Genomic DNA, 72,089 nt, shown 5'->3' on the forward strand with positions numbered 1-72,089 from the left:
TGAACAATGATAGTTTGCTTATATCTTGATATTTATGAGTTCCTTTCTTGGTTCTACCTTAAACCCATGAAGTATATTTTTATTTGGTGTTGTTGGAGGTTTCGGTCATGGGTAGAAAAAAAAAAAAAGAAAACTATAGATTTTGAGATTTATGATAGAAATTAATGAGTGAGAGTTTGATAGATATTATGATGTTAAAATTCATGGGATTATAAGCTTGTAAGTTTGATGGTGAAATTTATGCTTTGTAAGGGTAAATGGTTTAAAAGATGCATTCGGCCATGATGTAAAATTATGATGAAGTGATGTTAAATGTTTTGAATATTGAGTATATATTGTTATAAGTTGAATTTAAGGTTTGTTAAATTGTCTTTGTCATTGCCGAATGTGTGTATAGTTAAAGAAAATTTGTTAAAGTGCTTAGTTAATTGATATTAGGTTAATGATATGTGTATTCGGTCATAAAGGTGTACATGAGGAAATGTTAAATTGATTGTATTAAATTGCTTAATGTGGTTAAAAATGCGTATGACCATTTTGTATTTGAGCTAAAAGTAGCTATATGACCTATTAAATTTCTTGTCATATTCGGCCATAAGCTAGCATAATGAGACTTTAATAAGTTAAATTTGTCTAAATTAGCTCAAGAGCTTAGAGGATCTGTAACACCCCGTACCCGAGACCGTTGCCGGAGTCGAACACGAGGTGCTAACCGACTTAATTCATTTACTCTCACAGTCCATTTAAAAATTTTCCAGACGACTGGCTAACTGCATCACTGTCACCTTAAAAATCATAACTTGAGTTCCACAAATCGAAAATCAGTTTCGTAATTTTTCCCCGAAACTAGACTCATATATCCATCTACAGATTTTTTTCTAGAATTTTTGGTTGGGCCAATTAGTACAGTTTATTAGTTAAATCCTCCCCTGTTACAGGGTACGACTACACTGACCTTCATGCATTACGATTTGGATATCTCCCTGTACAGGGCTTCAATACTAATTCCGTTTGTTTCTATAGAAACTAGACTCAAAAAGGAATCTATACATATATGGCATGACTTCTAAATGTCTCTGGTTAATTTATAATGAATTTCCAAAGTCAGATCAGGGGATCCAGAAACTGTTCTAGCCCTGTCTCACGAAAACTTTAACATCTCATAATATACTGTTCATATGAATGTTTCGTTACTTTCCTATGAAAATAGATTCATCAAGGTTCGATTACATAATTTATTTGCTATTTAATTCCATTCCTACTATTTTTAGAGATTTTTCACAACCACATCACTGCTGCTGCCAGCATCTATTTTTAAGGTAAACTTTACCTATTTCATGATCCTCCATGGATCAACTAGAGTTTGTCATACATATACCAAAAGTGATTATGAATAACCATTCCCATGACTAACCGTTACCAACATTTCCATACCTCTCGACGGACGACATACAAAACGATTATAATGCTATGATCAAAGTGTACTTAAGCCATTTTCGCATGGCTATCCAAATTTACACAAAACCGAAAGGTACATGACCTACAACAAAAGGGTAGTCCTATACATTAACCAAAATATCCTCTCACTACTAGTCTATTCTATACATGCCATAAGATATTCCAAAACGTAGCAGTACCAAACAGTGGATGGTGATAATGTGACTAGTTGTCGACGATCCCCGAGCCTGTAGCTTCCAAATGAGATCTATAAAACGAGGAAACAAAGTACGGAATAAGCATTACAATGCTTAGTAAGTTTTAAGCCGTGTCAACGGATAACAATCAAATTATAACATAGTTGTTCGTATTTTTATTTCACTCTTCCTTCGGGCATACCATCCCTTTTCCGAATATGCACGTCTCATCATATGTAATAGGCGATAAATTCTCACTTGATGGTGACCTCTTATGATCATAGGTACATTACATTTTTTTCCCGACTTTCCACGTTGACCAAATGCACAATAATCATAGAACAGTCTCATTGCTTTACTCACATGTGCATCACATAACGACCTTGTGATTTAGTCTAAATCAAACTTAAATATAATCTCAAAATACATACCTGACCAACTTAACGCATTGAGCGTATTTATTACTAATTGTCACCGTGAAGTCGCATAATCTTACGCTTTACTTGAATCTTCAAAAAACCTTTAGTTCGAGCTTACCGGACAAAATCTCCACACGTAGTCATCGGGTCATTAGAGCTCGGATATAGTACGAGCACGAAGCCTCGGTCATTAATCGGTGATAATATTCTCGCATAAAGCTGCGGGTTTTAACCCGGATATAGTACTAACACAAATGCCCTTCGGGACTTATCACATTTATACACTTCCACATCCATCACGTTGGCCACTCGGCCCTATCACATATATACACTTTCACATTCATCACATTGGTCATTCGGCCTTATCACATATATACACCTTCACATTCATCACATCGGCCATTAGGCCTTATCACATATATATACACTTTCACATTCATCACATCGGCCATTAGGCCTTATCACATATATACACACTTTCACATTCATCACATCGGCCATTAGGCCTTACCACATATATACACACTTTCACATTCATCACATCGGCCATTAGGCCTTATCACATATATATATCTCATACTTATTTGATATTTTCTTGTACATCAATTTCAGCAATAGCTTATAAGCAACTCAAATAGTTTCATCAAAGTTTACAACAAAATCACATATTCACTACAAGCAGTTTTCCTGAGCAACAGTCACTAAATTGTTTATAACTGGAGCTACAAAACTCAAAATCAATTGCTGTTAATTTTCCCCGAATGTAGACTCATGTATCTTTCATCCATAAAATTTTCAGAATTTTAGGTGTGGCCAATCAATACCAGATTTTTCTTAAAGTTTTCCCCTGTTTCACTGTTCGACTAATCTGACCACTCCTCACTACGAATCAGATTTCTCATTGTACAGAATTCAAAATGTGTTGTATTCAATTTCATTTGAAACTAGACTCATTAAGGAGTCTAAGCATATAAATTTTACCTTATAACCATTTTTGTGCAAATTATAACGATTTTCTAAAAATAGAACAGGGGATTTCGGAGTCATTCTGACACCGTCTCACACAACTTTAAATATCTCTTTATAGGAAATTTCTTTGCTCACACGGCCTCTTTTATAAGGAACTAGACTAATTAAGCTTTGATTACATATTTTATTCAGCCTATAATTCCACACCAACAATTTATGGTGATTTTCTAAAATCACGTTACTGCTGTTGTCCTAAGCAAATTATTACAATTTGCTCTTAAATTTCCAAGTCCAAACACTTATGAACTTACCATTTGAGTTTAAAACATATCATGGCCACATCATATCTTATTAAATCAACTCATTATGTTCTATTATGATTGAATTTACTCAACGTTTAATCACTTAAAACTTACCTCGGAAGTGGTCGACGATTAGATGTCCACGGCTATTCGTTTACTTTCTCTTTTCCCCTATCCGACTTTGATCCTCTTTGCTCTTAAGCTTAAGTAAAACAATAGATTTGCTTAAGTACTTAACTAATATTATTCCTTAACAATCACATTTGGCAATCACATATCATTTAATCTTTGATTAACCAATTTAACACATACCAAAATCCAATCATACATCTAACCTTTATCTCAATACCAAACCGAGTTATAAGATCATACATTATACTAAGCATATCATTAAACATACCTATTCAATTTAGCTAATTTCATAACCGATTAATCACCTTACCCCACATTACTCAATGCCGAATATTAACCCAACATCACAGGCATAATCACCATGAAACTTACCTTAATACACATTTTATCTCATTTCCAATACATATATCATCAAACAAATATTTATTCACATAACAACAATTCATTCACATCAAAGCATAGTCGAATGTATCATTCTTCTTAAATTCAAAAATAAATACATGGGCTAACTTCAAAATCTATTTAACAACTTAACTTTATAAACACATATTCGGCTAGGAAGAAAGATTGATAATTTAAACCACACAACTCAAATTCTTACAATTTAAGCTTAGAAATTTCTATTCATGTAAATTTTAGCAACATGGAGTCCATTAAACACTCCAAAGTTTCATTTGAACAACAATTGTTCAACCTTCTAGCATAATTTCAATCTGGACAGCAAGCATTATTTAACATTCAGCTGTTTTATTAAACCATCCGAATAGCTTAATTAACACCAATTTATAGCCCTTGAACAATGAATTAAACCCATTCGATTAGCAACAAAAACTAATATTTAACAACCATTGTTCTCTTTTATTTCAAGCATCACGAGACCAATTTCTCCTCATATTACAGCACATTCAAATCAGCATTTACATGCTGGAACAATTTGTTTTCAAGCTGCAAATTTCCAGCATCATTTATGCATTTAATTGTCAAATTGTTACGTCACTACTAACAATTGAAACTTAGTAAGAATAACATAATATTTTAGCTATTAAACTCAATTTATCAACCCCTAATTGGCATGAAAATAGAACCATTAATTTGTTCAAATTTTGGACAGCATAACGAAGGCACAAAATTGACGGTTGTAATTTTACAACTAATCCAAGAGCTTTTCTTTTCTACAACCCACATTCATGCCTTCCAACCACAACCCATCATCATTTTTCTTTACAACATAGATAAAGATAGAGGAGAGCTTAGAAAACTTACCAACTTAGGATACAACTCCTAACAAGCTAAATCCTTAGTTTCCTTCAACATGCAAGCTGTCTCCATTTTTTTTTCTTTTTGTTGCAGCCGTCTCCTTCTTCTTCGATGGATTATCGGGTTACTTGAAATTTTAGCTACCTAACTAGCTAAAATCATAGTTTTTCCTCCTTCTAGCCATCTTCTAAGTCAAAAATTAAAGCAACCAAAAACTTTCTTCTTCTTGTACGCTAAGAAGAACAAGATGATACTTTTTTTTCTTTTCTTCACCCTTCATCCCTTATTTTATTACTAACTCTTTTATTTTATTCTTTCCAACATGAAGCATTAACACACCATGCTTAAAATATGCTATGACCCATAGCATGGCCGGCCACTAGCTCAAATTTTGGGCAATTTGACATGCAACCCCATCATTTCTATAACATGCATTAATAGGCCACTTTACATTTGCCTAGCACATTTCTAAATTTTCTCACATAAGTCTTATTTACTAGAATTCACCTACAATTAAACAAAATTCAAATATGAAATTTTCACACATGCATATATACATATAATAAGCATCAAATATGACAGCTAATTATTTTTATGACTCGGTTTTGTGGTCCCGAAACCACTTCCCGACTAGGGTCACATTAGGGGTGTCACAGGATCAAAGTTGGATAAGGGAAAGGAAAAAGTGATCGAATAGCCGTCGAAATCGTTCGACAACATCCGAGGTAAGTCTTTGAGTAATGGAACGTAGTTTATGATTTGATTAAGTTATGACGTATAAGCATAACAAATAAACGGTGATATAATGATTCTATTTGAATTATATGTCGAGATAATTAGTTTATACTTATGACGGGTAGCCGAATATGCATAGAGATCATGTCATAAAGCAAACCAAATCATGCTCTTTGTATGTGGCTATTGAGCCAAAAAATGGGAATGGTTGACAAGTGTCTTGTGTTTGAGTTCTAGTGATGAAAATGAAATATAGATGTGATATGATTTATTGATATATGTGCATGAATATGCGGATGGTAACCGGGCTAAGTCCCGAAGGCATTTGTGCTAGTGACTAATTCCAGGCTACGTCCCGAAGGCATTTGTGCAAGTTACTATATCCGGGCTAAGTCCCGAAGGCATTTGTGCGAGTTACTATATCCGGGCTAAGTCCCGAAGGCATTTGAGCGAGTAGCTATATCCGGCTAAATCCCGAAGGTACTTGGTTTGGGAATGAGCGATCTTGCTGTAATACTTTCAATTAATACGCTCGTAAAATCCCAATGATGAGGTATGTTTCGTATATGCATTGGAATAGTTGATTCCTTTTAAATAGTATTCGCTCAATCGATTAACAAGCTTCCGGCCTTTAGCCAAGTTGATTCCTTATGTATGAATATAAGGGTTGGAAATGTGAAGTAGGTATGATTTTGAGAATATGTGTATATGAAATTATTCGTTTAGTCATATGAATGCTATACTTCAGTTGTGCATGATTTCATTACTCAAACTTACTAAGCATTAAATGCTTATTCCGTTGCTTTGATTCTCTATTTTATAGATTTTGCTCGTCACCATCGGACTCGGAGTGTCAAAGTCGAGTCGCCCACACTATCAAAGCCCTTTTGGTACTCTTTTAGTTGAACTCGATAATGGCATGTATAGGATCGCCTTTTGTTGTTAGTCAAGTACCTTTGGTAATGTATATATTTGGATAGCCATGCGAAAATGGCTTATATATATATTGAGCATAGCATTATAATCATTTTGTATGTTGTTCATTGAGTGGTATGGAAATGTTTGGTAACGATTAGCCATTGGAATGGTTAATCACGATCATTTTGGTGCTATGTATGACAAAATTCTAGTTGATCCATGGAAAACCATGAAATAGGTAAAGTTTACCTTAAAATAGATCTTGACAAAGAAGAAGTGATGTGGATTTGAAAAATCGCAAAAAATACTAGGAATGGAATTAATAGTGAATAAATCATGTAATTGAACCTTGATGAATCTATTTTCATATGAAAGTAACGAAATGATCATATGAGCCGTATTTTATGAGATGTTTAAGTTTTCGTGAAACAGGGCCAGAGCAATTTCTGGATCCCCTGTTCTGACTTTGGAAATTCACTATAAATTAATCAGAGATAATTAGAAGTCATGCCCTATATGTACAGATTCCTTTCCGAGTCTAGTTTCTTTAGAAACAAACAGCATAAGTATTGAAGCCCTGTACAGGGAGATATCTAAATCGTAATACATGAAGGTCAGAGTAGTCGAACCCTAAAATAGGGGAGACTTTAACTAATAAACTGTACTAATTGGCCTGACCAAAAATTCTAGAAAAATATTTGTATATGGATATATGAGTCTAGTTTAGGGAAAATTTACAGAATCAGTTTTCGAGTTTTGGAACTCGAGATATGATTTTTAAGGTGATAGTGATGCAGTTAGCCAGCTTGTCTGGAAATTTTAAAATGAACTGTATAAATAATTGAATTAAGTCCGTTAACACCTCGTGTTCGACTCCGGCGACGGTCTCGGGTACGGAGCGTTACAATTTTATTGGTATCAGAGCCACGGTTTAGTCGATTCTAGGACTACCGTAATACGTTTGGGTCTAGCTACATGCCATTATGTGTTTATTTGATAGTGTGGTGATTTCTGACAGTTAAAAATGTGTTTACTTATAGAAATGGATCCCGATCCCAACCGAGCGATAGCTGATAATCTTGAGAGTGTAGCGCCTGCTCCCGCACAAGGGACAGCGCCGGCGGACTCTCAACCTATTGCTAGTAATTAGAATGACGAAGCTAGGCAAGCTTTTTATAGCGTGATGAATGATTGGTTCAATCAGTATATTCGAACTAATACGGCTATTCCACAACCTCCATTCCCGACTAATACAACCCCCGAACCTACAATACCTCCGTGAATCGACCAAATAAGGTCAAATAATCCCCAGTTGATGTAATCCGAAAACACGGCTCTCAATTTAAAGCTACGGATAGCGATGATGCCGAGCAAGCTGAATTTTGGTTGGACAACACTATTCGGGTACTAGATGAACTATCTTGCACACCCGATGAATGCCTAAAGTGTACTATCTCCTTGCTACGTGATTCTGCCTACTATTGGTGGAATACGTTGATTTCTGTTGTGCCCAGAGAGCAAGTAACTTGGGAGTTTTTTTCCAAACCGAGTTTCAAAAAAAGTATATCAGTCAGAGATTCATTGATCAAAAACGGAAGGAATTTCTTGAACTTAAACAAGGTTCCATGTCGGTTACTGATTATGAACGAAAGTTTGTAAGGCTTAGCCGGTACGCTCGAGAATGCATTTCTTCAGAAGCTTTGATGTATAAACGTTTCGAGGATGGACTGAACGATGATATAAAGTTGTATGTTGGCATTTTAGAAATCGAGAATTTGTGGTACTTGTCGAACGAGCTTGCAAAGTCAAGAGCTCGAAGAAGGAGAAAAGAAAAGCGATATGGGAGCAAAGGAGTTTCAGAAGAGATCTTCGAAAGCCCTTTCAACAATCATCAAAGAAATTTAGAGATGACTTAGGCGGTCTAGAGACACTTGGGGTTTTCTAGACGAGATCGTGATCGACCCACAAAGTACACGAGTCACTTGATGCCAGATGTTAGAAATGATCGTCGAGACGTAAGGAGTGCCGAGATTGTGGTAAATGGCATTCGGGGAGTTGTAGATTCCATGACCGCTCCTGTTATAAGTGCGGATCAGCTGACCATTTTATCAAGGATTGCCCGAGATTGTCTGAACAAAATGTAAATCAGAGTGGGAAACCAGGTGCTACTACTACCCGGGGTAGACCATCTGGAAACACGGGCAATGCTAGTGGTGGTCAGAGAGGATCTAGAGATGCTACAACCAGATCTGAGGCTTGTGCTCCTGCTAGAGCTTATGCTATACGCGCACGCGAGGATGCTTCCTCGCCAGATGTTATTACCGGTACTTTTACTCTCTTTGATACTAATGTGATTGCTTTGATTGACCTGGTTCTACTCATTCTTATATATGAGAAACCTTAGCATCCAAAGAAGACTTTACTTGTTGAGTCTCATCGAGTTCGTAATTCAGTGTCGAATCCCTTGGGTCGTTATGTACTTGTTGACAAAGTGTGTAAGAAATGTCCCCTAGTAATTCGAGGTTCCTGTTTTCCAGCCGATTTGATGCTTTTACCGTTTGATAAATTTGATGTTATCCTCGGTATGGATTGGTTGACCGAACATGATGCAATTGTAAATTGCAAAAGAAAAACCATCGGTTTGAGGTGTGTAAATAACAAGATAATCTGAGTTGAGTCTACTGACTTGAATGGGTTGCCAGCTGTAATATCATCGATGTTGGCTCAGAAATATGTAAGAAAGGGGTGTGAAGCGTACCTCGCATACGTACTTGATAATAAAGAGTCAAAAAAGAGACTTGAATCGGTACCAGTGGTTTGTGAATATCTGGATATTTTTCCCAAAGAATTACCGGGTTTACCACCTGTTCGGGAGGTAGAGTTTGGTATTGAGCTTGTACCTGGGACTACACCGATTTCAATAGCTCCGTATCGTATGGCACCAACGGAATTGAAAGAACTGAAAACCCAGTTGCAAGAGTTGACGGATAGAGGTTTCGCTCGACCAAGTTTCTCACCTTGGGGTGCACCAGTATTGTTTGTGAAAAAGAAGGACGGAACCATGAGGTTGTGCATCGACTATCGTCAGCTGAATAAAGTGACAATAAAGAATAAATATCCGTTACCGCGTATTGATGATTTGTTTGATCAACTAAAGGGAGCCTCAGTGTTTTCAAACATAGATTTGAGATTGGGTTATTATCAGTTGCGAATCCGAGATTCGGATATACCCAAAACTGCTTTCAGAACGAGATACGGTCACTACGAATTCCTAGTGATGCCGTTTGGGCTCACTAATGCCCCCGCGGTATTTATGGATCTGATGAATCGGATCTTCAGACCGTATTTAGATCGGTTTGTAGTTGTGTTTATCAATGATATTTTGGTCTATTCGAGAAATGAAACCGATCATGCTGAACACCTGGGATTAGTGTTGCGAATTTTACGGGATAAGCAGTTATATGCTAAGTTCAGTAAGTGTGAGTTCTGGTTAAGAGAGGTTAGCTTCTTAGGACATGTGGTATCTGCATCGGGTATTCGAGTTGATCCGAGCAAAATTTTAGCCATACTTAACTGGAAGCCTCCGAGAAATATTACTGAAGTTCGGAGCTTTTTGGGACTCACCGGTTACTACAGACGCTTTGTAAATGGTTTCTCGATGATAGCCACACCAATAACGAAACTACTTCAGAAAGATGTTAAGTTTGAATGGATAGAAAAATGTCAGAAAAGTTTCAATCAATTGAAAACTTATTTGACTGAAGCTCCAGTACTACTGCAGCCCGAATCAGGCAAGGAATTTGTCATCTACAGTGATGCATCCTTACTTGGGTTGGGTTGTGTATTGATGCAAGAAGGTCGAGTTGTGGCCTATGCGTCGAGACAATTGAAGCCACATGAGAAAAATTATCCGACCCATGATCTCGAACTAGCTGCCATCGTATTCGCTTTGAAAATATGGCGACATTACTTATTTGGCGAGAAGTGCCATGTATATTCGGATCACAAAAGTCTCAAATATTTGATGACTCAAAGAGACTTGAATCTGCGACAAAGACGTTGGCTCGAGCTGTTAAAAGATTATGAGCTTGTCATTGACTATCACCCGGGAAAGGCTAATGTGGTTGCGGATGCCTTAAGTCGTAAATCATCTTTGCTTGCTTTACGACGATGAATGTACACTTGTCATTCTATCCGACAATGTGTTAGTAGCTGAATTAAAGGCCAAACCATTGTTGATTCATCAAATTCGTGAAGCTCAGAAAGTCGATGATGAATTGGTTGCAAAACGGGCTGAATGTGTTTCGAATATGGAATCAGAGTTTCAAATTGATGATGACGATTGTTTGAGGTTCAGAAGTCGTTTGTGTGTTCCAAGAAATTCAGAACTTATTTCGATGATTCTGAACGAAGCTCATTGTAGCCGAGTGTCAATTCACCCGGGGAGTACGAAAATGTACAACGATCTGAGACGTCAGTTTTGGTGGCATGGTATGAAATGAGACATTTCCAAATTTGTTTCGAAGTGTTTAATATGTCAACAAGTGAAAGCGGAACATCAAGTGCCTACAGGTTTACTTCAGCCGATCATGATACCTGAATGGAAATGGGATCGAGTCACGATGGATTTTGTATCTGGGTTGCCAGTGTCGGCAAGTAAGAAAGATGCGATTTGGGTTGTTGTTGATAGACTGACTAAGTCGGCTCACTTTATCCCCGTACGTACGGATTTTTCATTGGATAAACTAGCTGAATTGTATGTTTCTCAGATTGTAAGATTACACGGGTACCTATTTCTATTGTGTCGGATAGAGATCCGAGGTTCACCTCGTGATTTTGGAAGAAATTGCAAGAAGCCTTGGGTACCAAGTTGCATTTTAGCACCGCTTTTCATCCACAGACTGATGGTCAATCCGAGCGGATAATTCAGATACTCGAGGATATGTTGAGATGTTGCATCCTTGAGTTTAGTGGTTCATGGGAGCGGTATTTACCTTTGATTGAATTCGCTTACAACAATAGTTTTCAATCAAGCATTAAGATGGCACCTTACGAGGCTTTGTAAGGTCGTAAATGCCGTACACCATTGTTTTGGACCGAACTCGGTGAAAGTAAAATTTTCGGAGTTGATTTGATTAAAGATGCTGAGCAGAAAGTAAAAGTAATACGTGAGAGTCTGAAGGCAGCATCAGATCGTCAGAAGTCGTACGCGGATTTAAAACGAAGAGATATTGAGTATCAGGTGGGAGACAAAGTGTTTCTTAAAGTTTCACCTTGGAAAAAGATACTCAGATTTGGCCGTAAGGGCAAACTGAGTCCGAGGTTCATAGGGCCGTATGAAATATCCGAACGAGTTGGTCCAGTGGCATATAGATTGATTTTACTCCCTGATCTCGAGAAGATTAACAAGGTTTTTAATGTTTCGATGCTTCGACATTATAGATCTGATCCTTCGCACATAATAAATCCCTCCGAGGTTGAAATTCAAGCCGATATGAGTTATGAAGAAGAACCGATTCGTATCCTAGCTCGTGAAGTAAAAGAGTTGCGAAACAAAAGGGTTCCGTTAGTAAAGGTGTTGTGGCTCAAACATGGAATCGAAGAAGCTACATGGGAAACCGAGGACTCTATGAAAGAACGATACCCAAACCTATTTACCGGTAAGATTTTCGGGGACGAAAATTTCTTAAAGTGGGGAAGAGTTGTGACAGCCCTAAATTGACCCTAGTCGAAAAGTGGTTTCGGGACCGCTAAACCGAGTCACCGAAGTATTTGAATATGATATTTATTGTCTAAAATATGTGAATATGAATGTGTGAAAGTTTTAAGCTTCGATTTAGTCGATTGCATATGAATTTAGTTAATAGGACTTATGTGTGACACTTTTGAAATGTGATAGGTTAATCTATAAGGATCTATTAAAGCATGTAGTGAAAACAATGGTTTTGCATGTCAAATACTCCTTTTTTTTATACATAGTGGCCGGCCATGATGGTACATATATTAAAATATGTAGTAAATCTTAATTAAATGGTTATTATTTTATGTAAAAGAAAGGAAATAAATGAAAGAAATAATAAGGATAATAAAAGAAAAGATGAATGAAAGGGTGATGAAAAGAAAAGGAGAAATCGGTTCTTCTTGGCCGAAATGAAAAGAGGAAGAAGGGAGGGAAGCATTCGGTCATCTTAGGTTAATATTAAGGTAAGGAGTTTATACTAGTTCTTGAAATTTTAGTTGATCTTGGGTGAGATATCAAGTTATTTTTGTAACCCATGTTGAAATTTTGATTTTGGAATGAGTAACGTTTTCGGCTATGGTAATTAACAAGGGTGATGGTTGTTGTTTCATGCTAAATCTAGATGAACAATGATAGTTTGCTTATATCTTGATATTTATGAGTTCCTTTCTTGGTTCTACCTTAAACCCATGAAGTATATTTTTATTTGGTGTTGTTGGAGGTTTCGGTCATGGGTAGAAAAAAAAAAAGAAAACTATAGATTTTGAGATTTATGATAGAAATTAATGAGTGAGAGTTGGATAGATATTATGATGTTAAAATTCATGGGATTATAAGCTTGTAAGTTTGATGGTGAAATTTATGCTTTGTAAGGGTAAATGGTTTAAAAGGAGCATTCGGCCATGATGTAAAATTATGATGAAGTGATGTTAAATGTTTTGAATATTGAGTATATATTGTTATAAGTTGAATTTAAGGTTTGTTAAATTGTCTTTGTCATTGCCGAATGTGTGTATAGTTAAAGAAAATTTGTTAAAGTGCTTAGTTAATTGATATTAGGTTAATGATATGTGTATTCGGTCATAAAGGTGTACATGAGGAAATGTTAAATTGATTGTATTAAATTGCTTAATGTGATTAAAAATGCGTATGACCATTTTGTATTTGAGGTAAAAGTAGCTATATGACCTATTAAATTTCTTGTCATATTCGGCCATAAGCTAGCATAATGAGACTTTAATAAGTTAAATTTGTCTGAATTAGCTCAAGAGCTTAGAGGATCAAAGTTGGATAAGGGAAAGGAAAAAGTGATTGAATAGCTGTCGAAATCGTTCGACAACATCCGAGGTAAGTCTTTGAGTAATGGAACGTAGTTTATGATTTGATTAAGTTATGACGTATAAGCATAACAAATAAACGGTGATATAATGATTCTATTTGAATTATATGTCGAGATAATTAGTTTATACTAATGACGGGTAGCCGAATGTGCATAGAGATCATGTCATAAAGCAAATCAAATCATGCTCTTTGTATGTGGCTATTGAGCCGAAAAATGGGAATGGTTGACAAGTGTCTTGTGTTTGAGTTCTAGTGATGAAAATGAAATATAGATGTGATATGATTTATTGATATATGTGCATGAATATTCAGATGGTAACCGGGCTAAGTCCCGAAGGCATTTGTGCTAGTGACTAATTCCGGGCTAAGTCCTGAAGGCATTTGTGCAAGCTACTATATCCGGGCTAAGTCCCGAAGGCATTTGTGTGAGTTACTATATCCGGGCTAAGTCCCGAAGGCATTTGTGCGAGTTACTATATCCGGGCTGAGTCCCAAAGGCATTTGATCGAGTAGCTATATCCGGCTAAATCCCGAAGGTACTTGATTTGGGAATGAGCGATCTTGCTGTAATACTTTCAATTAATACGCTCGTAAAATCCCAACGATGAGGTATGTTTCGTATATGCATTGGAATAGTTGATTCCTTTTAAATAGTATTCGCTCAATCGATTAACAAGCTTCCGGCCTTTAGCCAAGTTGATTCCTTATGTATGAATATAAGGGTTGGAAATGTGAAGTAGGTATGATTTTGAGAATATGTGTATATGAAATTATTCGTTTAGTCATATGAATGCTATACTTCGGTTGTGCATGATTTCATTACTCAAACTTACTAAGCATTAAATGCTTATTCCGTTGCTTTGATTCTCTGTTTTATAGATTTTGCTCGTCAGCTATCGGACTCGGGAGTGTTAAAGTCGAAGTCGCCCACACTATCAAAGCCCTTTTGGTACTCTTTTAGTTGAAATCTGATAATGGCATGTATAGGACTACCCTTTGTTGTTAGTCAAGTACCTTTGGTAATGTATATATTTGGATAGCCATGCGAAAATGGCTTATATATATATTGAGCATAGCATTATAATCATTTTGTATGTTGTTCATTGAGTGGTATGGAAATGTTTGGTAACAATTAGCCATTGGAATGGTTAATCACGATCATTTTGGTGCTATGTATGACAAAATTCTAGTTGATCCATGGAAAACCATGAAATAGGTAAAGTTTACCTTAAAAATAGATGCTGACAGCAGCAGTGATGTGGATTTGAAAAATTGATAAAAATACTAGGAATGGAATTAATGGTGAATAAATCATGTAATCGAACCTTGATGAATCTATTTTCATATGAAAGTAACGAAATGATCATATGAGCCGTATTTTATGACATGTTTAAGTTTTCGTGAAACAGGGCCAAAGCAATTTCTGGATCCCCTGTTCTGACTTTGGAAATTCACTATAAATTAATCAGTGATAATTAGAAGTCATGCCCTATATGTACAGATTCCTTTTCGAGTATAGTTTCTTTAGAAACAAACGTCATAAGTATTGAAGCCTTGTACAGGGAGATATCTAAATTGTAATGCATGAAGGTCAGAGTAGTCGAACCCTAAAACAGGGGAGACTTTAACTAATAAACTATACTAATTTGCCTGACCAAAAAATCTAGAAAAAAAATTATAGATGGATATATGAGTCTAGTTTCAGGGAAAATTTACGGAATCAGTTTTCAAGTTTTGGAACTCGAGATATGATTTTTAAGGTGACAGTGACGCAGTTAGCCAGCTTGTCTGGAAATTTTAAAATGAACTGTATAAATAATTGAATTAAGTCCGTTAACACCTCGTGTTCGACTCCGGCGACGGTCTCGGGTACGGGGCGTTAAAATCATATCATGCAACGCTCACCATGGAGCTACTCACAAGCTTGCTCATATAAGCTATCGATCAAGGTGTAACTACACGGACTGCTCACAAAAGCTGTCAGGTATCCGACCACTCAAGGATTACCTAGCCATCGGTAGGACACACAAGACCATTACTTGGAACTCAATCACATGTATCCAATCCACTATGAACTCGGACCACTCAACGAGCTCAGATGCCACATATATCACGAACCCAGACCACTCAACGAGTTCGGACTTCTTAATTCCTAGTGACATGTCACTTGTATCCTAAACTATTCCTAAGGATCAAACGGGATTTTTCTCACTTGCACATTGCACCTCTATTGCACTTGCGAGTGACATCGTGGATAGCGACCATAATATTATTCATGCTTAGAATAGCTCCATTAAACATGGCATACATAATAGCAATAATATAATTATCACATAATATTAACACAACATAACATACCACATTGTCACATTATTTACACATGTACTTACCTCGGTACAAAAATTATAGTAATTAAGCCTAATCGTCGTATACTTTATTCTTTTCTCGATCAAGACCCGATTCACATTTTTCTTGATCTATAATGTCAAATTTTGCTTGATTATTAATCACATTACGCAAATCGATCCATAATTCATGCTTTGGTAAAATTACCTTTTTACCCTTATCTTTCCATTTATTTATGATTTAGTCCCTAGGCTCGTAAAATGAAATGCATACATTTTCTTGGTTACTAAAGCCTAGCTGAACCTTTACTATGCTCATATCATCCCATATTTTCCTTTATTTCACATTATTACTACTTACTTTTACACTTTTACAAATAAGTCCCCTTTTTAGGTGTTTTCACTAATAATCACCTAGTAAAAGGTGTTTATCATGCATCAAACATTCATATTCCTCCATTAATCAACAAAATACATGCATGTTACACATGGGTCAAATTTCATACATGAACCCTAGCTCAAAATATAGCTAGAAATGGGTAGATCATGCTTCAAAGACTTCAAAAATACAAAGAATATTAAAAACGAGGCTAGGGGGCACTTACAATCAAGCTTGGAAATGTTGAACAAAACCCTAGCTATGGCTATTGAGAAATTCGACTAGCACATGGAGAAGATGGACACATTTTTGCTTTGATTTTCCCTTTTTATTCTTTTAATTACCAAATGACCAAAATGCTCTTAGGGTCTTTCTTTCAAATTTTTCCTATACATGTTCATTTTTTTCCAAAATTATAGAAATTGGTCAAATTGCTAATTAGGACCCTCTAATTCATAATCTAAAGCAATTTCATACATAAATCTTCTAGAATGCAAGTTCTGCATTTTATTCAATTTGGTCCCTAAAATTCAATTAGACATTTTACGCATAGAATTTCTTCACGAAACTTTCACCTAAGCATGCATTCATATTATAAATCTCATAAAAATCATAAAATAATTATTTCTATCTTGAATTTGTGGTATCAAAACCACTATTCCAACTAGGCCTTAATTCGGGATGTCACTGTGCCTCCTCAAATTTATTAGGAAAAATTTCCAAGACTCGAAGCACTCACGTTCCACGATGGAAAAAGCGATCGGAAGTACATTTCGACTGTCGTCTTGTGCAACAGCAATCAGGGGTATTTACGTGTATTTACCATACAACCATGTCCCGTCCACTTGCACCATCGGCTTGCAATAAAGGAAGGCCCTAACACACAGTTCGAACGTCCAAAACAATCAGTGAAAAACTCGTTTCCCCAATTGTATCTCCCCGTCTGGGCCTTTATATGCTAGTGTTTGCAAATCAATCACTATCCCGGGCACATACTCTTGCATCCGGTCTATCCACCCTTGAAGCTCGTTGTTTGACGCATCCCAGTCACCATATAATTCTCGCATCACCATTTACTTTGCCCACCATGCCTTTCGGTACGACACTTTATACTTGAATCGAGCTTGCATGTCCAAAATAAGGACTGACACCTGACTGGTGGGCGACTCTTTCACCAAAGGGATGATGCAGTTGCATATAGTTTTTACATCTAACTTTCCATGGTCTTCCAACATACGAGCGATCGTGCATGTGTGTAGACCTTCTAGTTTCCTTATCATCCACATCTGTGTCCATGACATTAACGCGGCTCAGACACGCCACTTGACGATTTCCAACATTTTCTTACGTACAAAGACTGCGTCGACTTCGTTACTTTATAATCCACACCTAACTTCAAGCTAAGTTGTTTTATAGCACGTAAACAATTTTTTTTTTTTGTTATCGAATTGTTGTCCTACAAACAACTCTTTATCGCCGAATTCTTCGTCAAGTAGGTGAGCCTGCACAATATTTGTATATTCTGGGAACTCGCATGTAAGAGCCGCGTCAGGATCCATGTCGGTCATGAAGGACCATGGATTATTTCTTATAACTATACCAGCCCGTGCTCCTGGCCAAATGGGGGTTTGTATTTTCACCCTCCACCGGCCCTTCATCATCTATGTCTTCATGGATGTCATCCAAATTGAGGTCACTGAAATCATCGTTTGGATCATGGTGGGACTAATCATCATTATCGAACCCTTCATCACCATCTTTTATGGTGGCCAACACCTCGGATGGATCTCTAGACAAGGACACAAGTTTAGGATGTTATATGAACATCCATTGGTGTTTGGATTTTCAAGAGTTGTCATTGACCGTCCAAAACCTGACTGATCTTCCCAGGAGATGTTAAGATCAAAATCAATTTTAGAGCGCTGGCTTGCTGGAATTACAACTTGAATGGCATCTGGTTCAACTATCTCCGCGAACAACTCAATCAGGTTGGGATTTTCTATATCAAAGGGGAATAAATTGCTATCATTTTCCCTAGATCATCATCATCGTCAAGCTCCATTTCTGAGAACTTTAGCAGATCAGTTGAAACCAAAAATTTGTAAAACAGTCTCACCATTTGCTTTCCGCAACGGCTTGCTATATTTGTACTGATTTTTCATTTTAAATCCGACAGCGAAACACCTTTGTTGAATCTTATTCCTATTTTTTTCCGACTTTGAAATACACAACCTTCTTCAATTGTATTTTTCATTTCTCCATCGAAATGAACATAAACAAACAAAAATGGGGAACTCATCTTAAAAAAAAATTGCTTTCTTCTTGACAAAGAAAAAACTAAACTTTTTAAAGAAAACAAAAACTCAAATGGAAGATAAAATACCTATATATATCAGATAAATTTGGTGTCGACCATTACATAACCAGCACCCAAAAAAAATTTTTACATCTCTGGTGCCGACCATCAATGTACCAAAGTAAAAAAAAAAAAATTAATTTTTTTACTAGTCTAGTGTCAGCCATTAGAAGGCCAGAACAAAAAAAAATGCATTGGGACACGAAAAAAGTTCCTGGTGCCGGCCATTCGAAGACTAGGACCAATTTTTTTTTTTCCATATTGGCACTCTGGTGCTGGCCATTACAAGGCCAACACTAAAAAAATTTGAAATTTTTGTCATACTTGGTGCCGGCCATTAGAAGACCAGCACCAATTTTTTTTTTAAATATTGGTACTCTAGTGCCGACCATTACAAGGCCAGTACCAAAAAAATTTGATTTTTTTTCATAATTGGTGCCGACCATTAGTAGACCAGGACCAAAAAAATTTATTTTTTTTAAATACTGGTAGTCTGGTGGCGGCCATTACAAGGCCAGCACCAAAAATTTTGAATTTTTTTTTTCATACTGGGGCCGGCAATTAGAAGGCTAGAACAAAAAAAAAATTAAATAGTGTTAGTCTGGTGCCGGCCATTACAAGGCCAACACCAAATTTTTTTTTAAAATACTCGTATTTTTGTATACCAGTATGATACGATTTTAAAAAGAAAATACCCTGGTGCCGGCTATTGGAAGGCCAAAACCAAAAAAATCATTTTTTTAAAACCTGACACAACTATCAAGCAATCATAAGGCCAAAATACGAGGTGATGCCGGCCATTAGAAGGCCAAAACCTCGTTCTACTGTTCATTTCAGGTCATTTTGGTGATTATTTTTGAACTTGGGTCATTTTTGTAAATATCAAAATTTTTTGGGTCAGTTTAGTAAAATAGCCTTATTAGTAATAATATTATTAGTTACTTTTTTAAACTAACATAATATATATATAGATGATTTGATTTTAATTTGTATTATTTTTTAGAAATTATTTTTATCATACTAATATTTTTATAGTAATTAATATTTTTAAATATATAAATTATATAATTATGTAAGTACAACTTGTACTACCAAACATGACATAGGAATTACGATATACTTATACTTTGTCGGTTAAACACGTATAATGATTTATTTTATTTTTTTGTAATTACAAGAGAGTGTAATTATTATCAAATGCACCTAGTAATTACACTATCATTTAATTACTTTATGTTATCTAAGAAAACCCTAAATTATTTTATTACATATAATAAGATAATAATTCAAAAAATACTACGGTCCCTCTAATAATTATTGTAGGTCATATTCTAGTTTTGAACCATTTTGAACATGAATATCTGCATACTATAAATAGCCAATGACATATAATTGTGTAAGGGGCACTGAAACTCCCAATAAACCTCTTACTATACTTAGCAAAGAAAATTGTATGAACACAAATAGCCATGTGCAACTGAAGATAAGCTTTTCATCAGTAGTTCTTCTGTTTGGAAAGGTGAATTATTGTGGGAAGTCCAATATTTGGGTCGTGTAATTAATGGCTCCTCAACACTCAATCTTCTTCGTGCTTAGTTTGCTTCTTGGCATTTCTTCTGCTATTGATGGTACGATCATGTTCTTGCAGCGTTTCCATTTGGAAAGTCATAGTATATATGTTTTGAATTCCAAACTCACTTCTTGATATATTTTTTCCCTTTTTGTTGGGTTAGTTATTAAAGAAATGGAATTTTGTTATTCAGACAACGACGGCCTTGACAAGTGGGGAAAATTGGATCCAACATTCTCACCATGTTCCTCAGGGCAAAGGCAATCTCCCATAAACATTCAAAGGAATCTGACGGTCCACAACAAATTATTGAAACCTTTAACCAGGAACTACAAACATGTAAATGCTACGCGGGTTAACAAAGGCTACAGTGTTGGGGTTGATTTCTAAGCAATTCCTAATTGCCAATCATTCATCATATTTAGGATGGTATGTAGAAAATTGATGAATATTGTGAATGCAGGTGCATTTCGAGTAATATCCTTGAGATTTATGGATTGATGGCAAAAACTGTAACACCCCTATCTCGTAACCGTCGCCGGAATAGGTAAGGGGCATTACCGGACTTGTAACTCATGTCAGAACAGTAAAATTTTGAACTTTTTCTCGAAATAAAGATCATTCATGTAAATAAGTACTAAGCACCGCCAGGGATGAAATTTAAACTTCTCTAAGTAAACATTCAAAAGATGCCATTTTCGCCTGGTTTATATACATTAACCAAAATATTCTTCCGCCACTAGTCTATTCTATACATGCCATAAGATAATCCAAAACATAGCAGTACCAAGTAGTGGATAGTGATAGTGTGACTAGTTGCTGACGATCCTCGAGCCTGTAGCTTCCAAATGAGATCTATAAAACAGAGGAAATAAAGTAAACGGAGTAAGCTTTTGTAAGCTTCGTAAGTCTTAAGCAATTTAAAACCAGTGAACTCAAATATAACCAATCGGTTTATTTGATTCACACATAACATTTCATTTCATATCTATAGTTATCCTCATCGGACAAATCAAAATTTATATCTCACAATATCCTATAGTATTTCTCCATAACCGAATACTCACATATTCATATGGCATTTTCATATTTGCTTTTCACTTTACAATCATGATTTAATTCTGATGGGTCTAACATGTACAAGTATTTATCACATACCTGACCAACCAAATTAAAAGTTGATCTTACGAATTCTCATATAACCTCTTTCTAGGTATACTACCCTTTTTGGCTGAATATACACAATTACGTAATACACAATAAGCAGATAATTTCTCACTTGATAGTGATCTCTTATAAACATACGTACATTACATATTTTCACCTAACTTTTCACATTGACCAAATGCACAATAATCATAGAACAGTCTTATTGCTTTACTCACATATGCATCACATAACGACCTTGTGATTTAGTCCAAATCAAGCTTAAATATAATCTCAAAATACATACCTGACCAACTTAACGCATTGAACATATTTATTACCAATTGTTACTGTGAAGTCGTATAATCTTACGTTTTACTCGAATCTTCGGCGAGTCCTTTAGCTCGAATAATCCCCTCACGTAGTTATCGGGTCTTACCCGGACAAAATCTCCACACGTAGTCGTCGGGTCTTACCCGAACATAATCTCCACACGTAGTCATCGGGTCTTACCCGGACATAATCTTCACACGTAGTCATCGGGTCTTACCCGGACATATTTCCAAGTTTCATGTACATTTAATCACATGTTACAACATTCACATCGACTGTCATATTTGTAATTCATTTGCCTCATCAAATATCTAATAATACACACCTTTCGCATTTGGTCATTCGGCCACAATATACACACATCTCATACATATTTCACATTAGCTATTCAGCTTTACCACATATATATATCTCATATATATTTCACATTAGCCATTCGGCTTTACCACATATATATATCTCATACATATTTCACGCTAGCCATTCGGCTTTACCACACATATATATATTTATCTTGTACATCAATTTCAGCAATAGCTTATAAGCAACTCAAATAGTTTCATCAATGTTTACAACAAAATCACATATTCACTACAAGTTGTTTTCCTGAGCAATAGTCACTAAATTATTTATAACTGGAGCTACAAAACTCAAAATCAATTGCCATTAATTTTCCATGAATATAGACTCGTATATCTTCCATCCATAAAATTTTCAAAATTTTGGGTTTGGCCAATCAATACCAGATTTTCTTAAAGTTTCCCTTTTCACTTGTTTGACTAATCGACCACTCTTCATTACTTAATCAAATTTCTCATTGTACGTAATTCAAATATGTTCTATTTGATTTCATTTGAAACTAGACTCATTGAGTCTAAGCATATAAATTTTATCTTATAGCCATTTTTGTACAAATTATAATGATTTTCTAAAAATAGAATAGGGATTTCAAGTCATTCGATAATCGTCTCACACAACTTTAAATATCTCTTTATAGGAAATTTCTTTGCTTACACGGTCTCTTTTATAAGAAACTAGACTAATTAAGCTTTGATTACATATTTTATTCAGCCTATAATTCCACACCAACAATTTATAGTGATTTTCTAAAATCACGTTACTGCTGTTGTCCTAAGCAAATTATTACAATTTGCTCTTAAATTTCCAAGTCCAAACACTTATGAACTTACCATTTGAGTTTAAGACGTATCATGGCCATATCATATCTTACTAAATCAACTCATTATGTCCTATTATGATTGAATTTACTCAACGTTTAATCTCTTAAAACTTACCTCGAATGTCATTGAACAATTACGGGTTGATTGATCAACTAGTTTCGCTTTCCCTTTATCCAAAATTGGCTCCTTATGCTCTTGAGCTTGATTAACAAATTCAACTTATCACATCTCTATTATTTAAAACCACATTCGGCACATACACAAAATAAAAAAAAAAACATTGATAAGTCTCAAAACACAAACAGCACTTATCAAAGTCATCTAATTTACACACTTCACATGGCACTACTACATTCATTAACCTTACTTTCATACAACCAATCTTCATTGACTGAATGCTCCCACACTTATATATATATACTCTTAGACCGTAATATAACATCTAGTGCACATGCTGCTCATATAGCCGAATATCACTTAACTAATTAATAAAAAATCTTTTAATACTTAATTCCACAAGTCCATTCGGCATTAGCTCATCCAACTTATATTTTCCATTGACAACCTCTATAACTACAATTTATTCACATTCTTATTCATGCTACATTCGGCCATTGTAAAAAAAAATATATAAATAATTACACAATGATCGCTTTAGTCGATTATAAATTCTCAATTAAATCACATATATCATTTACAAGCTCAAACTCATCCTTTACCTCATTTCTCTCTTTAATTCATATTCGAACACTCAATTATACCTTAACTTATCCATTTCTTTCATTTAAACAACCCACATAACTTATTCATTCATGAACACATTCGGTACTATGCATGTTTACAAATATTTCTTGGCACCTTTATCACATTTTCAAAATCGGCATAACCATGTTACCAATCTAATACGTCAAAATTTACTTATCCAAGACTACATTCAGCATATATTTATTCACATAAACACAATAGCCGAACTCTTCATGAAGTTACCGAGACTCATCATTTGCTATTTCACACACACTCACATCCAATCCTTTTTATTAAGCACTCAAAATCAACCATCTTCATGCCTCATCACAAAAACATCAAAACACCAACCAAGACACTCTACAACCCATAGCTGAATGCATCACTTCAAACCAATAGCAAGAATTGAGTCATGGGCTATGAAAGGAGCTTAGCAATTAACTCAATTTCACATAAATTATCAAGAAATAAAATTAAACATACCTCCAATTAGAATCACCAAGGCCAAATATCAAAGAGCCCTTTTGTTCTACCTTAGATTTTGAGCTTGCTCCATTGCCGAAATCCTCAAAGCATTTTTCTCCATTCTTTCTCAAACATTCACAAGAACAAGGCAAGGATGTATGGCCTTCTTTTTTTTTTCTAATACTTATTTCCCATTATAACACCATATAGTCATTATAATATTAATACAAAGTGCATATATTTTGTATCCCATACCATCATGGCCGGCCACTTCCTCTAAAGTGGGGAATTTGACATGCAAGTCTACATTTTTTTCCACCATGCATTATTTGCCCACTACCATTTAACCCATCACATTTCCAAAGTTTCACACATAAGTCCTTTCTAATTAATTTCACATTTAAAAGACAAAATCAAAGCATGAAATTTTCACACTTACACTTTCACTTATAATAGGCATAAAATATAACATTTAATTATTTTTGCGGCTCGGTTTAGGGGTCCCAAAACCACTTCTCGACTAGGGTCAAATTAGGGATGTTACAAAAATGACACCCTCAAGCAATTCACAGGCCTTCTAAGCATAGAAGTGACCGTTCGATCGAATCAAACGAAAAAAAAATTAATTAATAAAGTTGACAAATCCTATTTTATTATCCTAACTAAATTTGAATTTTTTTCGAATTGAGTTGAGTGAAATAAAATTCGAATAAAATCGAATTGAATATATTTGTTTTAATTAAATTAAAAAGAATGACTTTAGGTCTTTGTAGCCACAGTCATCCATCGAATCAAATTTACTCACCGTAATCAAATTTACTCATAGTAATCAAATTTGTTATTAACTTTCATTCCCACATAATTTATTTATTAATCTTTTATATACAAGTTAACTTCTTTACTTGCTTAGTTGCTTCAATTATCTTGATTCTTATTATCATGTATTTTGAAATTAAAAAATATATTAAATGTAAAAATGTGAAATTGATATCAATAATTCAATTTTAATAGAAATTGATAAAGATTGACATGATTAATAATTCAATAATATAAATAGTATAAAATGTGAAATTTAATTAAATAATATAAATAGTACTCATAAATTTGAAAAAAAAAGTTTTTGGAGTTTGGGGGAAAGTAAAAGTTGTAGGGGGGAAGTGTAACACCCCGAACCCGAGACCGTTGCCGGTGTCGGACACGAGGGGTTAACAAGCCAAAACCACTTATAGCACCGACCAACTTGACATTCCCAGGCAAGCTGGAAAACTGCGTCACTGTTGCCTTAAAAAGCATATCTCGAGTTACAGAACTCGGAAACTGGTTCCGTAAATTTTCCCTGAATTTAGACTCATATATCCATCCCTGGATTTTTTTCTAGAATTTTTTGTCTGGCCAATTGGTACAGTTTATTAGTTAAAGTCACCCATGTTACAGGGGTCGACTACACTGACCTTCGCGCGTTACAACTTGAATATCTCTCTGTACAGGGTTTCAATACTGATGCCGTTTGTTTCTAATGAAACTAGACTGAAAAAGGAATCTGGAAATATAAGGCATGACTTCTAATTCATTCTGGATATTTTATGGTAAATTTTCAAAGTCACGACAGGGGACCCAGAAACCGTTTTGGCCCTGTCTCACGAGAACTTTAATATCTCTCAGTATACTGTTCATATGATCGTTTCGTTACTTTCATATGAAAATAGACTCGTCAAGGTTCGATCACATAATTTATTCACTATTTAACACCATTACTACAAATTTTGGTGATTTTTCACATCCACGTCACTGCAGCTGGCAGCCTCTGTTTTTAAGGTAGGCTTTACCTATATTGTAGTTCCCATGGACCAACTATAGTCTAGTCATACTTAGGTCCACATATGATTATATTTAGCCATTCCAATGGCTGATCATGTGACCAACACTCTCATTCCAAACCATAATCACATCATGAAACCAAATATAATTACAAACCACATATGGTCAAATTCTATACTCCACTTTTACGAACCATTTTCGCATGGCCGCACACATATACATCACAAAGTACTTAAAAACAACCGAGGGTGGTCCTATACATGCCATATCCAAAACTCAACTAAAGGAGTACCAAAAAGGGCTTTGATAGTGTGGTTGACTTCAACTTCTATGATCCCGAATCCGATCGCTAACGAGCAAAATCTATAAACAGAGAAACAAAGAAACGGAGTAAGCAATTTATGCTTAGTAAGTTTTGAGCCATAATATACACACAACCAAAGCATAGCATTCAAGTAGCTAAAAAATAATTCATATGCACAATTTCTCAAAGACATGCTTACTTCACAATCCCAACACTTATATTCATACACAAATAACGGCCTAGTTAATGCCGATAGCTCATTTATCATTAGAGCGAATATTCATACGCACTTACTCATAGTGTGCGAAGCACACACAAAACATACCTTGTTGTTGGGAATTTCACAAGTGCATTAACTGAAAATTTTCCAGCAGGTTCAAAGTTCTCGAATCACATACCTTCGAGTTTATCCGGATATAGCTACTGCTCAAACGCCTTCGACATAGCCCGGTTATGGTAACCCGCACAAAGGCCTTCGGACTTAACCCGGATATCACAATTTGCACAATTGCCTTCGGGCTTAGCCCGGATATCATAACTCGCCCAATTGCCTTCGGGCTTAGCCCGGATATCATAACTCGCACAATTGCCTTCGGGCTTAGCCCGGATATCACTCGAACATTCATACACATCTTTGTTTCAATTTCATAACACAACTTTTATGCACAATTCACTTAGCAAAATATCATTTCGGCTCAATGGCCACATACAAAGGCACAATTTCGATTGCTTATTACTTCATTCAATCGAATCAAAATCTAAGTTTCGATACTCGAAAACTTACCTCGGACGTGGTCGAACGATTTCGACGGCTATTCGACGACTTTTTCCTTCCCCTTATCGGATTTAGCTCCCCTTTGCTCTTGAGCTTAATTTAACAAATAAATTGGTTTTATCATTTGAGCATCGAAGAGGAATTCAAGATACCTAGCCAATATATATGCTCATTAGGCATCAAAGTCGCATATGTACGAAATCACTAATCGAACTCAACACATTAGTTAATATTCCTCTTAGCAATTTTCTAAGCCAAGAATAGGCATCAATATGCTTGCCTCTAACCGAATGCATGCACACCAATTTCCCTCATGTGGCCGAATATGCATGTCCATGTTGAGGCCAATTATGCACTTAATACCACACAAAAACAGCATGCATTTTACTAACTAACGCATTACATATTGTAGCTCAATACACATCTCTCATGTACTTCATAACCGAAACATCATCACAAGCAAATATATACCTTGAAATAGTATATATGTCATGCCAATACATCATGTGCAAACATGTATACACATATAGGTGCAAGGTCAATCTCAAGGGGTTCATACCCATCCAAACACAAATTTTACCAATCAAGTAACAAGCATAAATCATGCTCATGAATGCACCATGGCGAATACATCACAACCATACTCTTTCAACTTCGGTCATGGTTAAACAAAGAATTCAATGTCCTACTCAAGAATACTAAAAAGAAATTTCAAGAGTAGTCAATCCATCATTACATGCATCATCAACAAGCTTCACATTTAGCATGCAATGGCTTTAACACAATATCAACCTTGGCCAAATACCATTTTTCATGGCATAGCAAGGATTTGAACCATGGCTAACATGCACATCAAGTTAGCAACCAAAACAAGCATGAATCTCATGACACAACCTCAACATACCTTAATCTTGATGCAAGTATAGCCAAATCTCCTTCTAGATCTCTTCTAAACTAAAAATGGAGCAAAATTTCCTTCCTTCTTAGAATTTTCAGCCCAAAGAAAATGAGAATGGATGAACCAAATTTTTTTCTTTTCCTTTCTCTCAACTCACGGCCAAGGGGGAAGCATGGATGAGACCATTTTTTTCTTTCTTTGCCCATGCTCTTTATTTTATTATTTCACCCTAATGCACCAACAAAACATGTTTCATGACATGTTTTGCCCATCCACTCTTGCCATGGCCGCCACTTCATGTTGGGAGGGAAATTGACATGCAAATCCCTTATTTTTGCATGCATGTTCAACTAGTCATCACACCTTTCCCCATCATACTTTCAAAGTTTACTACTACGTCCTTTCTAATGAAATTCACATTTATAACTCTAAATCGAAACATCAAAATGTCACACATGAATTAACACATATTATAGGCATCAAAATAAATTATAAATTATTTTTATGCCTCGGTTTTGTGGTCCCGAAACCACCTCCCGACTAGGGTCAATTTTGGGCTGTCACAGGAAGAGTAAAAAAATTTGGGGGTTTTGAAGAAGTAAAAGGAAAAATGTTTTCGAGATTTTAGTGAAAGTAAAAGTTTTTGGGGGAAAATAAAAGGAAAAAAATGTTGACGGTTTGGGGGAAAGTAATTTTTTTAGGGGTAAAATAAAAAGGTTTGAGGGGGGGTTGGGGGAAAGGAAAGTAAAAATGTTTGGTATTTGGTTTATTCTAATTATTCGAATTCCAATATTTAACTCGATTTGAACTCGAAATTCAAAAAAGTTCGAGTTTATTTGATTAACTCGATTAACTCGATTTGAATAATTCAAATCTGAACTTCTTTTTTCTATTTTTTCGAGTTGAATCGAATTTTACTCACCCCTACTAACGGAAAATCGTAAGCTTAATGTAACAACCTATTTTTAGTGGTGTCAAAAATAGTGGTTTCGAGACCATAATTTTTTACCAGTGAGTCAGTAAATATTATTTATTTAATATTTACAGGGTTATTTGACTATCGTATTAAAATTTGGTTTGATAATTTTAACGTTTTGAATAGTAAATTAAGAAAAAATTACTAAATTGTAAAAACTACAAAAGTTAATCGTTATTATTTTACACGTGCTAAATGTTTATAAAATCAAAATTGGAGGGTTTTATGAGGAATTAGCCCATATTAAGTATGGTGAACGGTTTAGAAATGATTTATGTATAAAATTATATGTTATTTTATAATATAATAATGTTAAATGTGTAATAAAACAAAACAAATGTTGATGGTCATTTTATTTTTCATCATCTTCAACCTATTTCCACCGAAATACCATTGTTAGAAGAACACCGAGGTTTAGCCAAGCTATTTTTCTTTGCATAGTATGAAATTCAAGCCCATTTTTAATAATTTTTATATTTTTGATATCGTTGTAATTTAATTTAACTAAACTAGGGACTGTTTTGTAAAACTATTAAAGGTTTTGAATCTTTTCATTAATGGATTTGATATGTTTATGAAGTTGGATGATAAATTTAAGAACTTGGTTGCTAAATAAGACTATTTTATAAAGTGAATTCGATTAGTTTTAAGCATATGGACTAAAATGATAAAATAATAATTTTAGGATACAATTCTTATGAAAATCTCATTAATTATGGGCTGTAAGAAGGTCAAGTAGAATTTGGTTAGCATATATTGGGCTTGATTGTAATAAATGTGTAAGTTTTGAATTTAGGGGCTAAATTGAATAAAAAGTAAATGTTTAGGGTAATAATGTAAAATATTGTCAAATGGTCAAATACATGAATTTAGATATTCTAAAGTATTGGAATTGGTTAATTGAGTTAAATTATTCTATAGATTAAGAAATAGATCAAACAGTCGATAATCGCAAAAAAGGAAAGTCATCGAGTAGTCCTGGTGTAATGTCTATTGTATTTTCATTTAGGCAAGTTTGTATTTGTGGAAAATTAAAATAAAATAAAATAAAATAAAATAAAAAACACAGATTTTTACGTGGAAACCCTTTCGAGAAAAACACCACGGGCAAAGGAGAAGCAAATTCACTATATCGAATTCTAATAATTACAAGAGGAATAGACTATGTCTATTTATAGGCTTGTAAAGACATGTTCTAGTAAGACTGAAACACCTTATTCTAATCAATATCAAATAGATAGAATTTAATAAGGTTTAAAAAACCTTATCCTAAAATAAAATAAAAGAAGTGTAATTCTATATGGATTCTTCTTTTATTTTATTTTACCACTGTATTTTATTTAAATAAGGATTCAGGTCACTTAATTCTAACAATCTCCACCTTGACACGAATTCTCAATGAACAAGTTCTCCACCTCTTCCATAAAACTCCTTAAGGGTTTAACTTCAACAATAAACACCAACCAAGTCTAAGCAATGCTCAAACTTGGTTATAGGAAGTGACTTAGTCATCATATCTGCAGGATTTTCATGAGTACTAATTTTGCTCACAACAATATCACCACGAGCAATAATATCACGAACAAAATGATACTGAACATAAATGTGTTTTGTTCTCTCATGAAACATTTGATCTTTTGTAAGAAAGATGGCACTCTGACTGTCACAAAATACTGTGCTTATTTGAAGGTCTTCATTGAGTTTACTAAATAGCCCCTTCAACCAAATAGCTTCTTTACAAGCCTCAATAATCGCCATGTACTCAGCTTTAGTGGTAGACAAAGCGACTGTAGTTTGCAAAGTGGCTTTCCAACTGCTTGCACAACCTCTGATTGTAAAAACATAACCTGTGAAAGATCTTCTTCTATCAAGGTCTCCAGCAAAATCAGCATCAACATCAACATACCCAATGACTCCATCTCTAGTTCTTCCAAACTGTAAGGAAACATCTGTAGTACCTCGTAAGTATCTTAAAATCCACTGAACTGCTTTCCAATGTTCTTTACCGGGATTCGTCATATATCTGCTAACTACATTAACTGCATATGATAAATTTAGACGTGAACAAACCATAACATACATGAGAGATCCCACTGCACTAGAGTATGGAACATGTGACATGTACTCAATCTCATCATTTGATTGTGGAGACAAAGCCGATGAAAGTCTGAAATGGGCTGCTAAAGGAGTACTAACAGGCTTAGCACTCTGCATATTGGATCTGCAAAGAACTTTCTCAATGTACCCCTTCTGACTTAGGTACAATTTACTTGCTTTACTATATTTGAGAATCTCCATACCAAGTATCTTCTTTGCTGGTCCCAAATCTTTCATCTCAAATTCTTCACTTAGTTGGGCTTTAATCTTTCTTATCTCTCCTTTATCTATTGCTACTATCAACATGTCATCAACATAAAGAAGTAAATACACAAAAGAACCATTACTATTTTTCTTAAAGTAAACACAACTGTCAAAACTACTTCTTTTGAAATCATGAGAAGTCATAAAGGAATTAAACCTCTTGTACCACTGCCTTGGTGACTGTTTCAAACTGTAAAGGGACTTTTTCAGCAAGCAAACATAGTCCTCTTTTTTTGAGACTGTAAAACTCTCTGGTTGTTGCATGTAAATATCCTCTTCAAGTTCTCCATGCAAAAATGCAGTTTTTACATCTAACTGCTCAAGCACCAAAACATGCATGGCCACAATACCAAGCAAAGCTTGAATCGAACTATGCTTCACAACTAGGGAGAACACATCTGTAAAGTCCACTCTTGGAATTTGACTGTAATCCTTTGCAACAAGCCTTGTTTTATATTTGGGTTCTTCAACTCCTGGAGTCCCTTCTTTCTTTTTAAACACCCATTTACAATGAACAGTCTTCTTACTTTTAGGAAGTTTCACAAGATCCCATGTTTTGTTTTTGTGAAGTGATTTCATCTCTTCTTGCATAGCAAACATTCATTTTTCTAAGTCTTCACAACTAACTGCCTCAGAATAATTAGATGGCTCTTGGTTTGCATCTATATCTTTAGCCACATTTAAAGCATAAGCAACTAAATCAGCTTCAGCATACTTCTTTGGAGGTTTAATTTCTCTTCTAGTTTTGTTTTTGGTGATAGAGTATTATGGTGAAAAAGCAACTCTATTATCAATTTTTGTACTGGCTTGAGGAGTTGACTCTGTATTAATCTGATGCTCCACCTGCTTTTGATTTTCTTTATTAGAAGAGTCTTTAAGAGATAAGTTAGATAGCATAGCAGTTTCATCAAAAACAACATCTCTGCTAATCGCAACTTTTCTATTTTCAGGACACCATAACTTATACCCTTTTACACCAGCTTTATAACTAAGAAAAATGCATTTAATGGATCTCGGATCCAATTTTCCATTATCAACATGAGCATACGCAGGACACCTAAAAATCTTTAAATCAAAATAATTAGCAGGATTACCAGACCATACCTCTTGTGGAGTCTTTTTCTCAATGGCAACGGATAGAGATCGGTTGATCAAAAAACATGCAGTAGAGGCTGCTTCTGCCCAAAACAACTTTGGTAAGTTGGCATTTGACAACATACTGTGAACCTTCTCCATGATCGTTCTATTCATTCGTTCTGCAACGCAATTTTGCTGTGGAGCATGGCGAACTGTCAAGTGTCTCACGATCCCTTCTAACTTGCACAATCTATTAAACTCATCAGAACAGAACTCTAAGCCATTGTTTGTGCGGAGGTATTTTATTTGTTTTCCCATCTGTTTTTCAATCATAATTTTCCAAGACTTAAATGCGGAAAACACATCGCTTTTCTGCTTCAGAAAGAACACCCAAACTTTTCTAGAAAAATCATCAATAAAGGTTAGCATATAATTAGCTCCACCTCTCGAAGACACTCTAGATGACCCCCACAGATCAGAATGAATATACTCCAACGTTCCCTTCGTGTTATGGATTCCTCTGGTGAATCGAACTCTCTTCTGCTTCCCAAAAACATAGTGCTCACAAAAATTTAGTTTGCAAATTCCTTGCCCATCAAGAAGTCCTCTTTTGCTCAATTCTGCCATGTCATTCTTACTCATATGCCCTAGGCGCATATGCCAAAGTTTAGTAATATCATCATCTGACAAGGAAGAGGAAGTGACAGCTGCATCACCAGTAACAGTAGAACCCTACAAAACATATAACTTAGCAATCTTTCTCTGCCCTTTCATCACAACAAGGGAACCTTTGGAAATCTTTAAAACCCCACTTTCAGCTGTGTATCTGTACCCTTTTGAATCAAAAGTACTCAACGAAATTAAATTTCTTTTCAATTTTGGAACATGTCGTACGTCACTAAGTGTTCTGACAACTCCATCAAACATCTTAACTTTAATTGTTCCAACACCTGCAATTTTACACGAAGCATTATTTCCCATCAAAACAACACCTTCAGACACTGTTTCGTAAGTTTTAAACCAATCCCGATTGGGACTCATGTGGAAGGTGCAGCCTGAATCAAGTATTCACTCCTCGCTTATTTTAGAATCATTGACAGAAGCGACTAGAAGTTCACCATCGCTGTAGTCTTCTACAACATCAACTTCACTAGAATTTTCTGGTTGTTTTCCCTTTTGATTCGCAGCCTCCCTTTTAATCTTATTCTGTACCTTGTAGCACTCAGATTTAATGTGCCCTTTCTTCTTGCAGAAGTTGCAAGTTTTACCTCTGTTTGAAGACTTTGATCTACCCTTAGATTTACCACGAGGATTCCGTTCCTGTGTCCTTCCACGATCATCATCAGTATTCCAATCTTGTCTTCCACAAACAATGAGACCTTCTCCTTGAGAGTTGGGTTTAACCACAAGATGCTTCATCTTATCATACGAGGTCAACGAATCATAAACCTCATCAACTATGAGAGACTCACAACTATATAAAATCGTGTCTTTAAAGGTTGAATAAGAAGGGGGTAACGAACAAAGTAGAATCAACCCTAGATCTTCCTTATCATACTGAACCTCCATGGCCTCCAAGTTTGAGAGAATTTCTTTAAACATTGTTAAGTGTTCGTGTACAGACGCACCTCCCTCCAAACGATGAGCATAAAGATGTTGCTTTATATGCAACTTGCTTGTTAGAGTTTTTGACATATATAATTGTTCTAGCCTCTTCCATAATGTAGCGGCGGTCTTCTCTTTCATCACATCCTACAAAATTTCGTTGGACAAATGCAGATGTAATTGTGTTAACGTCTTTCGATCCTTACGCTTCTTCTCTTCATCTGTTAATGTCGAAGGCATCTTATCTATCCCTAGCAAGACATCCTTCAGATCCATCTGCGTAAGAACTGCTTGCATCTTAATCTGCCACAATGCAAATTTGGTGTTGCGATCCAACAGCGGAATTTCATACTTCAAAAACTTCATTACCGTGATCGAGATGAGCAACCCGAAAGCTCTGATACCAATTTGCGAAAAAAATAAAATAAAATAAAATAAAAACACAGATTTTTACGTGGAAACCCTTTCGAGAAAAAAACCACGGGCAGAGGAGAAGAAAATTCACTATGTCGAATTCTAATAATTACAAGAGGAATAGACTATGTCTATTTATAGGCTATTAAAGTCATATTCTAGTAAGACTGAAACCCCTTATTCTAATCAATATCAAATAGATAAAATTTAATAAGGTTTAAAAACCTTATCCTAAAATAAAATAAAAGAACTGTAATTCTATATGGATTCTTCTTTTATTTTATTTTACCACGATATTTATTTAAATAAGGATTCGGTCACTTAATTCTAACAAGATTAGTTTTATTTCGCTTTATTGATTGTTTGAATTCAAATTACATATGTGTATATATATTTTTGACATGGTGTATTGAGGTAAGTAATGAAAATGGAAATGAAGGATTCATTTGTAAAGTATAAAAAGTATATGTATGAATTTAATTGTATAATCATATAAAATATGTTGAAAAATTGGGTTTGGAAAACGCTGTGAAAAATAAATTTAAGGAAAAATCAGAGTTTTAAACAAAATTCAAAATAAGAACTCGGTTGTGATATCTAAATTCATAAACAATTAATCAAAATTGTACCTTTTCGATTCATCTAGGATGAACGCTTCAACCAAGTAGTCTTCTCTGCTATCCTCAAGCTCACGTCTATCGAGTGTGGGTTCGCTTTGAATTATAAAATTTTTCAAAAAAATTACCGATGGAAGGAATTATTTTGCAAGTTTTCTAACATTTTGGGGTAACATGTAAATAAGAAAAATATCTTCACAAATTTTCTGAAATAACTTTTACAGACAATTTTCTCTTTACAACTTTCTCTTGAATTCAAGTGTGTGAAAAATAATGGCTCAATGCTTTCTTTAAATATGGAGAGTTTAGAGAGTTCAACTATGCTTAAACTTAATCACTTTAATATTAAATTAATATAATATTTATCAAGATAAATATTAAATTATATTTAATATTAAATCTTATTAAATTATTAGAATATTTATCTATAAGATAAACACTAGATTTAATTTAATCTTAAGATAACCATTTTAATATTAAATTAATAAAATTCTATTACGACAAGTATTAAATTAAATTTAATATTAAATTTATTAAAACAATATTATTTTTGAAATGATTACTCTGAAATCAAATTCTCTGGTAGAGTTCCAATAACAGTGTAATTCTTCCACTACTCAGCCACCAAAAACCCACCATTACTGACCATTTTTCAGCCATCGTTGCGACCGTTGGCACCCAGGGCTGGTTCGATCCGGGCTAGTGACGGCTCGACCGGTCTGGTCCAACCACCAGTTGGATCGTCAGCCCGATTTCACATACCAAGCCCAATTCGACTAGCTTTTGGGTATTGGTCTTAGTTTTGGGCTCCCGAGCCAAAGTTACGATCTCAAGTCCAATTTTTAAGTTCAATTACTCATTTGGTCAATTGTTTGACTTGAAAATTAATTTCTAAAAATATAATTTTAATTTTAATTAATTTGATTAATTTAATTTTACTTGATCAAAATTAATTTTCCAAAAAATCACTTAAATTTTCAAAACTAATTTTTTAGGAAATTTATTTAATCAAATTCTCTAGTTGAACAATTTTTTTGACAGACCAATTTAATTCCACATCGAATAAATCAACTGAATTAAATTGTTTCCAAAGTCGTAGAATTTACTTCTAATTCAAATGCAACCCAATTGAGCTTTTGCTAAGTTGGCGGAGGGATTAATCGGACATAAACAATTTAAGCTATAGTAATTGCAATTATGTTCAAAAGAATCGTTCTGATAATATGCAATTACTTAATAATGGAGTCAGTCCACAAAAAATATTTAACAACCTTAGCCCGTATCGGTCGCCGGATTACGGTTACAAAGCATTACCGGAACTTAACATCATACAACGAACATTTTTAACATATATAAAGCATAGCATAAAACATAGTAATATTATTCAAACTCAAGCATATAGTCTCCTATACGAGCCCTTGAGGTTCCAAAAACACATTAGAAACGAGTTGGGACTAAATCGGAAACATATAGAATTTTTCAGAAAAAGTTGGAAATTTTCAACCTATAGGGGTCACACGGCCGTGTGGCCAAGCCGTGTGACTCACACACTGAGAGACACGTCCGTGTCTCAGGCTGTGTGGACATTTGAAGTAGGGACACACGACTGTGTCCCAGCCTTTTTTCGTGCTTATTTAACTTTGTAGCTTGGGTCACACGGCTGTGTGCTAGGCCATGTAACTGCCTGACTTGTAACCCATTATAAGCTACAAGAGACACGGCTGTGTCACATGGCTGAGACACATGTTCGTGTCTTTGGCTGTGTGGATAAAAAATAGGTCATTTCCAAGTCATTTTTCTCACCCAAAGCCTAGCCATTTACACAACCCAAATGCACCTATATTCATGCGTTCAAAACACACTTAACATATGCATATACAAGCTTAAACATCAATATAACTAACAATTATGCCAAAATGGCACCTCAATCTCAACAATCAATCTTGATCAAACACTTACTAAATTCATCCATAATTTATTCAACCAATTGCACAACTTAAATACCATATTTATCATAGTGTTTACATCTACCATCTATCTTAATAAATTTACCAAATACCAAACACATTCAAGGCTACCAAAACTAGTCATTAACAACTTGGCATACCATCTCATTACATACCAACCAACATTTCAAATAAACACATTCTAGCATAACAAAGAACAACTCGTTACATACATATTTTAACTACCATACCAACTTCCATCATTTAATTACCACAACATCAAAATAGCAACCATTACAAGGCCAAATATATACATTCCAACATAGTACCATTTCATCACTCCAACTATTATAATCACAAACCAAAACCATAATGGCTAATTTCATCAAACAAAACACCTATACATGCCATTATAACCATGACTCAAAATCATCAAAATCTACCGATATAGCCGATGGATAGTATGATGGATCTCCGACAAGCTTCCAAACTAAATAAGCTTCTAATTATCTAAAAACATGAGATAAACAACACAAAGTAAGCATTCAATGCTTAGTAAGTTCGTAAATCATAAACAATGCTTACCGTTTCAATATTAAAGCTTAAAAGCAATTAATGAACTAATCCAACATAGTTTGGCACAAACTTAAACACCAACAACCATTCAAGTTAGTGATTAACACATAACTTAGCCAAATTCATCACAGTAATAAGCTTTTCATGTAATTAACATACAAGCATTCATACTAATATGAACATAGCTAGTAAACTTTAATCACCAACATCCCGTACTTTTTTCATGCTTTCATAGCATTACTAATCGAAGCATCTATCGTTCCTCCTCTTTTGTATACCTGTTGAACCACTAGAATAATATCGGATACATGGGAGTCTCACATATTGTATGCTAACATATGGTCGAAACCATTTTTTCTCTAATATCATATAATTGCTCTCTCGAGCTATAAGTTGGTCTACTCACACAAGCTATCGATCGAAACATAGCTACACAGTGCTACTCACACAAGCTGTCAAGTAACCATAATACATGCCGAAAAATTAGCCACCGATAGGACATTCAGGACCAGCACTCAAAACACGGTAACCCTAATGACATGTCATTTGTATCCTATATATTCTTAAGGTTCAAACGGGATTCGAAAGTCATCGAAACTTCATTGGATCTTTCCGTAGAGTCGTAATATCATAATACAATGTAATAGCATTTAATTTAAAGTGTATTAAACTTTAATTAAATGTATGAACTTACCTTGATTGCAAACAAAGAAACATGATCAACTAATCCAACACTTTTTCTTTTCCCCGATTTAAATCCGTACAAGGCTTTTCTTGATATAAAAAATCAAATTTAACTCATTTAAAATTCATTCTATCCAATTCAATCCAAAAATAATATTTTAGTAAAATTACATTTTTGCCCCTAAAATTTTGATTTCATTTCAATTTAGTCCCTAGCTCATAAAATAAAAATTCATGAAATTCTCCATTACCCACCATAGCTGAATTTCATATAGGTCCCTATTAGATACCACCTCAGATGAAGCTCTAGGCCTTGTAGAGATAACATTGTGGTGTTCAAGCATCAATATTAGGTGGTTAATAGAGGTAATAAGAGGTGAATTTAGGTAATATGAATCATGGAGTAGTATTTACCGCGATGGTAGTATCGACTAATCTTTCGAAACAACATTGTAGCGACAGTATATGGCATAAAATTATAGATGAAAAATGATATAGCAGACTAATATGTGGTATGTAGCCTAAAATCATGGTTGAAGGATGCCATGACAGTATGGTAAATAGTAAAGGCATACGATGTAAGACCATGGATAAAAGATGCCATGGCGGTTTGGTATAAGTTATAAGGTGTAAGACCATAAATGAAAGATGTTATGGAAGCTAGGTATAATGAATAAGATCATGAATGTAAGACTCCATGACACCAACTGATATCATGCCAGGATGGAAGATCGGTGTAAGACCTTTGCTTGATTAAGGCAACCAAAGGAGCCTATCGGTGAGTGAGCACAGATAGTCTGCCAAGATGTTAAACATAGGGATTAAGGTGAGTCAAACTATGATAGTATTACATTATGACATATCGAAAAGTCCATCAAAACGACAAGGTAGAAAAGTCCGCCAAGATGTATGGCGTGGGACCCCAAAGAGGGAGTTTGTCATAGATGAGGTATACCGTGGACTAGGATTGAAAGAACAACAAATGACATGATAACTTAAAGGAATTATTAGGTGAGGAACGTCCAAAATGCATACACCACCAGGTCGATAAGGGACTCATCAAATCTAATATAGAGGGGATTATAGGCACGTAAATAAGTTCACTAAGGAAAACATGAGGAAGAGGTTTAATATTCAAGTACAAAATTATAAAGAATTGAGAGTTTCATATTTGACAAATCTCTCAAGCTAGATGACCTAAAAGGTGGATTGAATAAGGGGTTTTATCCCACAAGAAGGTTCAAGAATGAGCTAACACATACAAATGATATAGTAAGGGTAACGCAATAGAATCCGTCGAAAGAGTCAAGTTATCCAATAGCTCGTCATTATAGAATGAAGAATATTAGGCGCTAACCACTACAAGAAGTCTGTGATGCTCCCAATGAGTTACAGAGAGTTTAAATTATGCATTTCATTTATTGTCCCCCTGAACTAGAAAATAAATTTTTATGATATTTCTGGGTCGAATCTTTCTAAGTTTGTTTGAACTTATGTTTGAAGCATATGGTTGTAAGGTTAATCGTTGTCTCGAGAATCATAATAGGAGATCAAACCAACCATAATTGTAACATCCCGAAATAGGGCCTAGTCGAAATAGTAGTTTCGGGACCACAAATCTGACATCAAGATATTTATTTTATAATTATTATGAGGCCTAAAATATGATTATATGCATGTTTTAAAGTTTCACGAAGAAATTCTAAGTATAAGGTGTCCAATTGAAAATTAGGGACTAAATTGAACAAATTGCAAAACTTGGATTCTAGATGCAATTTGTATGAAATTGCTTTAAATTATGAATTAGAAGGTCTTGGAGAGTAATTTGCCCAAATTCTAAATTTTTAGACAAAAGTGGGCTTGCATGGATGAAATTTTAAAGAGAGGGCATGAGGGTATTTTGGTCATTAGGCTTTTTAATGAAATAAAAAGGGGAAAATGGAGCAAAAATATGCTAATCTTCTTCCCATAGCTGCCAAAATTTGGAGGACACCATAGCTAGGGTTTCTTCAATTTTCAAGCTCAATAGTAAGTGCTTCCGAGCCCCGTTTTTCATGTTATCTGTATTTTTGAAATCTCGGTAGCTTGCTCTTCCATTTCTACCCATATTTCATGCTAGGGTTTATGTTCAAAAATCTACCCATGTATGAGTTATTGGTATTTTAATGGATTATGGAGGAATATGAAAGATAAATGTGTGTTAAACATCTTTTCCAAGTTGGTTTTCATGAGAAACCCTTATATATTTTGCAAAAGATGTAAATGTGTGGTAGAAATGAGGAAAATAATGAAAAATGTGGGTTGCCATAAGAGAGAAAAATGTTCATTTAGGCTTGAGTAAGATAGAAATTGCATGTGTTTCATTATACGAGCCTAGGGACTAAATTGTAAAACTATCGAAGGTTAGGGGCAAAACGGTCATTTGAACCGGGGGGTAGATATTAAGCTTGAAATGTATAATGTGGGGTATTAATGAATTAATTTTGCTGTTATAGACCCCGAGGAACAAATTCCAGAAGTCGATCATGGTAAACGCAAGGTTTCGGAATAACCAAAACACAATCCCGAAAAAAATTCCAGGTAAGTTCTGATAACTTAAAGTAAACCCCTAATACGCATAATTGAATGATTTATGAATGGATGATGATTGCATTTATTATTAGTATGAAACATCATTGAAATGCATATTTGATGGTAACATGTGAAAGATGTCTCGGTTGAGGTTGATAAAGGGGATTCAATGGATAAACCCTGATTGATATGTGTAACGAGATCCTACATGTGTTGCAGTAAGGATTTAGCCTGGATGGGTAATCCGTTGATCTCAATTATGAAAAGGATCTAGCCTGGACGGGTGTTCCTTGAATGATCGAGCCTCCCGAAGAATATATGTGCATTACGGATTTAGCCGGACGGGTAATCTGAATTGGGTCTGAATTTATCCTGGACTGGTAATTTAGATCCGAGCTCATTAAGGGTGTTTGTCACTATAAGGGATTTAGCCTGGACTGGTAATCCCGACATCACCTTACGAGTTCATATAATGGGGGATTTAGCTTGGACTGGTAATCTAGCCATATGATGTGAGGTTCACGGGAGTGCATATATGGAATGATCATTCGTATGAATTGATGGATAATAGGTATTCCATCGGGATTCCCTAGAAACTCAATGAGATTAACATGGGATATACATATATGAATGAAGTGTTGAATGATGAACTCATCTAGTTAAATTACATGACACATGATTATGGGACTAACTTAGTGATTGAGTGCATGTGATAAGAAATCATTTCATAATGGATGATTTCATGAATTAAGGATGGATGTATGCTAATTACTCGATAAGTTTACTTTCCGATTATTCGAGCTTACTAAGCATGAAAATGCTTACCCCCTCTTTTTTCCCTATTTTACAGAGCTTGAGGACTCATAAGGATTGGAAGATGGTTGGAGAAGCAACACACTATCAACTAGCCAAGTTTGGTATAAATACACTTTTATTTTGTTAATGGCATATATAGGGCTTTGACTATTTTGTCATATGTGTCATTTGAATTGCCAAATAAAGGCATGTAAAGATGCATTCATCTTTTTTGTAGAAGGCCATGGAAATTGGCATATTTGGAAGTAGGCCATGACCTACCTTTATATGCATGTTTATGTTCTTATATGAGGGGTCGTTACCAATTGGCAATGATTCACATGAACAAGCCAATTTTGTACGAATTAAAGCAACATGGGAGCCCATAACATTAAAGGGGAAATAACCATTTATGTATGAAACCAATGATATGAGGTTTTCATACAACTATTTTTATTAAGATTATTTACAAATGTAAAATTATGTTTTCTCTCAAACTTGGTAACTACTAAGCACAAATAGTAGAAAGGGATGACTAAAGGCTTGGAAAATAGCCTATTAAGGTCTACATGGTTAGACATACGGGCGTGTGTTTAGGCCGTGTATGACACACGGCCCATCCCCATGGGCGTGTGGTATGGCCGTGTGTCCCGTGCACCTAAAACTTTAAGTCAAATTAGTACACGGGTAGGACACACGGGCGTGTGTTTGGGCCGTGTTAATTTAACAGAATGCTCAAGTTTTGGACACGGGGTGAGCCCACGGGCGTGTGCCTTGGCCGTATCTAAAAGTCAGTGTTGCCCACGGGTAAAAGGCATGGACGTGCACTAGACCACACGGGCGTGGGTGATCATACAGCCCTTATACACGGGCGTGTGACACTTCTAAATAAGGAAATTTTCTAAAGTTATAGAATGCTCCCGGTCCTATCCCGAATCATCTCTATGTATATTTAAGGCCTTGAAGGCCCATTTAAGGGACGAGATGTGAATGCTTGTAAGTTTCAGTTCTGAGGTAAACCTGGTGAATCGATTCAGTATGTTTTAAATGAAAAGTTTCAGTAATACCTCGAACCCTATCTTGGCACCGGATACGGGTGAGGGGTGTTACAATAATCAAGCCATGCAAATGGTGGTAGTTGTTTCATGTATATAGTGGGGTATCCTTGGATGGCACACCTCAAGGATTTATTAAGTGTAATTGTAGTCAAGTCTTGAGTCTTATTAAGTTAAAATAGTAGTTTAAGTATCTTAAACTGAAAAATGGCGACATGAGCCTAGTACATGTATGAATCAATAATTGTTCAATGTTAAAATTTGGGAAGTTATTATTACTTATGAAAATTTTACATCAGCTAATAGTGTTATAGTTTAGTGGTATCTATCTATTCTAATTAGGGTTGCAAATAATCGATTAGGAGTTTATTAAATGATTTGGGAATTGTGGCACTCAATATCCGGATTCAGTAGATGGGTTGAGTATGTGGTGTTATAGCATGATAGACAGTACATGTTGGCTGAATGTTTGTATATGTATACATGGAATGCATGTGGCTTTGAGGAGGTTCAAATGGTCATACATGAAATTGCATATGAATTATATTTATGTGGCTTTGAGGGAGGTTCGATTAGATTGAGGCAAGAAAGGATATTAAATTATACGAAGACTCGATTCACACTCATATATGAGAGTCCCTTGTGTAGGATGTATAAGAGACCTTTATAGGACGTTTGAGAGCCCATCGAGGGACATATGTAAGCCCTTAGTGAGACTAATAGAAGTCCATGGCCATGGCATTACCATAATATGAAAGTCCGTTAGGACGATCTCAAATGTGGAAGTTTGTAAGGGCTATCCAATATGGGGAAAGTCAGCCAAGATTTTTGTTGTGAGGGAAGTCCACTAAAACTATTTCGTAAATATAGTTCCACACTATGTTTGTTTGTAAGAGTTTGCAAATAAGTGATTTATTAATTTGAGAAGGCCTTTATGTCTATGCTAGTAGATAAAGTGAGGCAGATACAAGTTATGACGGTCCGCTGGCTTATTCTCACAGTTTTTCATTTACAGTACTTGTAGAATTCACCTTGGTGAGAATTTGCATGTTATTTCGAGGATTTCAATCTAATTTTATAAGTTTGTTGCTAGTAACACATCTTAAGCTCGAGCCCACTGTACAGGAAAATTGTATGAAAATCACATTATATATATGACAGTCTGTCAGGTTCCTTTAGGATGCTAAGGTATTCTCTTATATTTTCGAAATTAAGGAACTGTTTATCAAAGTTTGCATCTAAGATACTATGCGAGTTGATCTTTATGCGAGACCGTATATGAAAGTTATCATAATCTTCCATGATTACCTCGAATGTATGATTCCAAAAATAAGGGATCTGCTATTAAGAATTCATTTGTACGTATATGTTTCAAATGAGATAACCACTAGGAGTGGACTACTAGATCGTGGAACTGAGGGGGGTTGATATGTACTATCTGATATGTTCACTTGATTGGGATGAGCAAACTTTCTCTGTTAAGCCATAAGGGTGTTTTCCTTGGGGATCCAAGAGGATAGTAATACGAGTTAGAGTTCAATAAGACAAACCGCCATTAACAGTCCGCAATAGGGACTATTCGCTAAGGATGGTTTTATATAAATATCAGTAGTCGTTGGTGCAAGATGTGCTATAGGAATTGTTTATTGATTATCTCCAATAAGTTTGCAAGTGAGAATCTGTGTGGATTTCTTTCTCGAGGAGATAGATACATGAAGAGCCATGAAGGCAATTGATGAAAATGGAATTAGTAAGGGAAACCCGTCAAGGAATCATCTACTCTGATAATGAGAATCTCATACTATTCTAGTACGGGAAAGATAATCGTGAAGCCCCAGCCATGAAATGCAAAAATATTAGTATTGTATTAGTAAGGTATGAAAACTAATTAAGTTCTCCAGAACATACTTGTGCTATTATGTATTGCAGGTAAATGGGGGAAATTTTGAGAGTTCGAGAGGGTACTGATTTGTTTCTTAGTTGTAACATGCATACAACGAGGCAATCCAGAAGCGGTGTCGTAAGGTCTTTGTTGTAAATGAAACTAAAAGGTCAAGATATTAGGTGGTTGTTAATATAAGTATAAGCCTTCTTGGTGAAATTATAGTATATTCAATTTAAGCTTTATTATCGAAATAGATTTTTGTAAAATTGGATTTACTTAATAGCATTGTCAATTGTATTATTTATCTTCATTCTTTTATTATTGCGGATAACAATAATTAAAATAATACTCAGATCATAATTTAGGTTATGATGTTCTATAGTTCGATCCCAACGATGAGACCGAGTATGGGGTGTTACATAAGTAATCAATTTATAAGCTTATAATGCTCCAAACCCACAGTAGAATATTTAATTAGGGAACTTTATAGTGTACTGAATTGGTATCTTTAATTCCACTTATAAAATATTATTTTCATTTCATAAAATATGATTAACAAATTTTTTATGTGAGATTTAAACATTTTATTGAAACATTATTTTAATTAAGATCATTTTATTTAATCAATTAAATTAATAGGTTTGTGTATATGAATAGGTATAATTTTACTTAGAAGTTTAGACAATATGTTGTTATAGAGAACTAAATTAATAAAAAAATGTATTCCATAACTATGAATGTTGCTATTATAAGTGAAAAGATTATATAAAATGTTAAAATAAAACATAAAAATTTATAACTACAAAAATTTTAACTATTAAAACAAAATGTAATTATAACAAGTGACAGTTGTATCCATAAAAATATTAGTATTAGGGGATGATATTTGCTCACAAAAACTAATGTAGGGAAAGTATTTTGTTTTGTAATAAAAGTTTAACAAAACCTTAAGCTTTCTAAATATCCAAATCAAATATTTTAACAACATATCGTATAATCGGTGATGTTTTGTTTAATTAATAAAGAAAAAAATGATAAAATTTCACCATTTACATTGGAAATTGTCTTTTGTTTGGTAATTATTTAATTATTCAATAATATGTAAATCATCTAGAAGAAGATTTAGGGCTTTTATGGTGGCGGCTTAATTTGTTTTGGGTGGCGGAGCCCATTGTGTAACAAAGGAGGACGTAGAAAATTTTTGAGCTTTTGTTTTATTTGAATTTTCGGCTTTGACCATTTTTAGATTCACACTGCTTTATTATTTAATAATATATTCACTTTGGTAACCATCAAGCCCTCTCTATATACTAGTTTAGAATTTAAGAAGAAACGGGAGAGGGATAAAATAATTGAATTTATCAAATTCCAAATAATTATATAATCATTTATTGTCTTCCACGAATGTATCTCCTACTTTTCTTTTTTATTTTTAAAACGAAAGAGTGAAACTGTAAGCTTTCAAATTCAAATATATTGTTAATGGTCAATTTTTTCTTATTTATTACGATTCTGACTTTAACTGCACTTAATGAAGCTTTTACTTCATGCATAGGTGCAGCTATCTTTAGATTGTTTTATCCAATGTTTTTCAAAATTAAATATTGATTTAATTGATTTAATCCATACAATTAATAATTATTCAAAATTCTAATTTAATTAATGTAATTATTTGTTCAATTAAATTTTAGTCGATTCAATTAGTTTATATTAATTCTTGATCTAATAGATTTAAAATCACTGTTTGAATTCATATTCTAACCAACTCCTTACCTAACTCATCTAATCTGGTTCATACAACTTCAATTTCATCCATGCCCACCACATGTTTACATCATGCTTTATTTCACTGTTTTTACTAATAACTTTTTATTTAATATTATATATTTATATATTTGTAATTTATAAATATGTCATAATTTTATAGTATATTTGTAACGCATATGTAATATGTCTATATCTGATTTTTGTATATTTATTTGGTATATATATTAAGACAAATAAAAATATATTATAAAAGGTAGAAAAATAATTTTAAAAGATGGATGTGTTGAACGAAACAAACATTTATTACAATAATATTTGAGAGTGGTTTGGGTTTTGCTGTATTATAGGATTTACATATATACAATGCTTAAATTATTCATATTCTTTTAACTCTTAAATCAAAAATAATATAAATTTCTATATATTGCAATAATTACTATACAAATTAACCTGATAACCTTATAAATAAGAAAACTGTTTTAACAAGATTATAAGTATAACATTGACCTGGTTTGCACTGAAATTTGTAGATATGGTAATTCACACTACACCTAATTTATCAATTCATTGATTATTTGATGGTACCTAAAGTCCAACTGCTAGAGCATCATTAATGGGAAAAGTTGACCAAATGCTTCTGCTGTTTGCTAGAAAAGTCTTTGATTTCATCATCACAATTAAATTTATTTTTGAAGTTGAACTCAAACGTAACGCTTTACTCAACAAAAACCTTTTCTTTTTGGCCAAATGAAATTAACCTCACAGGGCACCCATTTTTAAAATGATTTTCCTTTAGAAAAAGAGAGATTGTCATTTTCTTTTATACCTTGACACACCACATGTACACGATATGAGATATTTAAATATAATTAACATATATTAGATCATAAAAATTTATGTAAAGAAATATATTTATCAAAATTAAATAAACTTTTGATTAAAATAGTAAAATTAAAATTTATAAAAAGTAAATTTTAGAATTGAATTCAATAAGAAATTTCAAGTGTAATATAAATATAAAATATTATAGTGAATACAAAACTTTCCATGCATTTAATAATCATCATATTATTTTAAATTTACATAATGATAAAAATATATGAACTATAATACACATGCACAAATGGTCATACCTGATATATTTCACTCATCATTGGACTTTTGATAACTTAAATTTGTGGTTAAGGTATTGAATATAAGTCAAAAGCATTAGGTTAATTTGAACACTTGATTTCAACAACAAAAGAATATTATTTTTATTCAATAATTTTAATATGCAGTAGTTATATATCTAATCTATAATCTATACCTTTATATATATCATTTCAACAATGTTATAAACAAATAAAATATCCTTTTACTATTAACCATATTTCTAAATTAATATTAAAATAATGGCCAAAAATTTAATATTAGAATAATCTTATGCTTTTACTATTAAATTTTTAAATATTATAAGAATATTTATTAAAGCTTAAATTGCACTTTGTATCATGTTAAACTATTTAACACTTTCACCGTGATTTTAATTATTTATTAGTATGCTAATAATATAAAATTAAGACTTACCACTATAAAATAGATGCATTAACATTCAACTTTTAAATATTTTCATTCAATTAATAACTAAAATTATAATAATAAAAAAGTTTGTATTTAATTGTGGTTTGAAATTTGAAATTTTTTATTGTTTTACTGTGGAGAAGTTAATTTTGTTCTAGGTATTCGAATCATAAGGGGTCGAAAGAATAAAGTGATAGCACTATCTCAGGCTTTATATATAAACAAGATATTGGAGCGTTATGCAATGATCGATTTTAAGAAGAGAAATCAACCCTCCGTATCAAGAGTTCATCTCTTTTTAGAGGACTATCCTAAGACAACAGGAGAAAGAGAGAACATGGGAAAGGTTCCTTATGTTTTGGTAGTAGGAAGTCCCATGAATGCTATGCTATGCACATGACCAGATATCTATTTTTCAGTGGGATTGGTAAGTCAATATTAGGCGAATCCAGGTCCAAGACACTAGCAACTAGTTAAGCATATGCTCAAGTATTTACGAAGAACGAGGGATTATATGCTTGTGTATTCCAAAAGAGACTTTACTCTTATCGGACATATAGATTCTAACTTCCAAACATGTCGAGATTCAAGGATATCAATATTAGATTGTGTTTTTATCCTAAACAATGGGTCCAAAGTATAAATAAGTGTCAAGCAGAGTTACATAGCTAATTTCACTATAGAGGGTCGAATATGAGGTATAGAAAAAGCTATGGCACTATAACATTGTAGATGCAGCTAAACCCAAATAAACCATATAAGGACAAAACACATTAAAGGATATGGTAGTGTTTGACTGAATAATGAATGTAGTCAAATATCGGATCTGAGGACAAACTTTAGGGATTTGTTTCGCTAAGATTCTACTAGCTGGAGAGCTCTTTGGGAGACATGTGGAGGGGCAAGTGGGAGACAATAGGATCTGGTGCCCTAAGTGTAGTATTTTCGTCTAAGTACACTTGTAAATTTTCGAACAATTTGGTTAATAAAATTATTCATGAACTACTTTGTATTATTGTCCTCAAACGGTTTTTGCATACAAAGCAAAATGGAAGTGTAACCTGAATAATTTAAGTCTATTTTTGTGAAATTTAACATAAATGAGTATCTGATTCAGTGGTTAAGTGTTCTTGGTGTGTGTATGAGGTCTTGGGTTCAAGTCTCACAATTGGAAAATTTTGGTTATTTTTTATCCTAGCCTTATCTTTGGTGGGTTGGGTTATATTTTATCTTTAGTAAACTTATATTAGAATGAGCCTGCTGATTTGAGTAGTAAGGAGTTAGCTTGCTGGAGGTCCTATGTTCGATTCCCTGTGAAAGCGTGGATGATATTTTTATTTCGGTTGTGAGATAGTGGTTGGGTGGAAGTGAAATTTTGAAGGAGTTGAGATTTAATGGGTTAGTGGGAGGTTAGGATAGATATTATTTGATTTAATTTAATTTAATTTTTTTTTTCAAATTGGTTCTCTCTCTCTTCAAAATTTCTAATGTTCGTTTTGCTTTTCTCTACTCTTTCCTTCTTCTATCATTTTTCTTTTCAATCTATACCCTCTTTTTGTTCATCGTGTAAAATTTAGGATTTTGGTGTTTCGTGTGGTCAAGTAAGTGGGAGGTTTTCACTTGTAAATTGGTTCCGTTTTAGTGAGCTATTGGGTTCTCCTTTTCGCTTTTATTTTTAATGTGGGTTATAAGGGAAAGTAATTCCCTGTAAACGTTTTGTATAGGAGAAGGCAGTGAGATAGTGGTTTTGCTCAATTGGGCTAATTTGTGTGCTTGATCAGGTTTGATAGCGGTAAGTGTATGCGCATTGCTCGATTTTGTATTGATGATTTTGTAATTAGATTGCTAAAAACGGTGTTTGGTATACTATTTTTAGGTTTAGGAGGTCCCAAGATTACTGTTGGATCAAAATCAAACCAAGTGTGTACTCCTAACAAGAAAAATCGAGTTTCATCAAAAGTTGAAAATAGGGTCTGTCGATGACACAAGAGCGTGCGACTGGCCGTGTGGTTGGTCGTGTGCGAGACACGACCATGTGATTGACGAAGGTGTGGTCGTGCGTAAGGCACAACCGTGTGATGGTGTGAGTATGGTCGTGTGGGCCCACACAGGTATGTGGGCCCATAATTCTTAACTTTTTCCAAAGATCGCACGGGTCGTTCTGATTGACTGTGGGCCTATTGTAGGATTAGTAAAGGCTAACTAAACCCTAAATCATGTGATGTGATATTCTGATAGTCAGATTTGAGTAGGACACTGATACGTATGCATGACTGTTCTATTTGAGTATACATATATGATATTTGTACACGATCATGTTAAGCATGTTGATTCTGTTAAATCTATATTTTGTATCTATGTGGGCTGGGGACTTGTTTATGTGGAGGAAATGATCTGTACAGCGATCTTTCGCGTTAATTCTGGCAGCTTGATTGCATATTATTTATTATGTGTCGTATCGACACTATCTGGCGTGTAGGGATGGGTGGGTGTTTTTAACCCCACATGGTGTGTTGGGATGGTCAGAGATGGTGTATAGAGGATGGGGGTAGGATTTTATATATCTATTTTGTTTATCTGATATCTGTATCTGTTATGGACTTAGGTCTGAATCTATATTTGACTGTAGACAAAATATTATGTATATTGCATGTCTATTTCTATTGGGTTATACACTGAGTTTATGAAGAATCACATCTGTTTTTCTATTCTGTTCAGGTAATCTACAGATTTAGGCAGGTCGGTGCGATGGAGGCTCAGCGGTGACCACTTGACTGAAAACTGTTTTTACTTAGTAATTACTGGCTTAATTTTAAAGTCTGGTTTTTCTTGAGAGTTGCAATTTTTTGGACTCTTTGGACTAATTGGTTTTAACTTTTGGATTTTGATTTGCTACTTTTCCGCAACGTCAACAAAAACACTTTACGCAAACAAACGATTTTTTGAAAACACGAGCTTAGTTTTTGTTTTAAACAATTTTCTAAACTTCTACTGCGAAATAAATGGTTAACTTTAAAGAACTTCATATCACGGTTTCAGTAACAAATATGTTTTATAATACTTGAGTGTTTTATCAAATAACTAAACATGTTTTTATCGATATATCGTCGATTTCAAATCCCTTCTTTGTAACACTTCTTATTCGGCCATAACATTTAGGCGGGTTTGGGGTGTTACAGGAAGTAAATGTTTCTCACTGGTTGTCTAATGTTTAATTAATACTAAGCGGTATCACGTGGTCAGATTGTAATTCAGAAAGACAACTTGTATTAATAGACGAACCTAAAATGTCCTTAGTCTAATAAAAAATGAGCAAATCGATTAAAAGGTTAATATGTCACCTATCAAGTCCAATTGGGGAGATGCCTTGTCTTGGTTATCAGAGTGGATGACTCCTAGAAGATAAATACATAGATGTGACTAACTAAACTAACAGCACATCGAACAGGACCTAAGAAAAATAGATCTTGATTCCATTTATGGATTTATTAACTTGTTTATAGTGTGACATACCTAAATCCTAAGTGGATGGCAGACTATGTATGCATGACTCGTACACTTTGATGTAAGCAAAAGCCTAAGTTCAAATAGATAAGTAACCGAAAGCTGGTGTGTTGGGTGTATGACTTCTGTAGTATGTAGCATTATTCACAACTGTGGAATTCATAGCCCAAAACATGGGTAAATGATATCCTCTCATTGGCATTACATGGTTTATGAAAAGTAAATGTGGTCACAAGTCATCCATTTTTATGATGGATAACTTGATCAATATTTGATAGTGGTTGACTTTTCATGAAGGAAGATGTAATGGTTACCATGAGATAAAATAGGATGATACTAAAAGAATGGATATTATCCCAAAGAGATCAAGGATATCCTATGAGAGTAACAAGCTAATGACAAGGTCATTAGATGAGCATCGAATAGTTGCTTTCATAATGATATGTTGCTGGGGAGAGCTCAGTCATGATACTATAGTGGAATAATTTCGTGACTAAATGAGTTTATAATTAATAAGTAAAAAGTCAGAACTTAATTATAAATCATTTGAACCTCAACTACATATGTCCAATTGGTCCCTCTGCTAGCTCGTTGAAACCAGAAATGAATTGCGTGTTTGAATAGAAATGAACGAAATGAATAGAAAAAGAGAAATGAAATCATTGGAAAATGAATATAGGTTTCCAAAAATCAAAATAGAAATTTGCAATCTTATATAGGATTACTTAAAAAATGATGGAAGAATGAGTTTATATTTTTAGACCATTTTGAAGCCCAAAAATAAAAATAAACTATTTGGTCATAGTGAACATGTTGAGTTGTGACATATTGGACAAATTTTCTTGAAATTTTACCAGGGATAAAATCGTCAAAATTTTACTAGAGTAAAATTGGGATGAGAAGATTATTTAATATGTAAATATTAAAGTTTATTTTGGGAAATAGAAAAACTGAATCGGGTTGGATCACATTACAGAGTATGGGGCCAAAAAGACCTTAGAAGTACTTGTAATTGGACTTGATGTAAGAGAAGCCCAAAACCCCTCATAAAACATGAAGAGTGTAACACCTTTTACCCGAGTTTAATACTGGAACAGGGTACGAGGTGTTACCGGACTTAAACACATACAAACATACATTTCCTAGATATGAAATTTCACTCCAAATTAAAACCTTTCACAATACCTTAATGTCCCTACTATGGACCTACGAGGCCCCGAACACACTTGGGAATTTATTCGGGACTAATCTGTGCACTCTAGAAAACTTGATAAAATTTCAAGTTGCCAGGGGCACACGCCCGTGTGTCTTCTTAACATGGCCATGTTGAAGGCCCATGTGGCTCACATGGCCTGAACATATCGGGACACCCCCGTATCCCTAGCTTGTGCGAATTTATTTTTCGATTCGAACCTACAGAGGTTTTCACACGGCTTGGCACATGCCTGTGTCCATGACTAGTGTATCCCACACGGCCATGACATGCTCGTGTCTCAGCCCGTGTGCAAAAACCTTGACATTTTGTTTCTGAAATCAGCAACCCCTTAAGGGCACACGACCATGGTATACGCCCGTGTACTAGCCGTGTCCTCCACACAGTTGGGACAAATGGTCGTGTCTCCACCCTTGTGGTTACTACTGGGCATTCTATTTTGCCAACTTTAGGTGCAGGGGACACATGGCCTTACCACACACCCATGGGGCAAGCCATGTGTCACACACGGTTTAGACACACGCCCTTGTGTCTGCCCATGTGGAAAAAAACAAGGCTATTTTCCAAGCCTTTTTGCCACCTTTACTTGCACCAACCAACACAACATCAACCAAACCAATCTAAGTATAACACATATAACCAAAACAACCACAATCATTAGAAATTTTCATCAATGCATTTAATAATAATCAATATTAGCCAACATTAATGACCTATACAAAATGAATATCACATCCGTCATATGAGCCAACACTTGTGGCCAAACTAACAAGACACTAAACAAAAGGTTCAAGTCCCTATACATACCACAATCAAAATATTAAACTAGTTATACCAAATCTTTAGGTGATAGTGTGATCGATGCCTCTGACGTCCCTTGATCCCTGATACTATCTTGGTGGCACTATAAGAAAATGGAAAGGAGAGAGAGTAAGCATAAAGCTTAGTAAGTTGCATGTAAATAAATAACAACGTCAACCATGCATATTTAAAACACATAGCATATAATAAATCAACACAACATTCTTGAGTGCACCAAGGTAGATATCTCCACATACTTATACATCACAAATATAAGCCAAAGCTTTCAAAATCATTTTCATAGATAGAACTTACTCATGTTATTCTTACCATTAAGACATCATAACTAGACTCATATCTGATGAATTTCGAATAAGAACCTGTATCACTCACAACATGATTATATCATTCCATATCATTGTCATAAGCTTTAAAATAACTCATGAAACCATTTGGAATACTAAAGGATATCTGACAAGCTTTACACAAGAGGGTGAATTGTCGATGTCATGTTCCAAACATGGTCTTACACTAGCTCACATGTATAGGCTGATGCCATGTCCCAAACATGGTCTTATACTAGTTCTCGTCTCAATGCTGATGCCATATCCCAGACATGGTCTTACACTGGCTCTCATAATGTGGCTGATGCCATGTCCCAGACATGGTCTTACACTAGCGCACATATCAATGTCGATGCCATGTCCCAGACATGGTCTTACATTGGCTCTCATTACATTGCCAATGCCATGTTTCAAAAATGGTCTTACACTAACTCACATGTCGAGGTCGATGCCATGTCCGAGACATGGTCTTACACTAGCGCACATATCAATGTCGATGTCATGGCATGAATATCTCATCTATTCCTAGGTTCAACCAGTAATTTACCACATTAATTTCATCATACATTATTCATAATCATATTCAACCATATTATGCAAAATCAATCATTCAAGACATAAAAGCGATAAAGTTACCTTACTTACATACAACTTACCTTGGTATACAAAAAATGGGCGACTAGTTGCATTTAATCTACTTGCTTGGCCTTCCCCCGGTCTAGGCCCAAATTTTGTATTTCTTGATCTAAAATGATAAAAATTTACTAATTTAATCATCATATTAATCAATGCATTTCATAATTCATATTTTAGTAGAATGACCATTTTGCCCTTAGACTTTCACAAAAATTACAATTTTACCCCTAGGCTCGTAAATCGATTTTTATAGAATTTACTCATTAACCAAGCTAAGAAAAAACTACTTTAAGCCTATAGCATCTCACAATTTCAATTATTTAACACATTTACCACATAATTTATAACTTATGCAAAAGGGTCCCTAGTTAGGGTTTTCATGAAAACTACTTCACAAAAGTTGTTTATTTAACAACCAAAATTCATTTTCTTCCATAAAAATTTAGCAGACAACATGAATACTCTCATGGAAAAACCTTAAAATTTAAACCATTTTGCAAAATAGTCCCCTCATTAGCTAAATTATGCTACAAGGGTCCTAAAAGTACAAAAATTATCAAGAAATGCCATCAAAACCACTTACTTGTAAGGGTAGAGAGTGGCTGAAATTTTGAAGCTCCAAAACCCTTATTTTGCTGGTATTTTTAGTGGAAAGGAGGAAGATGAGAGTTGATATATTTTTCTCCTTATTTTATTTTATTTCTAGTCAAATTAGTCACCAACATTTTACCTAACTTTGACCCTACAATATTTTTGCCTCCTTGATCAGCCACTAACATATTTATGGTCTATTTACTCAATAAATACCTCTAATTTAATGTTCTATAGCTATTTTGACAACTTTAACTAGTAGAACAAAACTTTCACACTTTATGCAATTTACTCATTTTTTAAAATTAAGCATGCAATTGCTAAAATTATTTCACCAAAATTTTCATGCACTCATATAATCAAGCTACAACATATAAAATAATATTAAAAATACTTTATCTGGCCTTGGGTTAGTTGTTTCGAAACCATTGTTCTGACTAGGCCCAAAATCGGGCTGTTACAATTTTCCCCTTAAGGGATTTTCGTCCCCAAAAATCTTACCGGTGAAAAGGTTAGGGTATTGATCTCTTTTAGTTTCCTCGGGTTCCCATATGGCCTCTTCAACCCCATGTCGATGCCACAGTACTTTCACATGTGCTATACTTTTATTTCTCAATTGCTTGACCTCTCAGGCTAAGATCTTAACCGACTCTTCGCCATACGTCATGTCTGATTGAATCTCAACCTCTATTGGTGAAAGAACGTGCGAAGGGTCAGAACGGTAACGGCGTAACATCAATGCATGGAAAACATTGTGGATCTTCTCTAACTCAGATGGTAAGGCTAGTCGATAAGCTACCGGTCCAATTCTCTTTGTCACCTCATAAGGTCCAATAAAACGTGGACTGAATTTTTCTTTCTTACCAAATCTAAGGACTTTCTTCCACCGGGATACTTTTAAAAACACCTTATCACCGACTTGAAACTTAATTTCCTTTCGTTTCAAATTCGCGTAGGATTTTTGTCTATCCGAAGCGGCCTTTAAACAATCACGAATTTCTTTAACTTTCTCTTCAGCCTCTTTGACTAAATCAACCCTGTGAATCTAATTTTCTCTGAGTTCAGTCCATAACAAGGGAGTTCGGCACTTACACCTGTATAAAGCCTCATAAGGCACCATTTTCAAACTCGACTAATAGCTATTGTTGTAGGCAAACTCTACCAGCGATAAATGCTTTTCCCAACTACCTTGGAATTTAAGAATACAACACAGCAACATGTCCTCAAGAACCTGAACTACTCTCTCCAACTAACCGTCGATTTGCGGATGAAAAGCTGTGTTAAAATTCAACTTTGTCCCCAAAGCTTCTTGTAACTTTTTCCAAAACCGTGAAGTAAACCTTAGATCCCAATCCGAAATAATCGACATAGGCACTTCGTGAAGTCTCACAATTTCAGGAACATATAACTCGGCTAGTTTATCAAGCGAGTAGTCGGTACGTATAGGATAAAATGAGCCGACTTCGTTAATCGGTCTACTACGACCCAAACCACATCTTTCGTTCTAGGTGACAATGGCAATCCTGTCACAAAATCCATGGTAATTCAATCCTATTTCCACTCGGGAACCATTACAGGCTGAAGTAAACCCGAAGGTACTTGGTGTTCGGCTTTCACATGCTGACAAATTAAACATTTTGACACAAACTCTGATATGTCTCTTTTCATGCCTGACCACCAATATAATCTCTTCAAGTTATTATACATCTTAATACTACCCAGATCGATTGACATATAACTACTATATGCCTCGTGAAGAATTTTTCCAATAAGCTCATCATCTCTAGGTATACAGACCCTGTCTCGGAACATCAAACAACTGTCGGTACTAATCTGAAAATTAGATTCGTCAACTGTCTCACACTGAGTCATCTTGGCTTGCAAATCTTTATCACTTTTCTGAGCTTCACAAATCTCTTGAAGAAACATAGGTCTAGCTCTTAACTCTATTAGAATCGAACCATCCTCAATTACAGACAATTGAGTATTCATAGCTCTCAACGCAAACAATGACTTCTTACTTAATGCATCAGTGACCATATTTGCGATTCTTGGGTGATAGTCAATTACTAACTTGTAATCTTTAATCAACTCTGTTACCTTCGTTCTCATATATTCAAATCCTTTTGAGTCATCATGTATTTTAGGCTTTTATAGTCAGTGAATACTCGGCATTTTTCATCATACAAGTGGTGTCTTGAAATCTTCAGTGCGAACACTATGGCTGCTAACTCTAAGTCGTGAGTCGGATAATTTTTCTCATGTGGCTTCAGTTGTCTCGAGGCATATGCTATCACCTTGCCTTCTTACATGAGCACGCATCCTAATCCATTCAAGGATGCATCGCTATACACTACAAATTCTTTTCCCGGTTCTGGTTGCACTAAAATTGGGGCTTCAGTCAACATCGCCTTAAGTTTCTCAAAACTCTGTTGGCATTTTTCCATCCACTCAAACTTGTCATCCTTCTGTAGCAACCTCGTCATCAGAGTACAATCAGGGAGAATCCTTTAACGAATCTTCTATAGTAGCCCGCTAAGCCTAGGAAGCTTCTAATCTTTGATACATTTCTTGATGGTTTCCACTCAACAATAGCCGAGATCTTACTCCGGTCAACTCTAATCCTATCACCCGACACGATGTGTCCTAAGAATCCAACCTCTCGAAACCAAAACTCGCTTTTACTAAACTTGACATACAATTGTTTATCTTTTAAAGTCTGCAAAATAGTTCTCAAATGCTCCACATGATCACTCTCATCACGAGAATAAATTAATATATCATCAATGAAAACCACAACAAATTTATCCAAGTATGGCCGAAAAATTCGGTTCATTAAGTCCATAAACATGGCGGGAGCATTTGTTAAGCCAAAGGGCATGAAAAGGAACTCATAATGCCCATATCTCATCCAAAATGAGGTTTTCGGCACATCTTGCTCCTTAACTCTTAGCTGGTAATAACCGAATCTTAAGTCTATCTTAGAAAACACCATGGCTCCCTTTAATTGATCAAAAAAATCATCGATCCTTGGTAAAGGGGTACTTGTTCTTCACCGTAACCTTGTTGAGCTGTCTGTAGTCAATACATAACCTCATCGACCCGTATTTCTTTTTCATAAAAGTACTAGAGCACCCTACGAAGAATAGCTCGGTCTCGCAAGACCCTTATCCGTTAACTCTTGTAGCTGAGCCTTCAACTCTTTTAACTCCAATGGTGCCATCCTATACGGGGAAATCGATATAGGTGCAATACCAGGGACTAACTTGATACCAAATTTGACTTCCCTAGCTGGAGGCAGTCCGGGCAACTTATCTAGAAACACATCCGAAAACTCACACACCACTGGCACTAACTCAATCTTCACTTCCAAACACTTGGATATTCAACACAAATGCGAGATAAGACTCATACCCTTTTCTTATATATATTTCTCAGCAGTCATAGAAGAAATTATTACAGGTAAGCTATCCGATTCACCTTATTCAAGCCGAATAATATTCCCATTTTCACATCTCAATTCAATAAACTTACTACCATAGTTTACTAACACGTTATGAACAATCAACCAATCCATCTAAGAATTAGGTCAAATTCATCAAACGGTAGTAGCATGAGGTTAGCCGGAAATCAGTGGCCTCTAATCATTAAAGAACAATTTCTACACACTTTGTCAACTATTACATGTTTGCCTGACGGGTTGGACACTTTTACCAAAAATTCAGTAGACTCCACTAGTATATTCATACTAGGTACCAATTTTATGCAAATATAAGAGTGGGTGGACCCCGGGTAAATTAAAGCAACCACAGATATATCATAGATAGAAAAGGCACCCGTAATCACATCAGGAGATGCAACATCTTCTCGAGTGCGAATGGCATATTTCCTTGTAGACACTCTGCCCTTGGACCTTATAGTAGAATCTCTAGGCGTACCTCTGCTACTAGCCCCACTCCCAGGGTTCTTCTATGGTCTACCCCTCGAGGGAGCATTACTCGCTCTCATATCTTCCTTTTTGTCTTTCCCCTCCATCTCAGGACAATTTCGAATAAAGTGGTCTAGTGAACCACACTTGAAGTAGCCTCTATCATTACCTCGGCATTTACTGAAGTGTCGTCTACCTCGGTCGAGCACTACCAATGCTCGCAATGGAAGTGGCCTGAGCTTTAGACGTCGCATACTGCTTATTCTTGTTTCTGTTCAGCAATCCTATCAACGCATTTGGTTGAGTAGAAATCTCTCTCGATCTCTTGGATGAGGTCTGAAATGATCTTCCCATTTGTCTTTCCTTTAAGTCACGTGACTCAATGTCTGCTCTCCTCTTCTCTTTGGCCAAATCTTCGGCCTTACACGCTTTCTCAACAAGTACTACAAATTCTCTTAACTCCAAAATACCAACCAAAAATCTAATGTCTTCGTTCAAGCCTTCTTCAAACCTCTTACGCATAATGGCTTTGTAAGATTCGCACTCCCTAGCATATTTGCTAAGTCTCACGAAATCGCGCTCATACTCTGTTACCGTCATTCGGCCTTGCTTCAATTCTAGAAATTCTTTCCTCTTTTAGTCTATAAACCTCTGACTAATATACTTCTTTCGAAATTTCTCCTAGAAAAACTCCCATGTAATCCTTTCCTTTAGTACAATCGACACAAGGGTGTTCCACCATTGGTAGGCCGAGTCTTACAGGAGCGACACAACACAACTCATGCACTCCTCAGGGGTGCAAGACAATTCATCGAATACCCTAATGGTATTTTCTAACCAAAACTCTACTCTTTCTAGGTCATCATCAATTTTAGCCTGAAATTCCTCGGCCCCATGCTTACGAATTCTATCTGCCGGAGGTTTTTCTCTCCTAATTATTTCTACTCATTGGGGAGCCATATGGGCAGGCTGAGGAATCGGAGGAGGTGGGGTAGGCGGGGTCTTCGGATTTGCACTAACGAACTCCAAGTACCAAGCATTCATCATATAGAGGTAGGCTTCTTTAGCCCCTCCGCCCTAACTTAATATCACGGGCCCACTTTCGACTGGTGCGATCCCTTTAGCGGGAGCTGGCGCATTACTTTCTACATCATCCACCATAACTCCGTCAGGATCTATTAACTATATGAAAACACAATTTAAATTTTTCAGGACTCGTTACACTATCACATAATATATTTATGGCATGTATAGCTAGACTCGTACTCATGCTAGGCTAGTCTGAAAATCGACTAAACTATAACTCTGATACCACTAAATGTAACACTCCTTACCCAAGTTTGACGCCAGAACAAGGTACGAGGTGTTACCAAACTTAAATACATACAAACATACATTTCCTAGATATGGAATTTCGCTCCAAATTATAACCTTTCATAATACTTTAATGTCCTTACTATAAACCTAAGAGGCCCCAAACACACTTGGGAATTTCTTCGGGGTTAATCTGTGCACTTTAGAAAACTTGGTAAAATTTCAAGCTGACAGAGGCACACACCGGTGTGGAAGGGCAACACGCTCATGTGTCTTCTTAACATGGCCATGCTGAATGCCCGTGTGGCTCACATAACCTGAACATATCGGGACACGCCCGTGTCCCTAGCCTATGCAAATTATTTTTCGATTCGAACCAACATGGGTTTTCACACAGCTTGGCACACATCGGTGTCCATGACCCGAGTCTCTCATATGGACATGACATGCCCGTCTGCAAAAACCTTGACATTCTGCTTCTGACGTCAGCAACCCCTTAACGGCACACGACCATGGTACACGCCCGTATACTAGGCCGTGTCCTCCATACGGTTGGGACACACGGCCGTGTCTCCACCCGTGTGGTTACTACTGGGCATTCTATTTTGCCAACTTTAGGTGCAAGGAATACACAGCCTTACCACACGCCTTTGGGGCAAGTCGTGTGTCACACACAGTCTAGACACATGCCCATGTATCTGCCTGTGTGGACAAAAACAAGGCTATTTACCAAGCCTTTTTGCCACTCTTACTTGCACCAACCTACACAACATCAACCAAACCAATCCAAGCATAACACATATAACCAAAACAACCACAACCATGAGAAATTTTCATCAATGCATTTAATAATAATCAATATTAGCCAACATTAATGACCTATACAAAATGAATATCACATTCATCATATGTGCCAAACTAACAATACACTAAACAAAAGATTCAAGTCCCTATACATGCCACAATCAAAATATTAAACTAGCTATACCAAAGCTTTAGGTGATAGTGTGATCGATGCTACCAACGTCCCTTGATCCTTGATACTAACTTGGCGGCACTATAAGAAAATAGAAAGGAGAGAGAGTAAGCATAAAGCTTAGTAAGTTGCATGTAAATAAATAACAATGCCAACCATGCATATATAAAACACATAGCATATAATAAATCAACATAACATTCTTGAGTGCACAAAGGTAGATATCTCCACATACTTATACATCACAAATATAAGCCAAAGATTTCAAAATCATTTTCATAGATAGAACTTACTCATGTTATTCTTACCATTAAGACATCATAACTAGACTCAGATCTGATGAGTTTCGAATAAGAACCTATATCACTCACAACATGATTATATCATTCCATATCATTGTCATAAGCTTTAAAATAACTCGTGAAACCATTTGGAATACTAAAGGATATCTGACAAGCTTTACACAAGAGGGTGAATTGCCGATGCCATGTTCCAAACATGGTCTTCCAGTGGTTCACATGTCGAGGCCGATGCCATGTCCCAGACATGGTCTTACACTAGCTCTCGTCTCAATGCCGATGCCGTGTCCCAAACATGGTCTTACACTAGCTCTCGTCTCAATGCCAATGCCATGTCCCAGACATGGTCTTACACTGGCTCTCATTACATTGCCGATGCCATATTCTAAATATGGTTTTACACTGGCTCACATGTCGAGGCCAATGCCATGTCCCAGATATGGTCTTAAACTAGCTCTCATTTCAATGTCGATGCCATGTCCCAAACATAGTCTTACACTAGCGCACATATTAATACCGATGCCATGGCATGGATATCCAATCTATTCCTAGGTTCAACCGAGAATTTACCACATTAATTTCATCATACATTATTCATAATCATATTCAGCCATATTATGCAAAATCAATCATTCAACTCATAATAGCAATAAAGTTGCCTTACTTACGTACAACTTACCTCGATATACAAAAAAGTGAGCGACTAGTTGGATTTAATCTACTTGTTTGGTCTTCCCCCGGTCTAGGCCCAGATTTTGTATTTCTTGATATAAAATGATAAAAATTTACTAATTTAATCATCATATTAATCAATGCATTTCATAATTCATATTTTAGTAGAATGACCATTTTGCCCCTAGACTTTTACAAAAATTACAATTTTACCCCTAGGCTCGTAAATTGATTTTTATAGAATTTCCTCATTAACCAAGCTAAGAAAAAACTACTTTAAGCCTATACAATCTCACAATTTCAATTATTTAACACATTTACCACATAATTTATAACTTATGCAAAAGGGTCCCCAGTTAGGGTTTTCATGAAAACTACTTCACAAAAGTTGTTTATTTAACAACCAAGATTCATTTTCTTCTAAAAAAAGTCAGCAGACAACATGAATACTCTCATGGAAAAACCTTAAAATTTAAACCATTTTGCAAAATAGTCCCCTCATTAGCTAAATTATGCTACAAGGGTCCTAAAAGTACAAAAACTATCAAGAAATGCCATTAAAATCACTTACTTGTAAGGGTAGAGAGTGGCTGAAATTTTGAAGCTCCAAAACCCTTATTTTGCTGGTATTTTTCAATGGAAAGGAGGAAGATGAGAGTTGATATTTTTTCTCCTTATTTTATTTTATTTCTAGTCAAATTAGTCACCAACATTTTACCTAACTTTGACCCTACAATATTTTTGTCTCCTTGATCAACCACTAACATATTTATGGTCTATTTACTCAATAAATACCTCTAATTTAATGTTTTATAGCTATTTGACACCATTAAATAGTAGAACAAAACTTTCACACTTTATGCGATTTAGTCCTTTTTTAAAATTAAGCATGCAATCGCTAAATTATTTCACCAAAATTTTCATGCACTCATATAATCATGCTCCAACACATAAAATAATATTAAAATTACTTTCTCCAACCCTGAGTTAGTGGTTCTGAAATCACTGTTCTGATTAGGCCCAAAATCGGGCTGTTAGAAAGAGGGTAGCAACCTTAGTAGAAATACAATAGTGAGTCATTTACCCCCTACTCTAAGTAGAATGTTATTTTTCTATTTAAAATAAACCTCTACCTTCTCTTCCTATAAATAGATGGCACCAATAGAGTTATTAACATAACTTTTGAGAGATTGTTATTTTGCCAAAAAATAGAGAGAATTTATTCTCAACTTATAAACATATTTTTTTAGAACAACAATTTTACTGGTTTCTATTAAAGAAGAGAGAATTTTTGTTTTCACCCCAAATGGAAAAATTTTTCTAGTCCTGTGTTTTGATTCAATTAGTTCGAGCCCACATTCGAAGCAATTCGTAGTACGAGAATAGCAGAGAATATCGTTTTGTTGAAAGCTAAAAAAATTAAAGATCTACTTATCCAAAAACACAAGTATGAATTCGATTAAGGTTTATTACTATAAATATCACAAACCAAATCGATTTTCAAAATTTTATTTTTTTGCTATGCAAGAAAACCGTTTTCAAATCTGATTTTTTCCAACAGGTTATACTCGAAAAGCTTTTCCTCAAAGGGAATAGTCTTAACAAACACATCTATCACTGGGATACTCTTTTTGGGTATCTCTCTATAACACCCTTAACTCTTCTCCATCACCGGATTAGGTTTATAGAGTATTACAATACAAATTGAAACAATTAACATCATATAGAAACAATTATTCAAATTTAAATGTTTACAATTAATTTCAAGTTTCATTTATAGCATAAATACATTTACTGGACTTAAACCGAGCCTACGGGGCCTTAAAAATAGTTTGGGAATAATCAATGACTAATTTAAAAATTTTTGAAACAGGGGTCACACGCCCATGTGGACAGGTCGTGTGACAGAGCCTAGACAATGTGACTCAGAAACATGGCCGTGTGGCCAAACCGTTTATAATTCAAAAAATGGGTCACACGATCGTATCTCAGCCTATGTTTTCGCTCGTGTGTGTATTCAAATTAGGGTCACACGATCGTGTCGCAGGTTGTGTCTCCGATTGTGTAAGTATTCTAAATGAGGTCACACGGCCGTGTAACTCTCTAAGATCGTGTGGACAAACCTGCACCTAAAATTAAAATTACACACAGTTGTGTGGTGTGACCATGTGTGGCACAAAGTCGTGTGACAACGCATGTCCCAGGCCATGTGCACCTAAAATGCCTTCTAAAACAAGCTAAAAAAAAGCCCTTGTCTTAGATGCCAAGCCAAACCAAATTCATCCATTCACATGCCTTCAAAATCCATTCAAACAAGCCTTAAACATGCCAAAACATTCAACCTAAGTGCCTAACCAATGTGCTCTCATTGACACCACAATTCATTTGTCAAATCAAACACATATCTCACGCCAAGCTAACTTACATTCATATTCATAATATCCAAATATAATCACATACCAGTCTTACTATTCATTCATACCATTCATGTCTACTTCCAACAATCACACAATTTAATCTTAAAATAACAAATTAAACATGTACTTAACATACTCAAATAATTCATTTCATCACATCTATTAAACAACATTTATATTTATCATCATAAGGCATCAACCAAAATACCAAAAGCATTTAAAATCACAACAGTAAACCAAAGTACCAAACATATATATATATATATATATAACTACAAAGTATCACCAAGTCAAATTCCAAACATAAACAACATGAATAAGTTAACCAAAAGATCATAGTGCATGCCATTCATAACTGACATCAAAATGACCCAAAACATCTACCAAGATGAGAGATGGATAATGTGTATGCTTTAAATTGAACTCCCAATCAACTAGGCTTTTCGAGATCTATAAGGAAAAACACAAATAACATAAGCACATAATGCTTAATAAGTTCGAATAAATGTAAACATAATTTACCGAATAAAATTACTTTACATAAGACATGTATTATTTCAAATATTACCTACATATTGATTGATTCCTATTCACATGGCAAAACTTAGATCATTAATATAATAAACATTCAATTTGTGTACCTTTCCGATTATCTTATTGTTTAGAAGATGTTGTAGTATCTTTCGACCACGGTCTTACACAATCCCGAAGTGGTGCCATAATATCTTTCAACTATGGTTTTCATTCATTCAAATTTAATGCCATAGCATGTTTCAACTATGGTCTTGTTTATTTTTCGATTTAGTGTCATAGTATCTTTCAACTAGGGTCTTCCTCATTTCAGTTTATTGTCATAGTATCTTTCAACTATGGTCTTTCTCATTTCGGGTAAAATGCCATGATATCTTTCAACCAGGGTCTTTCTCTTTTCTTAAGTTAATGAATCCAATCACCAAATTTATGGATATATATCAAATTACAACTAGAAACCAGATAAATTACTTTAATTAAATTACAAAGTTACCTAAGTAAAACCAATTCCAACACGAGACTGAAGATTGTTCCGCTACTTTGGCTTTTCCGCAATTAACGTCCAATTGATTTGTTTCTTGATCTAAATAATAATTTCCACTTAATTAATCTATTCAAAATCAAAATAAATAAACTTAAGCTTCTACCCCTTTAATAAAAAATTACCAGATTACCCTCAACATTTTACTCTTTATGTAATTTAGTCTCTAAACTCAAAACTTACCAATTAACCACATTTAAGCAAAAACCATGCTAGCTAATTACTATATAGTACCTAATCAACTCATATTTTTCAACTATTTCACCAAAATTCTATGTAACTTTACTATTTTAACAATTAAATCCTTAAACATTAAAATTGTCAAAAATCACTTAACAAAATACTTTTATTTAACTGTCAAATTCATGAATCTTTCAACAATCTCATCAACACATCTAAATATTTCATGGTAGGTCCCTAAAATTTTAATATCTTTACAAATTAACCTTGTATACATCCTCAAACCTGCTGTCATTATTGGCACATTATTTCCTTTGTCTAGATCTTGCTGGGTTGTCACCCATATGCCCTTTTGACTTTCATGACTACTATTTAGGCAGTCTTTTCCCATTTCTATTTTGTTTTTCATCTTCAACGAATTCCTCAAACCTGTTGGCTAACTATTGTTTGTCCACACTTTAATTTTCTTTCTAAACTTTTTCCTTATTTATAGGATTTCTCATGATTACTGTCCTGGTTATCCACTCGTGTTTATTGTCTCAGCAGATTACATTATGCAGCTACAATTGAGCTATGGTCTTATGCAACACGATGCCATGTTTAACGTCCAAACAGACTACCCTATTTTTATAGTCTCGGTGGACTACCCCGTGTTTACTGTCCAGACAGACTCTCTATGCTACCATAGTCGAGCTATGGCATTACACAATATATCTCATGTTTAATGTTCTAAGGGACTCCATTGGTCACCATAGTCAAACTATGATCTTACACCCTAAACCTCTTGGAGGTATTGCCCCGAAGGACCTTATTGTCATCGTAGTGATGCCTCATAAAGCCTGTTGGCTATCGTCGCGGTGTTGCTATATGGAACTTAAATATCATCATCACGGTGTTGCTTAAAGGACCATTCGATAGTATTCCTTTTTACATATTACCTTGATACTCAAATACTGAAGCGTGCCCCCTACAAGGCCCATAGCTTCACACATCACAATTTTCACTCAGCAACACCGAATGGCAGAATTTTAACAAAATTTTAATTTCCCTATTCATCCGCCCATTCCTCCATTTCATTGTTTCTATACCTTAATGCACGAACACCAAAGTATCCCCCTACAAAGCCCGGAGCTTCATACATCACGATTGACATCCAACAACATCGTATGGCGGTATACAAAAATACCATTTCTTAGTCTTAACTTCATTTAGCCCATTAAAAATTCCCTTTTGTACTCCATTGTCGTAAACAAACAATACATGCATGCATAACATATTTTCATGGGGTAGTCTTCTTTTCAAGCATAAAATCATAACCATTTCTTTTATATCGACACACTAGAGGATACTCATAAACCTACTCAACCTTATGCATACTTAACATTCACAATCAATAAAGTTCCTACATCATCATGGTATTCAACACAAGACATGCCAGTCACACAACATTCCAAGGATGGAGTATAAAAACTCACCTGATGCCCTTTCCTCCCAAACTTAGCTTTTCCAAACGCTAGATCTTCCATTCTCCTGGCAACTAAGCATTATAACCAAAAATTATAAGTTAAACCTATCTATTCAACTTAGAACTCAGTTTTTCAGAAACATGTAGAACCCCTAAAATGGTTCTTAAAACCCTTAACTTTGTTTTCTAAATCTTACACATACTAAAGGACTTAGAACCTTACTAGCCTGGGCTTTCTACTTTTCCGACTGAATCCTCACGATCACCGTTCCATGTAGAGCTTTCTATATCTATCTCTTCTTCGAAGTAACCAAGGAAGAAGATGAAGAAGAAAAGAAACTGAAACTGAAGTGAGAAGAATTCTCACTGAGAAGTCTTTTCCCAGCTATTTATAGCTCTTCTCGGACAGTCTTTAACCATATAAAATCCATCCATTGACAATTATTATGTCTCCCACTAAGGAATGAGCTAGTTTCAATACAACCGAACCAGAATTGGATCTCAACTATTATCCAAATCAATCATTTAGCTTTTCCTAACTTTTCAATAGACACTGCCAACTTATGGCTTATTTCAATTTAAACCCTAATTGTTCCTAATTTCGATTTAAAGAAAATCAATTGTGACAAAATTAATATTTAAATGCTACTTTATATTTAGATATATTAATTAACATTATTTTCTTACCAAATTAATATTTAGATACTACCTTGTATTGGTTTATCAAACTAAATTGAAATTGTTACCAAATTTAGTATAAACATTTATAAGCTAGAAAAACTTCAAAACACTTTATGGGGCCAAACACAAATTATTATATTTTTAGACATTAATATAATATTAAAATAAAAATTAAGAAATTTTAATAGGTGAAATTGAATATTTTTAAAATTTAGTGGGGTAGAGGCCCCCTGCCAAGGGCGAAGCCAAAATAATTTTTAGAGGGGGCAAATGAAATTTTAATTTTTTATAGTCTATATCTTTATAATTTTTAAAGGATTAAACCGAATTTTTATAATTTTAGGAGGGCCAAAATATAATTTTACATTTACTAATTTAAAATTTTAAACAAAATTTCAAGGGTCTAAATAGAAATTTTCTATTTTAAAGGGGCCAAGGCCCTTGCCAGCCCCTCTGTATCCACCTATAACCCCTACCAACCCCCTCTAAATTTGCTTTTACTATCCCTTCCAACCAAGGACATAGCTAGGGGAACAAGGCTAGATAATTGATATAATATCATTTTTAATCCTTTTTAGTTATAAAATATTAAATTTAAGCATTTTTACATCAATTTTTTACCTTTGCCCCCAAACTTTTAAAACTTTATTCCCCTATTAACAAATTCCTAGCTTTGTCCCTATTCTCAATAATGTTTATCTCTGAGGTACAAATTTTATTTTATTTTTTTTTTAAAAATACAATATGTCTTACTACTACATTCAACATTTGTTGGTGACTAGTGAATTAGGATATATTTTAATTACGTGTGTAGGTATAACATTTAAACAAATAAAAAATTTTAAATACTCTAGTTTTTTAATGAACTTTGTAAAAATTTTAAATATATAGATTGTTCTCCTTGACACTAAATTGATTCATTTGTTATGGGTGCTCATCCTCAAATCCAAGCAATCTGCTCTAGGATCATCTTTTTTGCTTACGCCAATGACGTGTGAGTTGTAAAGAAAAACATCATTTATGTATTCAGAAATTATGAAAAAGAATACCTCAATAATAATGTCAAAGGATATGAATCTTTATATATATATATATATAAAAGCCAAACAAACAAACTACAACAATAATGACATGGGAGACAGCCATTGAACTTGAAACACACCTCGTATTATATATCATAACAAAATCACAAGGTTGCAATCTAGTATACTTTCACTTAATATATTAAAGATAATAAATAAAACTGTCGACTAGTATATTTAATACATAATTATTCCTATAAATAATACATTTAATTAACATACACATAATCATGTTTATGCAGGCATTGAAATGCTTAATGTAAGGAACTGAGATCCATGACATTGCTGGATGTTTGTGTTTCAGATAATGTTGAAGCGACACATCACATGCCTATTTGCTTATAAAATTGCTCTACATTTAAAGACATTTCCCCTTGTTTTCAGGATTATTGCTTAAAATAGGGTGGTCAAAAGTACTTGCTTCATTCCTCCACGTTAGTCTTAAATATTCATCTTCTAGAATCCAAATCGGTCAAATTTTTAATGCCCCCTTTCCTCAAAATCTTCATAGAGGGATATTTTTGGCTACTATTTTTTAAAGCCATGGGCTAACACTTTATGGGATCCATGGTCACTTGCTTTTGAAACTAATAATTTTAGTATATTTGTAGCTTTTTGTCGTTGAATTCTTAATATGGGTTCTCGTTCAAACTTTTATAATCCTTAAATCTTAAAGTTCATTAATAGTCTTATTTGTTGAGCGATATGTATCTATCACCTTTTAACTTTATATAAAATCAGTATTATATATTCGCTCTGAATCATCTCTCATTAGATTTGTTTATAGGTCGGGTTAGGCCTATCTGAAAAGTGAAAGAACTTGAATAAAAATATACACTTGAAAAATAGGCTTGGGTAAAAAAAAGCCTATTTAGAAAACAGATCAAACCTTGGGTAAGGCTTTTTGGCTCAGACCAGACCCGGCCTGAATATGCAAAAAAATTAATTTTTTTATTGCTTTCTTGTTGTTCTTTTTATTGTTTTATTGTTGTTTTTTTTCACTATTATGCTGTTATTATTTGCATATTATATAACTCTTATTTTATTATTAATTTTGTTATTATTTTAGAAGTATTTACTTGTTAAGTTGCACATATCTTAGTATTTTTAAATATGCATATTGTTTTTAATTTATTGAGAAACATTTGTTTTAATGTTTTAGTATTTTTAATGTATTATATTTTTTAAAAAATTATATAAAAAATAAAATAAAAATAATACAGCTGGACCAGGTCAGATCTGGGTTTTAGTATTTTATCTAAGCCGGGCCTGAATTTTAGTATTTTTATTCAAGTCGAGCTTGAACAAAATTTTAGGCCCATTTTTCAGGCCAAGTCGGCTCTAACCTAACAAACAAACCTAAAATTTTGATTAGACCCAACCCAAATCTGGCTCATTAACATCTCTATCCCTCACCTATACATTTCTTCAATTTCACATTTCAAATGGTTTTTAGCCATTAAGGTTATTATCTTATTACTATTTGACAATCATCAAAATTAACCATATTATATTTGCTTCCTATTCATGTTTTTTAATCACATATTATATTTTAGGGTAAATTCTGCATATGGTCACTCAATTATGTTCGTGTTTTTATTTTGGTCATCCAACTTTAAAATTTTCAATTTAGGCACTAACGTTTGGATTCATTCCTGTTTTGGTTACATACAGTTAAATTAATCACGGAAATCCTTTTTCTAATTAGTTTAATAACATATTTAGTTCTCAATGCTTACATACTCTATAAATTTGATCCTAATTCTAAATAATTTAATAAATTTAACCATTCACATTTACAAATTCTATCAATTTGATCATCAAACTTCCTAATCAAAGCTTTTAGCTTTTAAATTAGGGGCATTTCACATCTATAAATTTGTAAAACCCAAAAAAGAACAAAAAATAAACTTCTCTAAACTATTGAGTAATTTTTCGAGCCAATTCTTGATACTAATGCGTTTATCTTGAAAACTTATTTTCTTTTCTCATTCATTTTCTTCTAAATATAATATTTTGTAGCATATACATTTTCCCTATCTCAATCGAATTGATTAAATCATACAATGTCAAATCCGTAATTCCGAACTTAAAATCTGTTATCTACTATCCACCCTTATTTCAATTTCATTTATACTTAATTTCTCAGTTCTGCAACATAATTTCATCAACGAATCATTAAATCACATATGTGACAACATAACTCATTATCAACTAAATTCAATTGCACAATTATAACAATATATCATATTTTTAAATCTAAAATTTAGTCCTTATCATAACAACTAATTCAAATCTATTCAATTCGGCTCGTTCTATCCTTTCCAACTTACCTTATGTTATTATCATGCAACACAATTCGTAAATGGAACAATTGAAAAGGTTTAGGTTATAGAAATACAAACCGTAAGCTCTGAGCTATTCGTCGACGACTTCGTCTTTTTCTTTCTTTTTCAAGAAATCTGAGTTGACATTTGTTACAGATTAACACAAACATACCAAATCATAAAGATACAAACACATTCGTAGTCAATTGTAAATTTATGCAACTTTTACATTTTATTCAATTTAGTCCCTAAAACCGAGACAAACATAACTATCAAATGAAACCTCCAATCTTTATACCGATTTCACTCTAGGCCTAATTTAACTTTCTATTTTTCATTTTGCCACAAGTTTTGAAATTTTTTTCAATTTAATCCCTATTGCATAAAAGCATCAATTGGCTTTACAATTTTGTCTTTTTTTCAATACTAAACTTAAAATCTATCAAATTGATCCCTCCAACTTCAATTACTCAACAATGGTAATATCCACTAACTTTAACAGTAACAAAAAATACAACATGAGTCAGCTAGTTTGAGTTCTTAAAATTTCGAAAACTTAAAAATTACAAGAAAAATACTAAATTGTACTAACCAAACTAAGCTTTGAAATTTCGGAAACCGAGCCGCTTGTCCTTCTGCCCCTTTTCTTCTTTGATTAAAAAATGCGGAAATGTAAAGAGAAATAAGTTTTTCTCTTTCTTCCACCATAATATAACCTTTTTATTATTAAATTTTTATTTATTTATTTTATAATTAAATAGTTTTTATTTAATATAAACATATATAATGTTTAGTTAACCAGCAATAGATACACATATTCTTGGTATATTTCTCATATAAGCCCTTCACACTAAGTTCTAATTGTAGATTCTTTAATTATTAACTTTTAACAATTTTACGTTTTAGTTCCTTTATTGTAATTAAACACTAATTC

At 34.5% G+C, this 72,089-nt stretch overlaps 1 long non-coding RNA gene across 1 annotated transcript; it reads left to right on the forward strand.

Moving 5' to 3' along the window:
* Window positions 1-20,018: 20,018 nt before the first annotated feature.
* On the forward strand, window positions 20,019-20,487 carry LOC128291688 (uncharacterized). The gene is made up of 2 exons (XR_008281508.1): window positions 20,019-20,155; window positions 20,291-20,487. It is a non-coding gene; the product is annotated as an uncharacterized LOC128291688 (long non-coding RNA).
* Window positions 20,488-72,089: the final 51,602 nt, after the last annotated feature.

Source organism: Gossypium arboreum, chromosome 4 (genome assembly GCF_025698485.1).
Source record: "Gossypium arboreum isolate Shixiya-1 chromosome 4, ASM2569848v2, whole genome shotgun sequence".
Classification (NCBI taxonomy): Eukaryota; Viridiplantae; Streptophyta; class Magnoliopsida; order Malvales; family Malvaceae; genus Gossypium; species Gossypium arboreum.